The sequence below is a fragment of the Ursus maritimus genome, unplaced genomic scaffold, assembly GCF_017311325.1.
Source record: "Ursus maritimus isolate PB19 unplaced genomic scaffold, ASM1731132v1 scaffold_2, whole genome shotgun sequence".
Lineage (NCBI taxonomy): Eukaryota > Metazoa > Chordata > Mammalia > Carnivora > Ursidae > Ursus > Ursus maritimus.
In genome coordinates, this window is record NW_024424452.1 from 23,751,501 (window position 1) to 23,823,589 (window position 72,089).

The window sequence follows — 72,089 nt, forward strand, 5'->3', positions numbered from 1 at the left end:
CATTTGTCACAGTTTGCATTATTTGTCTTACTCTTTGATGAGTAACATCAACCTCCCCATTCAACTGTGCACTCCACAAGATTGGTGTCATGGGCTGAACTGTGTCTCCCCAAATTCATATGCTGAAGTCCTAATCCCCAGTACCTCAAAATATGGCTGTATGGAGGTGGGGCCTTTAAAGAGGTGATTAAGTTACAATGAGGTCATCAGGCCCTCATCCAATCTGACTGGTGTTCTTATGAGAAGAGGAGATCAGGAGACAGACACACAGAGGGAAGACCACGTGAGGATACAGGAGAAGATGGTCGTCTACAAACCTAGGAGAGAAGCCTCAGAATTAAACTAACCCCACTGACACCTTGATCTTGGACTTCCAGCCTCCAGAACCAAGGAAATAAATTTCTGTTGTTAAAGCCTCCCAGTCTGTGGTACTTTGTCATGGGGGCCCAAACAGATTAATACAGGTACTGATTAGGTTGGCTTTTGCTTATTGTTGTATTCCCAGAGCCCAGCACTGAGTAGGTGTTCAATAATTATCGATTGGTGGGTGAATGAAGGTCCTGGGGGTTGAGTTTCCATCGGCTTCGTCTCTGCATGGCTGGTCCTAGAGCCACCTCTTTCCGTTTCTGGGTCTGAGATATGGTTTGGGGTCCTTGTGTCTTTCGTGGGCACAACGTAATACACTAGTCTTCGGGGGATGATGTGTTGGAGGCAGAGTGTGGTTTGGGGGAATTGTTTCTTTAAGATAATTTTTTCATTATAATAGTTATACATGCTCACTGAGGAAGCTTGGAAAATTGAGAAACGCAGAGGAAAGGAGAAAACTGTCATCCACTATTTTCAATCCCCAGGAATACTGTTTTTAACATAAGTATTTCCTTTCAGGCTTATAGTTTTCCCCTTACCTTTCAAAGTTATGGTTCTCCACACATATATTATTTTTATTCTGATTTAAAATTAATTTAGCTCGAGTTTGCCCCAAGGCATATTTTTAAAGGTCACATAATATGTTATTGAGTTAATCTACTACAATTTAATCATTGTCCTATTGATTAAACATTGATCTTTTTTTCCTTTTTTTTTTTTTTACCAGTTTTAAACAATGCTCCAGTAAATATCCGTGAATCCTTTCTTTTGTAGTGATTGCCAAAGATGGAATTTCCGAGCTAAAAGGTAGGACCAATTCTTTATAGCCCTGGGTATGATTACCAAATGACTTTATCAAAAAAGGGTCAAGTGGTTACACCCCCACCGGCAGTGAATGAGATCACAGGAGCCCTGACTTTATGGTGACCTGTCCTTCAGAGCGTCAGCTGGAAGTAAGACCAGTGGGCAGCTGCTGAGGATGCCTTCAGACAGAGGAGGGGGAAGTCAAGCCATCAAACACATGCTAGACTGACAGGGGCTGTGCATTCTGGGTTAGTGACATTCTTCTGCTCTCTTCCAGGGTCCTCCAATGATGCCGGAGATGTCCATTCGGAACTGAAAGCCTTGATGTCTATCGGGTTGAAGGGATGATGCTCCAAACAGGACTAACCAGTGATCCCACCAGCTCCTCTTAGAAGCTTCAGAGGCCTATGGGGCCTTTTGGAGGTTGCCTCTCATCTCCCCCCACTCTTGGCTTCTCAATTTATTCCTTTGAATCTTCCCAGAAACCGTCTTGGGCAGTTCTGAAACAAAGGCCACCTAGTGACCATAAAACAAAAACAGTTTGAAATCATCATTTCCTAGAAAGACTTCTGATGTGAAAGAGTCATTACCCTCTGCCACTTTGTTGGAAAGCTTCCCTGATTCATAGTCTTCTCTAAATGGCAACAACCAGAACGGCTAGAGCTGGGGCACATGACCTTGTCTGCAGAGATTCAGCACCATCTCCCCCACCCTCCATCCCCCAAATCTGGTTTCTGTCACTTCTTAGAATAGGAACAAAATGTGGTTTTGGGTGGGCCCAGTGAGAAAACAGGGAGAAAAGGCTGAAGGAACAGCTCAGTTATATGTACACTCATCCCTTCCCCCCCACCCCGGGTTGGCCCTGATGAGAGCCAACATAGTGTGTGGTCAGGTGATTTCTCAGCTCATCAAGTCCTAGAACCCCCAATGTTTACCTTCCTAGGGTACTTGTATGGAGCTGTCACACTTTTCACATGCTCCTGGAGCTCCTGAGTTAGTTTCTTAGGATCTTGAGAGGAGTAAGCTGGAGAAAGGACAATAAATGCCTTCACCACCTGCCAGAAGAAAACAAAAACAAACCCTCCAAAACCAGAAAGAATCAGGTACTTTATACCAACTTTCTGTCCTTTTGCCAGCCAAGCATGAAAGTCCTACCAGCTCCTCTGGCTCAGCCAGCAAAACGGGCAACACCATTTTTTTTCCTGTTCCAGGACCAACTATTGGAAGCACCGGCTTTTGTGGAATGATTCCAGGATCCTACCTATTTCCCAAACTGCTCCCCTTTCCTGAAATAACACTGTGAGCAGCCAAGGAGCTTATTTTCTGATGCAAATGCTTTGTGGAGAAAGGAGTTTCACAAACTCCTCAGGGTCCGTTATTTCCAAGTTTTTCTGACTGGAAAAGTAGCTGGCAGCGGCTTGGATAGCCAGGATTCCAAGGGGAGGTGGGTATTTCTGAGCCTGCATGCATAAGTGTTCGCAATCAGCAAACATTTTGTTGCACAGCTTCCATGCCACGTGTCCTGAGGGACATTGTGTACTTTGACTGTTTCTGCCTGAGCCTTCCTTGCAGGCTGCCTTCCACCAACAAGGAGGAGTCCTGAACTCAGGCACAAAATGGAACAGGGTTTCTAACAGGAGTGGAAGAGTTCAAAGATCAGTAGCTTGCTTACCTACCCTAGCATACAGTTCTATCAACGACATCTTGTTAGGTCTTCCATGATTCCTAAAGGTGGACATCTCACTACATTTCACATTTAGATAGATCTGGTTATTAGGAAAGGCTCTCTCTGACTGTTAAAACTACCAAAAATTTACTGAGTACTTTCTATGTGCCAGGCTCTGTTCTGAGTACTATATGCAGATTAACTGCACACAGCCATTTGTCACAACCCCAGCTAATCTGTGGTATACAAAACTAGGTATACTTTTCCAGGTGTGATCTCTCCAGAACGTATATGGGGCTCCCACCTTCCTTATTCTAAATCATTGACCTCAAAGTTTAATGGGTATCAGAATCACTTGGATAGGAACTTCTGGTCAAAATGAAGAGGCCTTGGGCTGCATCCTTAGTCACTCTGATTCAGCAAGACTGACTTGAGGTCTGGAAATCTGTATTTTAAATAAGAATCCCAGATGATGCAGCTGTGTGTGGTCCAGGGCCCAGACTTTGAGACTCATGCCTCTGGCCCTGGTGCTTCTGAGAACACAGCCTGATGTTGTACTCACTTTCACAAAGTAACTACACTATACTGTAAGATTATGTTGGATTTACAGCCAGTGAAAAGCGCACAGGCCTGCCTATGAGCTTCATTTCTCCCATTCTATCTATTCCTCTGGGACCCATGGGAAGGAATTTGCATTTCTCTGAGAAAGGTCAGCTTATTAAATTTGGCCCATCCTTCTGATACATCAAGGTCACTCTGGATACTTATTCTGTCATCCTTTAAGGTGGATATTCCTCCCAGGTTAAAACCATCAGCAGCCATGTCTGGTGTGCTTGCTATATCCTCATCTGCAAATGGGAAAGGACTCTATTGGCCAGGATGGATGACAGGGCCTGCACCCACTGCCAAGATCTCCTGTCCAACAGTCCACCTCTTTTGGACCCGCTTCTGGGTCCATTTGACATGAAAGTGTTGGTATCTCCTCATTGTGTCCCTCTCAAGAGTACGTCTCTAAAGACATGAGGGTAACGCTTAACCGAAAGGAATGTGTGCCTGACAGTGGCATTTCACTCTGTAGTACCTGGGTGGAGTGAGAATGGGGGAATCTAGGTCTTCCAGCTTACTCTGCTGTGTGCGAACAGGTACAGAACCAGGAGGCAATGTTCTTGGCTGGACTAGTTACCTCTCCTCTGATGGGGTCCGGGCTGCTGACCACGGCAGCCTCCAGAACAGCAGGGTGCTCAGCAAGGGCATTTTCCACTTCAACGGGCCCAATCCGGTAGCTGGAAGAGAAAAACAGACTTCCAAGTGACCCCCCCTCCCCCACGAAGGTTCAAAGGGAGAAAGACAAAGCAGACAGCTTGACCTTGAGGAATTGATCACATCGTCACTTCTTCCCGTGAACCAAAAGTAGCCATCCTTATCCTTGTGGGCTCGGTCCCCCGTGATGTAAAAGTCCCCTCGTTCTGAAGCCTCTGTCTTCTCAGGATTGTTCTGGAAGACAAAGTAAGCCTGTGAAGGGCCATCTTGGCACAGCCACTCAAGACAGCTATGGCCCTCACAGGCCCATGCAGGAGGCTTGGGGACCCCCAAAAGCAGTTTCTAAAGACCATGCTGGCCAGAATTTCCCACTGAATGAGGAGCTGTGAATTTGTGCATTTTCTCTCTTTTAAATGGGAGGAGATGGGGCGCCTGGGTTGCTCAGTCGTTAAGCGTCTGCCTTCGGCTCAGGGTGTGATCCCAGGGTCCTGGGATCGAGCCCTGCCTCGGGCTCCCTGTTCCGCTGGGAGCCTGCTTCTTCCTCTCCCGCTCCCCCTGCTTGTGTTCCCTCTCTCGCTGGCTGTCTCTCTCTCTGTCAAATAAATAAATAAATAAAATATTTGATAAATGAATGAATGAATGAATGAATGAATGGAAGTAGATGTCAGGACATGATTAAGGACAGCCACTCACTATCATCCCTTGGAAGGGTCCAAGGAAGCATAGTTGAATGTAGGAGGGTGAACACAGGGCCACTGGCTCTGTTTTGTAGGAAAAAAGAGCTCGCTGATATTCTTTGTGATCAGAAATCACTGAAGGTAGAAAGTGAGCAGTTGGCCAAAAGAGAAGAGTAGAGAAAAGAGGAAAAACGAATCAAACTCTGATTCTCAAAGCTTTCAAGAAGCTACTACTCAACAGGAAAAAAACAAATTACTGCTGTGTGCAACTATCCAGGTGTGTCTCAAAACCATTATGCTGAATAAATAAAACTAGACAGGGAGTTAAGATGGTGGAGGATTAGGGGAACCCTAAGCTTGTCTCGTCCCTCAGATACAGCTAGATAGTTATCAAATCATTCTGAACACCTGAGAAATCAGAGGTCTGAGAGAACAAAAACTACAAGTCTACAAGTAGAAAAGTCGCCACCATTTGGAAGGTAGGAGGTGCAGAGACTTGAATTTGGGGAGAGAGAGCCCATGGGTGGAAGCTACCACAAAGTATTATAAGCAGCGGGGTGCAAAATCGGAACTTGTAGAAGTCTGCTGCCATGGGGATGTGCCTGGCTTACAGGTGCTCAGGTGGTAAAGCTGGGCAGAGCTCACATGTGACACTGTGGTCTCAGGATCCCCTGGGTCGCAAGAACAGATGGCACCTAAGTGCTGCACTCTTCCCAGGCAGAGGAGCGTGGAAACCAGCTGAGAACAACCAGTCTAGGTGCTGGCTTTCTGCTCTGTTTTGCCAGAAACTGCGAATTGCTCCAAGGTCTTGTGACCGCTTTCCTGGGACAGGCCTGGCAAACAGCAGAAAGCTTGGGGAGAGCCCCCTTTCCTCCCCCCACTGCTCCTGGGAGGAACAGTACTGTCCAACCTGCAGGAGTCCCCCAAATTTGGAGTTTTGAAATTCAGTTGTGTGCCTGAGATAAAAGAGCTCAGACACCGGCAGGGTGAATGCAGGGTTGTGATGGAAACCGGAGACACAAGAGTGATTGACTGCTCTTCTGTGAGGGCTCACTGAAGAGCAGGGGGCATGAACTTTCTACTGTAGGACTAGAAGTAGGGGGGCTGCCATATTCACCCTGCCCATCATCGCTGAAAGCCTTCAAGGAGTAAAACAGCACCACCTAGTGGAGTCCGGAGCTGCTTACACCAAGCCCTGTCTTCCAGCAAACTGGAGGCCTGTTTCCACTAAGGCAAGTCCACCTGAGAATCCCCACAACAGGCCCCTCCCCCAGAAGACCAGCACAAACAACTCACTCATACAAAGTCTACTGATTATGGAGGGCTACAAAGCTTCAGCTCTAGGGGAAAATAATATCTAGTCTACTTTGTACTTTTATTCTTTTTTTTTTCATTAATTTTATTTTTTAAATTCTTTAAAAATTTTTTTATTAATTTTTAAAATTTTTTGTTTTTATTTTTACCATATATACGTATACTATTTTTTTGTTTATTTTTATTATATTTTATTATTTTTCTTTCTTATTTTGGGATCTAGATTCTTTTAACAAGCAAACCAAGACACACCCAGGATCTAGTTTTTTTTGTTTTGTTGTTGTTATTTTTTTTTTCTTCTTTTCTTTTCTGGACAAAATGACGAGATGGAGAAATTCACCCCAAAAGAAAGAACAGGAGGTAGAACTCATGGCCAGGGATTTAATCAATACAGATATAAATAAGATGTCTGAACTAGAATTTAAAACAAGTAAAAGGATACTAGCTGGGCTTGAAAAAAAGCATACATGACACCAGAGAATCCCTTACTGCAGAGATAAAAGAACTAAAATCTAGTTAGACCAAAATTTAAAATGCTCTGAGATCCAATTCCAAATGGAAGCCATAAAGACAAGGACGGATGAAGCAGAGGAGTGAATCAGTGATACAGAAGGTAAACTTATGGAAAATAATGAAGTTGAAAAGAAGAGGGAAAGAAAGGTGATGGACCATGAAGGTAGATTTAGGGAACTCAGCGATTTATTAAAACCTAATAGTAACATTCCTATCATAGGAGTCCCAGAAGATGAAGAGAGAGAAAAAGGGGCAGAAGGGTGTTTTCTTAAAGATTTTATTTATTTATTTGACAGAGAGATAGAGAGAGAGCACAAGTAGGCAGAATGGCAAGCAGAGGGTGAGGGAGAAGCAGGCTCTCCGCTAAGTAGGGAGCCCAACATGGGGCTCAATCCTAGGACTGTGGGATCATGACCTGAGCTGAAGGCAGACGCTTAACCGACTGAGCCACCCAAGCACCCCAAAAGGGCCAGAAGGTTTATTCAAACAAATTATAGCTGAAAACTTCCCTAATCTGGGTGAAGGACACAGACATCAAAATTCAAGAAGCACAGAGAACTCCCATTCAATTCAACAAAAGCCAACCACCACCAAGGCATAGCACAGTCAAATTCACAAAATACACAGACAAGGAAAGAATTCTGGAAGCAGCAAGGGAAAGGGGGTCCTTAACCTACAAGGGAAGATAGATCAGGTTCTCAGCAGATCTGATCACCAAAACATGGCAGGCCAGAAAGGAGTGGAAGGAAATATTCAACATGCTGAATGGGAAAAATATGCAGCCCAGAATTCTTTATCCAACAAGACTGTCATTCAGAACAGAAGGTGAGATAAAGAGTATACCAAACAAAAACTAAAGGAGTTCCTGACCACTAAACCAGCCCTGCAAGAAATTTCAAGGGGGACTTTTTGCTTGGAGAAAAAAAAAACCAAAAGCAACAAAGACTAGAAAGGACCAGAGAACATCACCAGAAAAACCAACTCTACAGGTAACACAATGGCACTAAATTGATATCTTTTAATAATCACTCTGAATGTAAATGGACTAAATGCTCTAATCAAAAGACATAGGGTATATCCATAGAACGGATAAAAAAAACAAGATCCATCTATATGCTGTCTATAAGAGACTCATTTTAGACCTAAAGACACCTGCAGATTGAAAGTGAGGGGATGGAGAACCATTTATCATGCTAATGGATGTCAAAAGAAAGCCAGAGTAGCCATATTTATATCAGACAAACTAGATTTTTTAAAAGATTTTATTTATTTATTTATTTATTTGAAAGAGAGAGAGTGAGAGAATAAGCAAGGAGGAGAGGCAGAGGGAGAAGAAGACTCCCCGCTGAGCAGGGAGCCCAACACAAGGCTTGATCCCAGGACCCTGGGGTCATGACCTGAGCTGAAGGCAGCTGCTTAACCAACTGTGCCACCCAGGCACCCTGACAAACTAGATTTTAAACAAAGACTGTAGGGGCGCCGGGGTGGCTCAGTTGTTAAGCGTCTGCCTTCGGCTCAGGGCGTGATCCTGGAGTCCTGGGATCGAGCCCCGCATTGGGCTCCCTGCTCCACTGGGAAGCCTGCTTCTTCCTCTCCCGCTCCCCCTGCTTGTGTTCCCTCTCTCTCTGGCTGTCTCTCTCTCTGTCAAATAAATAAAATCTTTTTTAAAAAACATAAATAAATAAACAAAGACTGTAGTAAGAGATGAAGAAGGGCATTATAGCATAATTAAGGGGTCTATCCAACAAGAAGATCTAACAATTGTGAATATTTATGCCCTCAACACGGGAGCACTCAAATATATAAATCAAATAATAACAACCATAAAAAAGCTCATTGATAATAATACAATAATAGTAGGGGACTTTAACACCACTTACAGCAATGTACAAATAATCTCAGCAGAAAACCAACAAGGAAACAATGGCTTTGAATGACACATTGGACCAGATGGGCTTAAGAGATATATTCAGAATATTTCATCCTAAAGCAGCAGAATACACAATCTTTTCAAGTGCACATGGGACATTCTCCAGAATAGATCACATACTAGTCACAAATCAACCCTCAACAAGTACAGAAAGGTTAAAGGGGGGGGGGGTAAACAGAAGGCGGAATGAACCATGAGAGACTATGGACTCTGGGAAACAAACTGAGGGCTTCAGAGGGGAGGGCGGTGGGGGATTGGGATAGGCCAGTGATGGGTATTAAGGAGGGCAGGTATTGCATGGAGCACTGGGTGTTATACGCAAATAATGAATCATGGAACACTACACCAAAAACTAAGGATGTACTGTATGGTAACTAACATAACATAATAAAAAATTATTATTAAAAAAAAAAGAAAGGTTGAGCTCATACCTTGCCTATTTTCCAACCACAATGCTATGAAACTTGAAGTCAACCACAAGAAAAAATTTGGAAAGACCACAAGTACATGGAGGTTAAAGAACATCCTATTAAGGAATGAATGGGTTAACCAGAAAATTAAAGAATAAATTAAAAAATACATGGAAGTGAATGAAAATCAAAACACGATAGTCCAAAACCTCTGGGATACAGCAAAGGCAGTCCTTGAGGAAAGTATATTGCAATATAGGCCCGCCTCAAGAAGTAAGGAAAGGCTCAAATATACAACCTAACCTTACACCTAAAGAAGCTAGGAAAGGAGTAGCAAATAAAGCCTACAGCAAGAAGAAGGGAAATAGTTAAGATTAGAGCAGAAATAAATGATACAGAAACAAACAAACAAGAAACCCCAGTAGAACAGATTAACAAAACTAAGAGTTGGTTCTACGAATGAATTAATAAAATTGATAAACCTCTAGCCAGAATTATCAAAAAGAAAAGAGAAAGGACCCAAATAGAGAAAAATCACAAATAAAAAAGAAGAGATCACAATCAACACCACAGAAATACAATGATAAGAGAATACTATGAAAAATCATATGCCAACAAACTGGACAACCTGGAAGAAATGGACAACTTCCTAGAAACGTACAAACTACCAAAACAGAAACAGGAAGAAACAGAAAATTTGAACAGACCCATAACCAGCAAAGAAATTGAATCAGTAATCAAAAATCTCTGAACAAACAGAAGTCCAGGGCCAGATGGTTTCCCAGAGAAATTCTACCAGACACCAGTCTCCTCAAACTGTTCCAAAAAAAATAGAAAGGGAAGGAAAACTTCCTAACTCATTCTACAAAGCCAGCATTACCTTGATTCCAAAACCAAAGACCCCATGAAAAAGGAGAATTACAGGCCAATATCCCTGATGAACATGGATGCAAAAAGTCTCAGTAAAATACTAGCAAATCAAATTCAACAGTACATTAAAATAATTATTCACCACAATCAAGTGGGATTTATTCCTGTGGGGATGGTTCAATATTTGCAAATCAATCAACATGATACACCACATTAGTAAAAGAAAGAATAAGAACCATATGATCCTCAGTAGATGCACAAAAAGGATTTGATCAAATACAGAATCCTTTCCTGATAAAAACTCTTAACAAAGCAGGGATAGACAGAACTTACCTCAACATCATAAAGGCCACATACAGAAGATCCACCACTAATATCATCCTCAATGGGGAAAAACTGACAACCTTTCCCGTATGGTCAGGAACAAGACAAGGATGTTCACTGTCACCATTACTATTTAACACAGTACTGGACATCTTAGCCTCAGCAATCAGACAACAAAAACAAATAAAAGGCATCCAAATTGACAAGGAAGAAGTCAAACTTCCTCTATTTGCAAATGATACTCTACGTAGAAAACCTGAAAAACTCCACCAAAAAACTGCTAGAACTCATACATGAATTCAGCAAAGTTGCAAGATATAAAATCAATGTCCAGAAACCTGTTGCATTTCTACATACGAATAATGAAACAGCACAAAATAAATCAAGGAATTGATCCCATTTGCAATTGTACCAAAAACAGTAAGATACTTAGGAATAAACCTAACTAAAGAGAGAAAATATCTGTACTCTGAAAACTATAGAACACTTATGAAAGAAATTGAAGAGGACACAAAGAAATGGAAAAGCATTCCATGCTCATGGATTAGGAGAACATTGTTAAAATGTCTATCCTACCCAAAGCAATCTACACATTTAATGCATTCCCTATCAAAATACCAACAGCATTTGTCACACACCTAGAACAAACAATACTAAAATTTGCATGGCAACAAAAAACACCCTAAACAGCCAAAGCAATCCTGAAAAAGAAGAACAAAACTGGAGGCATCATGATTCCAGATTTCAAGCTATAATAGAAAGCTGTAGTCATCAGGCCAGTACGGTACTGGCACAAAAACAGACACATAGATCAATGGAACAGAACAAACCCAGAAATGGACCCAAAACCATACGGCCAACTAATCTTTGATAAGGCAGGAAAGAATTTCCCATGGGAAAAAAGTCTCTTCAACAAATGGTGTTGGGAAAACTGTACAGCATTCTTACATAATACACAAAAATAAATTCAAAATGGATGAAAGATTTCAATGTGAGACAGGAAATCATCAAAAATCCTAGAGGAGAACACAGGCAGAAACCTCTTTGACTCGGCCGTAACAATTTCTTACTAGACACATTGCAAGGAAGGAAAACATAAGCAAAAATAAACTAGTGGGACTTCATCAAAATAAAAAACTTCTGCACACCAAAGGAAATAATCAACAAAACTAAAAGGCAGCCTACGGAACAAGAGAAGATATTGGCAAATGACACACCCGATAAAGGGTTAGTATCCAAAATCTATAAAGCACCTACCAAACTCAACACCCAAAAAACCCCCAAATAATCCAGTTAAGAAACGGGCAGAAGACATGAATAGACACTTTTCCAAAGAAGACATTCAGATGACTAACAGACACATGAAAAGATGCTCAACATCAGTCATTGTCAGGGAAACACAAATCAAAACTACAATGAGATACCTCACACCTGTCAGAATGGCTAAAATTAACAACACAGGACACATCAGGTGTTGGTGAGGATGTGGAGAAAGGGGAACCCTCTTACACTGTTGGTGGGAATGCAAACTGGTACAGCCACCCTGGAGAACATTTTGGAGGTGCCTCAAAAAGTTGAAAATAGAACTACCCTATGATCCAGCAATTGTGCTACTAGGTATTTACCCAAAGGATACAAAAATAGAGATTCAAAGGGTTACGTGAATCCTGATGTTTATAGCAGCATTATCAACAATAGCCAAACTATGGAAAGAGCCCAAGTGTCCACCGACTGATGAATGGATAAAGAAGATGTGGTGTGTGTGTATACACACACACACACACACACACACACACACACACACACCTATGTATACAGGTATATATGGTATGCATATATATAATGGAACATTACTCAGCCATCAAAAAAATGAAATCTTGCCATTTGCAATGATATGGAAAGAGCTGGAGTGTATTATGCTAAGTGAAATAAGTCAGTCAGAGAAAGATAAACACCCTATGATCTCACTCATATGTGGAATTTAAGACAGAAAACAGATGAACATAACAGAAGGGGGAAAAGAAAAAAAGAAGAGAGGGAAACAAGCCATTAAGTTACTCTTAACGGGGGAGAACAAACTGAGGGTTGATGGAGGGAGGTGGGTGAGGGATAGGCTAGATGGGTGATGGGTATTAAAGAGGGCACTTGTTGTGATGAACAATGAGTGTCGTATGTAAGTGACAAATCACTGAATTCTACTCCAGAAACCAATATTGCACTGTATGTTAACTAAGTAAAATTTAAATTAAAAATTAAAATAAAATTAAAAAATTAGTTTAAAAAAAGAAACCAAGAGTGCCTGGGTGGCTCAGTCAGTTAACGGCCTGCCTTCAGCTCAGGTCATGATCCCAGGGTCCTGGGATTGAGCCCCACACTGGCTCCCTGCTCAGCAGGGACCCTGCTTCTCCTTCTCCCTCTGACTCTCCCCCTGCTTGTGTGCTTTCCCTGTCAAATAAATAAATAAAAATCTTTTTTAAAAAAAAGCAGACACAAAAATGAAATGCTTTATGATTCCATTTATATAAAGTTCTTCTAAAAAAATAAAAGGCAAAAGTATTATATTAGCAACAACAAATGATTTAGCAATTGCCGATGGCTTGGGGATTGACTGCTAGGGGGCACAAGGGAACTTTTTGGGGTGATAAGAATTCTCTATCTAGATCGTGGTGGTGGTCACACAAGTGTACACATGTGTCAAAAGTCACTGACCTATATACATGTAACATAGGTACATTTTTTGTATGTAAATTATGCCTCAATTTAAAAACTGCATTCTGAGAAAAAAGAAAAAAGCTAAGCTGTCAATACCTAAAAACAAATCTCACACAAAATCTGAAAGAAGTATAAAAAGAAAACTTAGAACTCTACAAAACAGTAAAGAAGATATAAATAAATGGAAGGATAGAAAGACTTAGTATGATAAATATGTCGATTCTCCCCAAATTGATCTATAGACTTAGTGACACTCATTAAACATTTCTCATGGAATTGGACAAGTTGATTCTAAAATGTACATAAGAGAGTAGTGAGCTGAGAGTAGGTAAAACATTTCCAAAGAAGTGGAGAGAGAAGGAGAGCCTTGCTCTAGTAGATACTAAGACTTAGGAGAATGTTTTCCTGGACGAGGCTCTATGGTATCAGTACAGGGATAAAACAAATGACGAACTAAACAGAAGAAACTGCCAAAACTTAGCTATGTATGAATATCTCAAACTTTTATTTCTGATCAAGTTGACAAGACAGATCACTTTTTCTCTCACTTAGATTTAATGTTTTCTTTTTCCCTTAGCTAAAAATGACCCAAGAAGAAAACTAACAGCTGGTGCTGAAAAGAAAAAGTTGAAAAAAGTAAATGTTCTTGTCCAGCAAATAACTCTACAAATTTCTTGACTGTCTCAATGGAATGATCACAGACCCAGTATATCTACTGCTGTAAAACTTAGTGGCATGAAGTAGTCGCTCAATAAATAATGAATGAATTATCCAGAAAAGTCAAGGATTTGCTATTGTTTACAAAAATTAGAAGGAAATACATTAACATTTTACAATTACCTCTGCTTGGTGTATTATTGTGTTGTTGTTTGGGTTGTTTTTTGTTTATTCTGGTAGGTAAGTTTCTGTGACTTTAAATGGAATACCATGAAAGACTCTCTCTCTTGTAGTTACAGAAAAGCCACTAAAATACATATCCACCATTCTAAAAACAAATGGACTGATTTTTATCTGTTCCTTCCAGTGTTGCAGCTGACTGACGGTGTCATATACACGGCAGACGGAATTCCTAATAAAGCCATGGTTCTCAACTTTGGCTGCACTTTGAATCACCACATGATTCACATCATCAGAAAGTTTGATCTCATTGGGTGGGGCTTGAATATCAGTCATGTTTTGAAGCTTCTAAGGTGTTTCTAATGTGCAACCAAAGTTGAAAACCATGTCAGTAGAGCTTTATAGAGAAGCGTCTGGCGAAAAGAAAGCCCATCATAAACACCCACCACATCAGGCACAAGGGAGAGGTCATTCCTGGATTATCACAGAAACTTAGACTAGAATCCTTGGACATAAGCTTTGCCAGCAGACCTCTCTCCACATAAGACTCAAGACAAAAAGAATCCTGAAACTAGGCTCTGATACAAATTGCAGTTTGACTTTTGTGAAGTTCCTTCCCTTCTCTGAGTTGCAATTTTCGCATCATTAGGGACACCGGGGTGGCTCAGGCAGTTAAGTGGCTGCTTTCAGCTCAAGTCATGATCTTGGGATCCTGAGATCCAGCCCAACATCGGGCTCCATGCTCAGTGGGGAGTTTGCTTCTCCCTCTGCCTGCTGCTCCCCCTGCTTGTGCTCTCTTGTGCTTGCTCTCCCTCTCTCAAATAAATAAATAAAATCTTTTACAAAATTTTCTCATCATTAAAATGATGGGGTGTGCCCTGTTATAAATTTCCACTCTCAGACATACCCATGCTTAAATTCATGTCCTGGACATACTAGTTGCTTGACATTGGATAAGTCACTCTCACTTTCTTATCAATACTAGCACCTTATCAATAATAGCACCAACCTACCTCATGCAGTTATTGCAAGGGTTAAACAAGTAAGTGTTTATAAAAAGTGTTTACAATTCTCGGCACACAGAAATCACTGTGAAAATGGCCATTCCCTGCCACTTACCAAATAGCAACTGAAGAAACAGAAGGGCCGGGTGGGCCTGACTCGGACAGCAATATTACCCTCTTCTCCTGGAGGCAGGACGTTGCCCTCATTGTCCACGATCTGGCGGAGAGATCATAGGGCCATGTCTGGCTATTTGCACAGCCAGACCACCCCAGCAGCTGAGCTTGTTGTTGCTAACCAGGAAGGGCATTTTGCTCTCCTCTTTGAACCAAGCCTCATCAACAGTTGGGGAAGGCTGCCTACCTGCACATCGTAAGGTGGGGATGCTTTCCCCATGGATCCAGACTTGATTTTCATGCCTTTTGTATTGGCACAGATTAAAACCTGGAGAGAAAGCAGTTCCAGAAAGGTGGAGATATATCCCTGTAGCTTCTTCCTTCCCGGTACCTGCCTTTTCTCTCACTCTGCCTTCTACCTCTCCTTCCCTCTCCCCTCTCCTTACCCACTCTTCCTTTCTGTCCCTTCCTTCTTCCTCCCTTCTCTTCTTTCCATAGTCAACAAACATTTATTGAATGCCCTACTGGACACTGACACATAAAGACCCAAATGTGTTGCTAAGCCAAAAGATTCAGTTGACCCCCAACTCTCTGCTGCCCAGATGACTGTGGGGAATATGGGATAAGATCTTGGGCTCTGATCAGAGACAGATGGAGGGTGTCCTGATGGAGACAAAGGATACCTCCGGCCATGAGAGTCAGGCTGCTGGCTATGGTGTTGTGAAATCACTTTATCTTTAAACCAAAAGGGAAGAAAAGCTGATGAGGGCTGCTGGCTATGGTGTTGTGAAATCACTTTATCTTTAAACCAAAAGGGAAGAAAAGCTGATGAGATTTTGTTATCAGCTTCTCCCAGGGGGCAGGGCAGTCCCTGACAGGTGTCATACCCAGGAAGGCAGGAGGCTCTGCAGGCTGGTCATCTCCACCAAGTGAGTGAGGGTGCAGGTGGAGGTGACCTGTGGCAGGGAACCGGGCCCCCGTAGCACTCACTGTTTCAGACTGGCCATAGCCTTCATGCAGCTCCAGGCCCACCTGGCTCTTCCACTTCTCTCTCACGTCAGGATTCAATGCCTCTCCTCCAGTCAAACAGTGCCTCAGGCTCTGAAACTGGTACCTTTCTCAGTTGGAAAACAAGACCACCCGTGTCAGGACCCCTCCACTCCCCACTGCACCCCCCCCCAGCCCTGCTGCTCAGATCTACACATCTAAAGCCACTGGAGGGTAAAGGCCAGGCTTTGTTATCTGTTCCAAGTGCCCCATCCTCTGGCTGTGCAGGCATATTCCTCATGGGCAAACAATTTTTTAAAAAATCAATCCTACCTGATTTTGGAATAAAATCAGAACCTCATTCAGTAGGTTTTGGCATAACATAGTGAACTCCAGGTGAACTGGCCAAAATAACTTAGTTGAAAACAAACTGATAATAAATTGGTTAGGACAACTACCTGATTAAAAAAGATAAACCGATTACATGGGGCACCTGGGTGGCTCAGTCGGTTAAATATCTGTCTTTGGCTTGGGTCATGGTCTTAGGGTCCTGGAATTGAGCCCCACGTCTGGCTCCCTGCTCAGCAGGGAGCGTGCTTCTTCCTCTCCCTCTGCCCCTCCCCTCCTGGCTTGTGTTCTCTCTCTCTCAAATAAATAAATAAAATCTTTTTAAGAAGAAAAGATACACTGATTACGAATTTAAATGGTAGAAAGTAGCCCCCTAGGAATCTGACAATTCTGAAAGATAGGCCAAAAATTCCTACATATGTTGTAAAACTATCCCTCCATTCAACAAATTATCCAAAATGTAAAAAACTGGTGGTTGCAAATACATTTCAACCATTTTTTCCCTTTGGATAAACTTGGTTTGACTATTAATTAGTATTACCTACTACTTTTCAACCAAATTGTTCTTAAACAAATCATTAAGAGTCTGCTTGCAGTTAAAACCTTGACCTTGAGGTATACACAACAGATCAATGAATGCGATAAATTCTTACATTAGAGAAGAATTCACCAGGGGAATCATGTAAGAACTCCCCCTTAGATGCTTCATGGACAGATACATGGGACGAGGGGAGAGAATAGAAGAGGCAGACATAGATCAGAGTCAGTAAGCTACTGAAGTGTCATAGGTCTCTCTCCACACACCTCAGTAACTAGACTTGTCCTGCTAGCAGATGTTTCTTTGGATTCACCCAGGATAGGAACCACATGCACAGTGTGTTGTTGCCTTCTTTGGGATACCCAATGGCATTCACTCAGAGAGTGGCTGAATGGGCCAGTTCACCTGGAGTTCACTATGTTATGCCAAAACCTACTGAATGAGGTTCTGATTTTTTTTAAAGATTTTATTTATTTATTCGACAGAGATAGAGACAGCCAGCAAGAGAGGGAACACAAGTAGGGGGAGTGGGAGAGGAAGAAGCAGGCTCCTAGCAGAGGAGCCTGATGTGGGGCTCGATCCCAGAACACCGGGATCACGCCCTGAGCCAAAGGCAGACGCTTAACCGCTGTGCCACCCAGGCGCCCCGAGGTTCTGATTTTATTCCAAAATCAGTCTGGGGCTGAGGGATGGAACATCTATTGTGGTGAGCTTGCTGGTCCCACCAGACCTAAGGCCCTGGCCACAAATCCCATTCCACAGGTGGCTAACAATTATCCTACAATTTCTCTAACTTCATAGCAGACATACTGCTGAGAGATGGCCTTGTGGGTGTATGATAGAGAGACAGCCCACCTCAAGTGCTAAAATTTCAGACTATCTTACATCTATCCAATTCCATTTGGATGCAAATTCCTGGGCAGGGGATGGTGGTGCAGAATTTCATTTTTGTGGGGAATCTGCAAAGGATATAGATGTGTATGCTTGAGTGTGTGTGAGATAGAGGAACATATATATATATATAATATTTTAGATATATATTCTGTATAGAGAGGATCACAGATGTATGTGTATATGTATGTATGTGTGTGTATATATACATATATATACATAGATATACATGTGTGTGTATATATATACACACACACACACACATATATATATATATATATATATATATATATGGAGAGAGAGAGGGAGACAGAGACAGAAATGAGACAGAGACACGGAGACAGAGACAGAGTTGGTACGAGAGGGTGGCGTATGCATCTGTACGTATACGGCTGTATATTCACATACTTAGGTCCCCAAAGATGGGCTGTACCTGGTGAGATCCTCCTGTACCAGCAGCCGGAAGATGGTGGGGACACAGCAGAGGGTGGTGATCGGGAACCTGGAGAGAGTCTAAACAAAAACAAAGGGTAGAAGATCTTCTTAGAGGAACTGGGGTGGGATTTTGTGGAGGTGGAGCAGGTGAATTGGGTCTTCATACTTTCATTACCAGAGGAGAGAAGGTGAAAACTGTGTGTGGCATCCATCCTCCAAGATGGTCCTGAATGATGTCACTTCCTAATATTTGCACTCTTGTGGGATCCCTTTCCACATTGAACCAAGTTTGGTCTGTGTGACCAACAGCATACCACAGAGGTGACAGATGCCACTTTTGAGATTAGGTTATACAAGAGACCTATCTTGAGTCACCTGCTCTGGGGAAAACAGGCCACCATGTAGTGAGTATACCTGAGTGTATATAGTAAGAAACTGAAACCTTTGGCCAATAGCTAGTGAGAAACTTAAGTCTTCTAAAAACCACATGAGTGGGTTTTCAAATAGATTTTCTAGTCCCAGTCAAACCTTAGGATAATTGCAGTCCTGGCAGACATCTTTCTTTTATTATTATGGTAAAATATACACCACGTAAAATTTACCATCTTAACCATTTTAAAATGTACACTCTAATGGTATTAAATACATTTACATTGTTGTGCAACCATCACCACTATCCATCTCCAGAACTTTTAAAAATCTTCCCAAATGGAAACTCTGTACCCATTACATGATAATTCCCCATTTCTTCTTTCCCCCAGTTCCTGACCATTCTATTTTCTGTCTCTATGACTTTAACTACTCTAGATACATCATATAAGTGAACCATACTGTGTCCATCCTTTTGTGGCTGGCTTAGTTCACTCAACATAATGTCTTCAAGATTCATCCATGATATAGCATGTGTCATTCCTTCTTTTCAATGGCTTAATAATATTCCATTGTTTGTAGGTACCACATCTTGTTTATTCATTTATCTGCCGATGGGACTTGGGTTGCTTCCACCTTTGGACTGTTAGGAATAATGCTGCTCTGAACACAGATATACCTAGCTGACATCTTGACTACAACCACATGAGAGGCCCTGATTCAGAACCAGCTATTAGGCTGCTCCCAGGCTCCTGACCGCCGGAAACTAAGATAATAAATGTTTGTTTCAAGCTGCTAGGTTTGGGCGTAATTGACTACCATAGATAACTAGTACACCATGAAAGGGCCGGGGGCAGTAGAGGGACAAGGCACATACTGGCTGATCAAGCCCTCAGTTGAATAATGATGATGGTAAGCTTGATTGTGGCAATAATAATCAGTATGTGTTAAGAACCCACTCTGATTATGATTTTCCCCAAAGTTTTGAAAAATAACTAGGATTTTAACAGGAGCATAGGGAAGAAAGTGGTGGAGGGAGAGGCACCCAATGCAGAAATAATTGAACATGCAGATGTTCAGAGATATGAAATGGTCTTATGTCTAAGGATCTAGCTAGAGGATAGGGAATAATTGAAGGTAGATGGGTGGGCAGGAATCAGATTATAGAAGGTCCCGGGAGCCATTTTGTTTAATATCCACACCAAAGAAGCCTTATGGTCACTTATTCATGCCTTTTCTCCTGCAAATTCAAAACCTATATTCCACTCTTCTCATTTATATCCAATTTTTGTTTCTTACATTCAGAATAATCTTGGCATCAACTCGGGGCAGCTCATGCACAAAAATACAAGATCCATTAGGCCAGGCAGAGAAGAGGGTCCAAGCTGCCTTTACCCAGCCAGTGTCAGACGTGTTCCAGAAGATGTCCGATTTGGTCAAGTCCACCCACCACCTGCCAAAAATTAAAGAAAGTCAGAACCCTCAGCAATGCTTCTACCTTTAAAAAGGATTAAATTATCCATGTAAACTTATTTGGAACCTTGCCCACAACGGGTACTCACTTCTAGGTATCAAATCTGTACAAGAACCATAAAGTCAATCTTTGTCTTGACAAGCATTTATTGAGCATGTTCTAGTATTTATGCCCTAGGTGAAGGATATAGAATTAAAAAAAACAGATCCCATGCTTTTAAGAGTTCATAGTCTAGTGGGAGTGATTTATAAGGAAACATATAATCTCAGTACAATGTGATGAGGGCACTTTCTTTATTCAACACTTATTCTGGACCTGGCATCAGAGTGTAGGAAAGAACGATTAGTCTTGCTTTGTAGGGCTTATAGGTTAGTAAGTATAAACATCCAGGAGGTCCCTGGAGGGCAAGCTTTCATAGGGTTAAAGAGTGCTTTATGCAATTACAGAGAATGGGCACCTAACCCAGAGACAGGATGGAGATGGGGTCTGAGAAATGCTTCCCCAGAGGAGGTGAGGTCTGAGCAAGCTGTAAATGACGCAGAGGAGCTACACAGGGAGGCAGAGAAGGAAGGCCATCCCAGGAAGGGGGAGCAGTGCCTGCGAGCACAGAAAAGTGATCATGTTCTGCACTTGGATTCTGGGACACTTGATCTTCTGGTCTTCAACCTACTCAATGGCTGCTCATTCTTGGTCTTCTCCTCAGTTTTCCTTGCTTATCCCTTCATTGTGGAAAGACCTCAGGCATTTGGTGCCGAGGCCTCTTCTCTTCTCAGTGTCCATTACTTTTCACTGATCTCATCAAATCCAATCTCATGGCATTAAGTATCACCTTGCTGATAATTCCAACATGAATCTTTCCCACTAACTCTACACATGAATCTCCAACTGCTTCCCCAGTATCTCCATTCTTAACTCGGGGTATGGAGATGTCTATGAAGCATCTCAAACTTACAATGCCAGCCATGGACTCCTCATGTTCCTCCCACCAGACAGCTCATCCCAGTCTTCCCGCTATCGGTTAATGCTTCTGGCTGTTCAGGCCCTAAAACCTAGTGTCATCCCTGACTCTTCACTTTCTCTCTTGCTTCATGTCAAACCTGTCAGCAGATCTTATGAGGACTCCATTTGAAATACATTCAGCGTCTTAGCTCCTCTCACTCCCGCTGGGGAAGCCTCCGCCTTTGCCTCTTATTGCACTGGCCCCTGACGTGGGCCTCTGCTTCATCTCTTGCCCCCTATAGTTTACTCTCAAGCCAAACTCCTGAGAGATCCTTTAAAAAAACAAATCAGATCACATCACTCCTCTGCTCAAAATACTCCAATATTCCTCAGAAAATTAAACATAGAATCACCATACGAACGAGCAATTCCACTTCTGGGTCTATACCCAAAAGAATTAAAGGCAGAGTTTTGAATAGATGCTTCTACGCCCATGTTAATAGCAGCACTAGTCACAAAAGCCAAAAAGTTGGGAAGCGCCCCAAGTGTCCATCCAAGGGTGACTGGATAAACAACATTAATATGTCACATACCTGGGAATATTGTTGAGCCTTAATAAGGAAGGAAATTCTGACACATGCTACAACATGCATGAAACTTGAGGACGTTATGTAAGTGAAAGGAGTCAGACATAAAAGGTGTATAACTCCACCTATAGGCAGTTCCCAAAGTAGTCAAATTCATAGAGACAGAAAGTAGAACAATGGTTGTCAGGGTGGAGGGGGGAGGGAATGCGGAATTACAGTGTAATGTGTATTGTGTAATGTGGATTCAGATTTACAAAATGGAAGAGTTCCAGGGATGGATGGTGGGGATGGTTGCACCACAATGTGAATGCCCTTAATAACACTGAAGTATACACTTAAAAATGGTTAAAATGGTAAATTTTATGTGAAGTATCTTTTACCACAATTAAAAACTAAAATAAAAACAAAAAACCTCCGATGGCTTCTCACCTCACTCAAAGTAAAGCCCAAAGCCTCCACTTTCTTGGCTCTCTGACCTCACTCCTCCCACTACATCCCTTACTCAATTCCTCCAGCTCCTTCCCTACTTTCTGTTCCTTGGACCCAGCAGATGAACTGTGCCCTGGTACCTTCCACTGGCCACAAAACCCAGTCCGTAGCTGGCCTGGGAGTGCTCAACCATCTTGGGGGCCCCAGTGGTGCCACTTGTGAAGTAGATGGCCAGAGGGTCTTGACTCTTGGTCCTCACACAGTTGTGCTCTGCGGATGCCTCGCTGTAAAATATGAAATCCTTGTAGCATTACAAGTAGTAAAAATAGTCATAATAATAATCTTTACACAATACTGGCCACCATTTTAAAAAATACTACACGTGAGGCACTGTGCTGGAAGCTCCAGCTTGCATATCTGAGCCCCACAATGACCACCCAGGGTAGGTACTATCGTTAGAAGCCTTTGTAAATAAGGAAATGGAGGCTCAGAAATGGTGCAGTGACTCACTCAAAAAGCTTGTGCTCCTCCACCAGGGCCAGAGGACTTTCTGGTGGAACACGCATGTTTCTGTGCCTATGCTTCTGCACGTTTGGGCACAGCATCACGCCCATCGCAATCCCTGATAATTAAGGACTGAAGGTTCCCTCAATTCAGAGATTTGAGATATGAGTAATTCCAAAAGTTTTGTCATCTGGAGCATCTTCTCCCTGACTGGTTCTCAACCCTGGCTGCACCATGGTGAGTTTTTAAAAGAAATACCATTGCTTAGACCCCACCTTGGTGAAAAACCAGAATCTTCAATGGTGCGTCTAGGCATTGGGGTTTTTTGTGTGTGTTTTTTTGTTTTTGAGAGAGCGAGTGCACGCATGCACTTGAAGGGCAGTGAAGGGGGAGGGCACAGGGACAAGGAGAGAGAGAATCTTAAGCAGGCTCCATGCCCAGCGCAGAGCGCAACACAGGGCTCTGTCCCATGACCCATGAGGTCATGACTTGAGCTGAAATCAAGAGTCGGATGCTTAACTGAGCCACCCAGGTACCCCTGCGTTTTTTTGTGTGTTTTTAAAGCTCTAATTCTAATGACAGCCGAAATTGAGAATCACTGATCTAGGCTCATCAAAATCATCTGGGCAGATCTCTTCCAACACAGAGTCCCAGGGCCTCTCCTCAGATATGTCCGGTTACATAAGTCAGATGGGGGGCCTTGGAACCTGAATTTAAAACAGCACCTGAAGATAAATAAATAAAATTTTTAAAAGAGAATTTTCCATAATTTTATGGTAGAAAGTTTGCATTCTAGGGTAGGCAAGAACAATCTGAAGAGTATTTACCATGTCTACAAACTTAGAAATAGATCTTTTGCACTTAACTTTATTACCTACACATTAAGTATTTTCTGTTTCAGTTTCTGCTGCTAATCATTACATCGAAATATAATAATAGATGATAAAAATGTCGTGTGTTGGAAATATAATATTTTGGAAAATAGAGGATACATTATTTATAATGCATGCTTGTGGGTCTTATCATCCTAAAAATTGTGACACATTTAAGAGAATGTGGCACATAGTTCTTTTTCAAATGAAGCTACTGATAAGAGACAAATGCTGATATTAGTAAAAAGTAAATAAATAAACAAAGTAGAATAACACCCAGGTGAATGTGAGGCAGTTGGTCTATGGGATGGGCATTTGTGACTTAATGGTGCAGGCCCCTGACAGGGCCCCTTCTTGCTTCTGCCTCTGATCAGGACAAAATCTCAAATTCCTACGTAGGCTTCCACCACGGCATTGCTCAAAGGCAAAGGGCTTTTGGTTCTGCCCCAGTCTGCTGTAACTGCTCGTTAGCATCTTGCATAAGTGACTTTACTTATCAGTTCTTCACCTGTAAAATCTGGTTTAAGTGCATTTCATAGGTTTTTTTCCCAAGGATTAAATAAGATGATGTCTGATTCATTACTGGGCTCTGAGCACCAAACACAATGCTTATCACGAACCAGATGTTCATTACATCTTTGGTTCATGAATGAATGTAGATAAATGCTTACCTAGCACTATGCCTCACATACACTAAGCACACAATGCATGGTAGCTGCTATTATAGTACTAATTGATCACCTACTACGTACTAAATGCATCATATGGATTATCTTGTTTACTCTGGCAATAGCTCTGCAACCACTACCACCATTACTGAAGCAAATGACGCCTAGAAAAGCTAGCGACAATTCTAGTACTACCTCAGCGAGTGACTCTGAAGGATCTTAAGGTGGTCACCAGGATTAGGTCTCAGGTCCATCTGGCCCCCACAGTGAGGGCTCCTTTCTGGTTTACTCTCTTCCTATACAGTCAGTAATGCATCCATCTCCTATTATTTAAAGAGGAAAAGCCTTGGCCTCATCTTTATGTTTTTCTCTGGAGAGCCCCAACTTACCGGAGGAGTTCCCTGAAGTTCATCCAGCCTGGCCGACTGCTGTCTGACACCAGTAGCTTGGACTGGAGGGAGGGACAGTCGGCGCTAATGGCGTCCACCCGCGGAGCCAGGGAGTCACTGGTGATAATGGACTTGGCCCTGGATGCCTGTAGCCGATATTTGAGGTCCTTCTCTGTCAGCTGAGAGACACCTGGAATCATGACAGCTCCTGGCATCACACAGAGAAGGAATGTTGACTAGGCACCAGGGGAAGACCCCTGTGAAGAGGTCTAGACCAGATCTCCCCATTAGAGACAGGAACAGGAAGGGACTAGAAAGGGATAGAATACCTGAACAGGAAAAGGTAACAATAATGATAATAATGAAATTCAGAACATGGATTTCATTTTTTATTAGTTTATGGAGCACTTATATGTGCTAAGAACTATACATGCATTATTTCATTTAATTCTCGCAACCCTGGAGAGTAGGTGCTATTATTACACCCATTTTGCAGATTAGAACAACAACAATTAAGACAGACCCTTATGCCTTAATTAAATGGAATAACTTGCCCAAGATCACGCAGCTGACATGTTGTAGAGCTGGGATAGTGAATTCAGGAGGTATAAGCCTAGGGGTCCATGATCTTGAACATTACTATTATTCTGCCTTAGAGATGACCTAGCTCTGTGGTTTTCCCTGCCTGCAAACAAAGGGCTACAACAAATCCTAGTGTTGAGAATATAGTATATACTCTCAGGTATAGTAGGTGGGAGCTCTAGGACTCATATAACCTCAACCAAAGCCATTCTGAAAGAAGCTGAGTCCATCTTTTCCCAAGGGGAAGGGATTGAGGAAGTGGAAAGCGGGACAAATTTTAATCAGACACCTGAAAAACCACCTGAGTATCTCAGAACAGAGAATGTAAACACCCCCATTGAACCCAGCACTCTCATTTCACAGATGAGAAGAAGGAGATCCTAAAGGAATCAGTTATCCTGCCGTGCCCAGTGAGTGAGGCCAGTAAACAGAGGAAGGGGCCATTCCCAAATGGTGTAGGAGCCAAACCAGAGTTCTCATTACCCTTCGCTTTAGCTCCTAAACTTTTACAGGATTTAAACCCCAGCATGAACACTTTTGGAGCTAAACGGTATTTCTTCAGTTCATCTCCCTGCTTTAGCTATTTCCAGAACAAGTCTGTACCACCTGGAGTTGTGCATAGTATTTTGGGAGCCCAGTCAGAGGGCAGACAACTGGGGCTTTCAACAAAAGAAATGAGTCCATTACCTTAGACTGGAAGAGAGGTGATTAGTGCACATCAGGAGAACATGGGAATGCGAGAATGTGAGGACATACAGCTTGGGTATCCTCTAAGATGTTGGAGAGGATGTTGGTTTTGACATAGTCATGTATAATGTCATCTTGAGTTATTTACTTGGACATCAAAGAAATGGGTGAATCTGCATAATTGGGGGAACTGGAGACATTTAGGTAGCAGGAAAAGAATGAAAATAATACCCCAAAAAGAAGTTTTGATCATGCAAACTGCCCAACACAGTGCCTGGCACATGGCAGGTCCTCAAGAAAAGTATGAGGGCTCCCTTACCTTGGCCCTCATTTAAATAAACCTTATATGTCATGGCAGAATATGCAGAACTCCCCAAACCTGTGTGTCTGTTTCTCATCCTCTAGCTGGATACACTAGAATGGTGTTCACTTTTATATATTGTGCAAAATATATACAAATAAAATGAAAGTTCCTGCCTTTCTTTCTTTCCTTCTTTTTTTTTTTTTTTTTTTTGACAACCCAGTCACAAAATGGTTGACTAAACTTGTTCATATAAAAAAGATGATTCTCTGGTATGAGTTTGTATCTCTCTGTTCTGCAAACATTATTTGTGAAAACATCTGTATTTCAGGTAGATTGTCCTATGGACGTGATTGGGAGGGGGCGGACAACATTCCGAGTGGTGGTAAGTTCCCAGTGGGTGGAGAAACCAGCTCTCCACCAAAAGTAGTTGTCTCGCTTTTGTAAAATCAGCAATAAATAAATAAATAAATAATTTTTTAAAAAACAGCCCTTTCTTTTTTTTTTTCGGATTTTTTTTCCTTTTTTCTTTTAATGTTTTTTTATTATATTATGTTAGTCACCATACAGTACATCCCAAGTTTTTGATGTAAAGTTCCATGATTCATTAGTTGTGTATAACACCCAGTGCACCATGCAATACATGCCCTCCTTACTACCCATCACCAGTCTATCCCATTCCCCACCCCCCTCCCCTGAGGCCCTCAGTTTGTTTCTCAGAGTCCATAGTCTCTCATGCTTCATTCCCTCTGATTACCCCCCCGCTTTCTTTATCCCTTTCTTCCCCTACCGATCTTCCTAGTTCTTATGTTCCATAGATGAGAGAAATCATATGATAATTGTCTTTCTCTGCTTGACTTATTTCACTTAGCATTATCTCCTCCAGTCCCGACCATGTTGCAGCCCTTTCAATAAGAGCATCAGACAGGGTCAGCAGAGGCCCTCTGAGTTCTATGGACTGTGTCCTTTTGCCTCCTCTCTTCTGCTGGAAAAATCATTCCAGGAAGATCAATTGTCCACTGCCTTGGCCATTCATAACAGCAGGAGGAGGAACCCTCAAGGGCTAATCTTATTGCTTTGATTATTTTGTCTTTCTCTTCCTTCCCTTGGGAGCTGGTAGATGCTGTGGTGGTGAGAGCCATAAAGTCTAAGACTGAAACTAATGTAGATTGATTATGAAGGTCTCTTATCCATAACTGCATTACTCTCCACACACTAGCGGCTCCTAAACCACAACCAGCAAAAAATATGTTTGGTTTGTCTAACTCAGAATTTTTTAAAAGTTTATTTAGTTCTCAACATTAAAAGATTAGAATTTTTTCCATAAAAATCCAGTTTTCTATCACAAAGTCAGAAGTGCTGGCAACACTGGCCCTCCTTCACACATGGAAACATCTGGCTGGGGTCATGAAGCACTTGCCCCCCTGTGATGAGGCATGTGAGCTCCAGTCTACTTCCATCCCCAGTGCTCCCTATTGCCTCACACTTACCTACTTTCATCAATTACATTACCATGTGACCCCTGTGCACAATCCAGTTTGTGACTGTGGGGCAAAGGGGAGGTAAACAAAACCCCACATTGGGTTCACTTTGCTCCACTCCCCCAAACCATATGGACTCCACAAAGCTCTGGCAGGTGTGTCTGCCCCAACTGGGAGCCTCAGCCCTGCTCACTGACCTGTCCGTATGCATGCCACGCTGACCAGCCACCACTCTGGGAGCCGAGGGAGCACCAGCATCATCCTGTCCCCAGGCTGAAGGCCACACATGCCCTGGAGCACATTAGCTGCCTTCCTGGACTGCTCCCCCAGCTCCTCAAAGTTCCACTTAATCTCTGCTCCCTTGCCATTGACCCACCAGAAGGCAGGGATCCGGGGCCGGTGCCCAGCCTAGACAGCAGTGTAGACAGAAAAGAAACAGAAAAGATTTGTTGAGGATTTTTGCTTGTTGTTTTTTAATTTTAGTTTTATAGTAGTTATTACAGTCGCAAGGTTTAAATTCAAAACAATGAAAAGATGCATTGAGAAGGCTTACCCCCATCCTTGTGCCCATCTATCCTCTTCCCCACTTCACCTGCCTCAATGTGTAACCAATATTATTAGTTTCTTGCATATCCATGCAGTGTTTTTTCAGGAAAACATTAAGTATATTCTGTTTTCCGTACCACCTTTTTAATGCAAAAGGTAGCATATGATTCATACTGTTCCATGTCCTCCTCTTTTTTTGAGATACAATTCTCATGCCATAAAATTCACTATTCTGAAGTGCACAATTCAATTGGTTTTTTTTTTGAGATATTTAACACTTTATTATAAAGTAGTCTTTGTGTTAGATAGTTTTGCCATCTAACTAACGTAAGTGTTCTGAGCACGTTGAAGGTAGGTGAGGCTATGCTATGATGTTCAGTAGGTTAGGTGTATTAAATGCATTTTCCAATTACGATATTTTCAACTTACAATGGGGTTTTTTCCACTTTATTTTTTTATTTATTTTTTATGTTCAATTTTATGTTTTTATGTACATCATTATTTTTTGATTTAGTGTTCAATGATAAAAGAAGATCTAACAATTGTAAGTATCTATGCCCCTAAATGGAAGCAGCCAACTATATAAACCAATTAAGAACCAAAATAAAGAAACATATTGATAATAACACATTAATAGTAGGAGACCTCAACACTCCACTCTCAGCAATGGACAGATCATCTAAGCAGAAGATCAAGAAAGAAATAAGAGCTTTGAATGACATATTGGACCAGATGGGACTTCACAGATATATATAGAACATTCCATCCTAAAACAACAGAATATTCATTCTTCTCAAGTGCACATGGAACTTTCTCCAGAATAGACCACATACTGGGTCAAAAATTAGTTCTTAACCAATACCAAAAGATTGAGATTATTCCCTGCATGTTATGGATCACAATGCTTTGAAACTGGAACTCAATCACAAGAAAAACAATTGGAAGGAATTCAAACACTTGGAAGTTAAAGAGCATATTGCTAAAGAATGATTGGGTCAACCACGATTTTAAAGAAGAACTTAAACAATTCATGGAAACTAATGAGAATGAAAACACATCAGTCCAAAACCTATGGGATACTGCAAAGGCGGTCCTAAGGGGGAAATACATAGCCATCCAAGCCTCTCTCAAAAAAGTAGAAAAATCCGAAAAGCACAAGTTAACCTTACACCTAAAGGAGCTGGAGAAAGAACAGCAAATAAAGCCTCAACCAAGCAGGAGAAGAGAAATAATGAAGATTAGAACAGAAATCAATGAAATAGAAACCAGAAAAATAGTAGAACAAATCACCAAAACTAGAAGCTGGTTCTTTGAAAGAATTAATAAGATTGATAAACCTCTGGCCAGACTTATCCAAAAGAAAAGGCAAAGGACCCAAATCAATAAAATCATGAATGAAAGGGGAGAGATCACGACTAACACAAAGGAAATAGAAACAATTATTAGAAATTATTACCGGAAACTATAGGCCAATATGTTAAGCAACCTGGAAGGAATGGATGCATTCCTAGAAACTTATAAACTGCCAAGACTGAAACAAGAAGAAATTGACAATCTGAATAGACCAATAACCAGTAACGAATTTGAAGCAGTAATCAAAAACCTCCCAAAAAACTAGAGTCCAGGGCCAGATGGCTTCCCAGGAGAATTCTACCAAACATTTAAAGAAGAAATAATACCTAGTCTACTGAAGTTGTTTCAAAAAATAGAAATAGAAGTAAACTTCCAAATTCGTTCTATGAGACTAGCATTACCATGATCCCAAAGCGAGGCAAAGACCCCATCAAAATGGAGAATTACAGACTGATATCCCTGATGAATATGGACGCCAAAATACTCAACAAGATCCTAGCCAACAGGATCCAACAGTACATTAAAAGGATTATCCATCACGACCAGATGGGATTTATTCCTGGGATGCAAGCGTGGTTCAACATTGGCAAATCAATGTGATAGATCACATTAATAAAAGAAAAGACAAGAACCATATGACACTCTCAATTGATGCAGAAAAATCATGTGACAAAATACAGCATCCTTTCCTGATTAAAACCCTTCAGAGTATAGGGATAGAGGAAACATACCTCAATATCATAAAAGCCATCTATGAAAAGCCCACAACGAATATCATTCTCAATGGGGAAAAACTGAGAGTTTTTCTTTTAAGGTCAAGTCAATGGTTTTTAGTATATTCACAAGGTGGTATAATCATTGCCACAACCTAATTCCAGAACATTTTCATTATCCTAAAAAGAAATACCATACAGGTTAGCAGGCACTCCCTATTCCCCCTTTGCCCCAGCCCTTGGCAACCACTAATCTACTTTTTGTCTCTATGGATTTGCCTATTCTGGATATTTCATGTGAACAGAATCATACAATATGTGCCAGCACCACTAGACGGAAGACGATTCTTTCCCCCTTAAATTTATTGGCACCTTTGTTGAAAATCAACTGACCACAGATTTATGGGTTTATTTCTGTACTCTCAATTCTATCCCATTCATCCATATCTATCTTTTTACCAGTGCCACACTGCCTTTTTTTTTTCACACAGTCTTTATTACTGTCACTTAGCAGTAGGTTTTGAAATACAGAAGTGTGAATCCTTTGTGTTTCTTTATCAAGACTGTTATTATGGGTTCCTTGCCTTTCCACGTGAAGCTTTGGACAAGATTATATATTTCTACAACAACTCTACTGGGATTTTAATAAAGGTTACTTTGAATATCTCAATCAATTTGGGATATGTAATCTTTTTTTGCAACTTTATAATTTCTGCTTTAATGGCAATCAAGTCTAAAAAATGTACAGCTCAACTTTGTCAAAGACAGACTTCAGTAAGCTGCTAAATGCATACATAATGGAGAGGCTAATATTTCCTGGCAGTTCCTGTTTCCTGAACGTTGAAATCCATCAGATGTGTTTTAGACTATCCCCAAAATTGTCACTGAGGGATATGTTATTTTTGCATAATGAGGTAATATCTCAAGGGCATTCTGAGATTCAACCAAATCTTTGGCGAGTGCTTCTTTTAATAAACACTCCCTAAGCTATTCTAGCCTTTGTTTAATTTCCAGAGTTCTAAGAAGTAGATTCTGGCAATTTTTCCAAGGTTTTTTATTGTTGCTGTTTTTATAGAGGATAAAATTTTAGACAGTCCTTATTCCACCATTTTTGCTGATATAACCCTATTTGTATATATCTTTAGGAGAAATCCTCCAAGGACGATCCCAGGTGGAAAAACAGCTCAGGTTTTGTAGACAGGAATTGTCTACAGCTCCATCTCCTACATACGCTTTTCATCTTAAGTCTTACAACAATTCCAGGTGGCAGATGGTGTGACTTCCATTTTACAGATGAGAAAACTGAGATCCAACGAGCTTAGGGCATTTGTCCAAGGAACCATGCCTATCTGACTGCAGTGCCACCTTCATACTTTACTATATGCACTAATAGTATACTTTTACTGAATCTACTAATAGTATTATTTTCCTCATTGTTTTTCTTTACACAAGCTCTTCTTAAAATTAACAGAAGTAAATTGCGTTGAGATAAAGTTTATAGTCTCCTACTATAAAATAAAAGGTTAGCATTTCTAACATAAAAAGTGAGTATAAAATAGAGAGAGAGACACAACGGACACCTAATGAAGAGGAAAAAAAAAAGGCGGCAGTATATGCTCAGAGACACACAAAGAAATCAAGATAATCTTAATTCAATTTTACATATCTGCTGTGATCTGTGAAAAGCTTTGAGCCTCAGCCACGCTCTCTCCTTATTTAAAAGGGAAGTACAGGATGCCTGGGTGGCTTAGTCAGTTAAGCGTCCAACTCTTAATTTTGGCTCAGGTCATGATCTCAGGGTCGTAAGGTCAAGCCCCATGTGGGCTCTGCACTGGGTGTGGAGCCTACATAAGATTCTCTTTCTCCCTCTCCCCCTGCCCCTCACCTCTGCACGTACTCTCTCAGAAAAAAGGGAAGTACACAACAGTGAGAGAAATATTACCGACAGAATAGAATCAAAACAAAACTTTCTCTTTTGCTTGATCAGAATGACAGAAAGGGAATCAAAGGGGGCATAACTGTCTCAACTATGTGATCTGTGTTCAGGAATATGAGACACATCAGGAATTGGGCTAAATGTCTAAAGCTCACGAAACTTGGTCATAATTCTTTTTTCTCCCTAAGGCTTAAATGCTAACAGTTTTAGTTTTAGGACATGCAAAATTCGCAGGTCAAAATGTCCACCTGTGTTGTAGCCTTGAATCACACTGGGGTAACTGAGGGCAGCTCCTGAGGCCCAAAAGGGACAGTAGGACATAGTGGGCTTCACCTTTTCCAGCTGACTCCACATGTCCAGCACATCATGGGCAAAGTTGAAGTACTCAGGCACTGGCTGCCTCCCTAGGCTGATGGCTTCCCAGGTGGCCACAATCTTCTGAGGGTCAGATAGAGGTGGTTGCTGCCTGTGAGGCCCACAGAATCCCCGGGCATTTCTCAGCACCTGGAGGACCCATCCTCTTAGCCATGGCATCATGTTATTGCCTGCAGCCTGTTGCCAAAGAGAAGAGAGAGAACACGATCCTGAACTCTGGGCTCTGTCGAGAGACTGAGCTGGACTTGTAAACACAGTCTTGGACCTTAGTCTGAATTCCACTGTGTGATTTTGGTCATTTCTTCTCTCTGAGCCTGAGATCCATCCCTTCCGCCTCTCACCGCCTATGGATCTCTGTGGGTCTGAGGTCAGTAACTCAGAGCCCACGTCTCAAGGCTTTCCAAGACCACTTTCCCAAGGTAAATCAATCCTGAACTGGCCTGACCAAGCCAAAGAAAGCTCTAGGGCAACACTATCCAATGGAAATATAATGTGAGCCACACCTGTAATGTACAGTTTTCTAGTGGCTTCACTCAAAAAAAAAAAAAAGAAAGAAAGAAAGAAAGAAAGAAAGAAAGAAAGAAAAAGAAACAGGTGAAATGAATTAAAATAATATTTTATTTAGCCAGTATGAAAGACGAAATAAAATGGGGTCATACATGTTAAGGGGTTTTAAAATGAGTCTGGAGGCCATGAAGGACGTGGGCCTTATACATGTCCTCACCGGTAGAACCATGAACTTTTGAACTGCGCCAAACCACAAATACTCCAAGGACTCAGCCTGAATACCTGCAACTTGCTACAGCAGAAGACTTTGTTACTGATAGCCTTAGCAATCAATCATATTCCGTCAAGATTAGTTTTCTGCCACCAACAGCAATCAAAATTCTTTGTAAGCAACATATACAAACATTCCCTTTTGTCTTTAAAAACCCTTGCCTTTCGGGCACCTGGGTGGCTCAATTGGTTAAGTGTCTGACTCCTGATTCCAGCTCAGGTCATGATCTCAGGGTCATAATCTAAGGGTCATGAGATTAAGCCCTGCCTCAGCCCGGCAGGGCCTCCCCGCTGTGTGTAAAGCCTCTTTAAGATTGTCTTAAGATCTCTTTCTCCTTCTCCTTCTGCCCATCTCCCCTCTCTCTTAAAAAACAAAACAAAACAAAAACACCTTGCCTTTTGTTCCCTGGAGTAGGGGGTGAGGGTGGGGGGGGGTGGCACTATTTGGGTTGCTGCCCAAATCTGTGTTCTCTGAATTGCAATTCTGAGACCCCAAATAAACGTTTTCTTTTTAGCTTTGCCTGTTTTCTTGGTCAGCATGTAATCAATGTAAAAAGAAATTACTAAAGAGGTATTTTATATTTTTTTTTGTACTAAGTCCTCACAATCCAACATTTATTTTACACTTATGAGCACACCTCAGTTTGGACTAGCCACATTCCGAGGGTTCAACGGCCGCAGGTGGCTAGTGGCTGCCGTACTGGACAGGGCAGTCTCAGCGTCCTGCTATTCAAAGTCTGCTCTACAGAACAGCAGTATCGGCATCACCTGGGAGCCTGTGACAACTGCAGAACCTCAGACCCCACCCTAGACGTGTGGAATTAGACTCCGCACTTCAACACGAGCAAGAGAGTTGTGTGCACGTTGTTTAAAGAGCACTGAGAAGCAGAGGCAGATTCTTTCCACCAAATTCCTCTTGGTCATAATAATAACAACAGAATATGGTACTGTAACTGCCAGAGATTAAGCTTCAGTTTCCCCCAGATTCTTTTATTAAATCCTAACCCTCAGTGTGATCGTAGCAGGAGGTGGGGGCCTTTGGGAGGTGATTAGGTCCTGAGAAGACCTCAGAGAGCTCGCTTGCTCCTCTGCATGGGGAGGACAAAGCAAAAAACCGGGTGTCTATGAACCAGAAGCGGGCTCTCAGCAGACATGAATCTGCCTGCTGCAATTTGATCTTGTACTTTCCCGTCCCTAGAACTGTGAGAAATAAATGTTGCTTAAATCACAGCGCCCAAACAGACTAAGACAGTAACCAATAATAATAATGTGTCGCAATAACAAGAAAAACAATAATAATCGCCATCTACAGAAGGCTTACTGTGTACCAAGCATTTGGAAGGTGCTTTTTAGGTGTCATTTCCTTAAATCCTTACAACTCCTCTATGATATAAATGCTATTTTCTCTGTTTTACAGACAAAGAAGGTCAGGTTTTAAGAGGACAAGTGACTCACAGGTCTCGCCTCCAAGAAAGGCCTAGCCCCAGCCTCCATTGTGGCTGCGACCCCTGGGGCCTCAGATGTCCCTTCTCTGACCCTCCCCACTCCTCCTCTCCCCTCCACTCTCCCCCTAGCCTTTTCCTCTTCCTCTCTCCCCTGGATTCCTCCTCCCCTTCACAGCTGATAATTAGACTCTGCCTCCAGCTAACCCAACTGCCATTTTCATTTCCGGCATGCCCCTTCTTGGTTGAAGCAGCAAAGGCCTCAGAGGCAGCTGACACCTGTCCTTGAAAAGATTTCTCTCTACATTACCTTGCTCTTGAATGCAAGAAATGCAAAAGGACTTCCACGTTCTGTTTCAGCTGAATGCAGGCCTTAAACATTCAGTTTCCTCCAGGACACTGGAGAAGGCAATTTGCTGACTTGGCCTCCCACCGGGAACTTGGCCCCAAATGCAGCCAAGAGAGCAGAGCCTGAAGCCAGCAGAGGACACAGCGGCTTCAACTGGCCAGCAGGCTTGCAGCCAGTGAGAGTGGCCCCGCCAAGCTATTCTCACAGCTCACAGTGGCTCTGGTTGGTCTTCCCTGAAAATTCAGGTCACCATCTAGCAGAAAAAAAGAACAGGAATTTCCTTATGTTTTACCAGAAAGGATACAATAGTAACAATCATATAAGCTAACCATGTTCCTTTTCTCCTCCAAACCCTCCAATGCATAGAGACAGAAATTAGATTAGTAGTTGCCTGGGGCTGGGTATGTGAACAGGGAATGACTGCAAATGGACACAAGGGATCTCTTTGAGGTGATAGAAATGTTTTACATTTGGACTGTGGTCATGGCTGCACAAATCTGTAAATGGATTACTACTACTACTGATGATGATAATGATGATGATGATGATGATGATAATAATAATAATAATAATAATGGCGTACTTGAATGAATTTATGATATGTAAAATTAAACCTAAATAAAGTGTTTTTTGTTTTTTGGGTAAGCCTCCTATGCTCCCTATGTGGCTCACAGTCTAAGCCAGTGTTCCAAGAGCAGTCTGCAAGGCCCCACATGACTTCCTGGCTCTCCACTCCTACCCACTTGCCAGCTCTGCTCCATGCACACTGCACTGGTCTGCCTGCCCTTTGTTCTCCCTGGGGCTGGTAAACTGAATCTCTGAGAACAACAGCAAGAAAGATCCTATCTTGCAGTGTTTGCTCATATCTGCGGTTAAATTTTCCCATGGTGGCACGGCCAACTTCAAGGGACCAAAGTTTTAACAATGGGCTTGCAAAGTTCCTGATTATTAATGGTCCCTGGTACGCCCCTGCGAGCTGGCTCCAGCCAGTGCTGCTTCAAGCCTTTGTGCTTGTCGCCTTCTCTACATTCCACACAGTTCACTGCCTCACCACTCACACACAGGCCCTGCTCAGCGTGCCCTGGGCCACCGCCCCAATCCCATCTGACACTTCCCACCCTCCCTTCTCTCCTTGATTCTCCTCCTTAGCATTTATCACTTTCTAACATTCAATGTACTTTATAAAAAATATTTTTTTCAGTTTTATTGTGGTATGACAGACAAAATTTCATACATTTAAGGTATACGACATGTACATTATGCAGTTAAGCTAATTAATACAATCATCACCTCTCATACTTGCTGTTCAATATTTTCTATTTATTCACTGTATCATCTGTCCCCTGCCACACACGTACGCTAGAAATATGAACTCCACAAGACAGAGATTTTAGATTTTCGGTACAGCTGTATCCTCAGGACGGTGCCCCGCCACACAGTGAGAGTTTAGTAAATATTTATTGAGCCAGTGAAGAGTAAACGACAACTAACAGTTAGTGAACATTTTTTATTTGCCAGACAGTTGCTATGTGTAAGAGGTAAAAACTGACCTCTGGCATTCTAGGTACAAAGTTTGTTTTTTTGTTTTTTCCCCAGAATCACATCGAAGCTGGTGTCAGCTCTCAGTCTCCAGGATCTGTGGGAACTCTAGGCTCTCCAGATCACCTTCCTTACCTATCCCTAGAAGTGGCTCAGAGTCCTTCCGATGGAAGAGAGGCTATGGGTGCCTCGCAGAGAGGATGCTTACGCATCAGCTCCCTTATTTTGCATTAATTAGTGTCACACTGGGTGTTGGTCCTTCACTGTGTTTTGTTTCCCTGTCAGGGTGGCCCATTTTCATGGAGGCAGCTCTTCTCTCTCCCCACCAAGCGTGGCCACAGAGAATCATCTCTTCGGCCTTCAAATTCCATTTCCCCTCAGTGCCCAGACCCCTACTGGGTCCCGGGCAAACATTCTTATCTGCAAATCTGCAACCCCGATCTAAAGATACAATCTCTGCCCTCAGGGAGACAGATGGACAGATGACCTGCTCTTCAGGCAGCCTGATCTCAACATCACTGTTCTCTATCAGTATTTGATAAGAATCAGGCAGCACAGAACTGGGGGCTGCAAACTGACCAAAAATGATGATGATACTAATAATAGCAGTAACTGCCTTTTGTTTAGTCATTCAACAAAGATCTTGGAGCACCTGTTACCTGCTAGGCAAAGTAAATTACAAGGAATTTAGAAGGTGGTTAGTCCTGTGAAGAAAAATAAAGCCTAGAGAGACAGAAAGTACCGGAGAGTGGGTTGGGGAAGTTACTGGTTTTAAACAAAGTGATCGGAAAGACCCTGGCTGAGAAAGTGATATTTGAGCAAAGACTTGCAGGAGATAAGAGAGCGAAGCTGAATGCACCCGGGTGAAGAAATGTCAGCAGAAGAAACCACAAATGCCCCTGAGGTGGGAGTGTGACTGTCATACTGGAGGAATGACAAAAAGGCCAGTGTGTCTGAAGCAGGGAGTGGGACGGAGGCTAGGAGGTGGGACGAGGGCCAGCTTTCTGCCCTCCCGCCCCCGGGTGCCCTGCGGCCCACTTGGCCCCTGTCAGCTCAGCTAACCGTTCCAACAGCCCTGCGAGTTCTACCATTTAACACGTGAGAAAATGACTCAGAAAGGGTGAGTGACATGCCCAGGGCCACACAGCTGATTAGGAACAGAGCTGGGATTCAAATTCTAATGTTCAGGCACTGAGTTCAGAGCCACCCTCTTGTGCCACACCCGGGACACCAGGGTGTGTTTTGTTTCTGGCGCTCCCTGTGACCTCCAGCCCCACCCCTGTCCTTGGGCTCCTCTAGGCAAAGGCAGGGCAGGGCCTTCTTACCCAACAATGGCCATTCTTCTCCAGGGCCACCCTGGTCTTCCAGAACCCCAGAACTTGGAACACTGCTGCTCAGGCTGTTGCAGCCCCAGTGTGTCCGGGAAGGAGGGACTTTATTTCTGACTCTGGATTTCTTTAGAAGACCCAGCGGCCTGCAAGTCCTTCTCTGTTGTAAGGGGAAGCCAGGAACCTGCTCTTCAGGCCACGACCTGACTTCCCTCCTCAAGCGCCCCAGAGTTTGCTGCCCAGCTGGGCCCCAGCAGGCCTGAGTGTAACCAGGCTTCCTACAGGTATGGGCTTGAGTGAAAATGGCAGTTCTGACCGCCGGGCCCTGCTCTGGCCGCCTTCCTTCTGCCAAGGTGGTTACAAATTGAAGTGTGGTTTACTGCGTAGATGGCTACACATTAGTATTACCTAAGGTGCTTTAAAAAAGAAAGATGCCCAGACTCACTCCATACAGACCAATGAAATTAGAACCTAGTATGTTTGGGTTTGAACATCAGTATTTTTTTGAGGTTCCCCAAGAGATCCTAATGTGCAGTCATGGTTGAGAATCACTGAAATGGACCATAGGGTTTGTGTGAGAATTAAATTAGGTCATTTTGTTCATTCATTAATTCAAAAACATTCACTGAGCTCCAGATCCGGACCAGGCACTATTCTAGGAGGTGGGGAGACAGCTGTGAACAAAGGCATTTACAGGAAGAAGTTTAAAAACATAAACAATGGCTACTCAGAAAGAATAATACAGGATTCGAAGCAAACAGGGGCCAAGAGCGCTGGATGCAGAGGTGTTGGTGGGGAGTCAGAGCGGCCTTAGAGACCCATCCTCGGGGGAGCTGGTGTGTGTGCTGGGATCTGAATGACCAAAAAAGGCTGCAGATCATGGTCACGGTGTTCCAGGCAGAAGCAAAGGTCCCAGGAAGGGTGTGCCTGAGGAAAGGGAAGGAACCAGAGTGGCTGACACACTGTGAATGGGAGGGAAAGCAGAGTGCTGAGCTCAGAGGGTGAGGATGATGGGGTGCAGAGCCGCCAGTGGACTGCATGTGATGACAGGCCCGTGGACTCTTCCATAAGACAGTGATGTGATCTAGGCTATGCTTTAGAAGGAAATCTCTAAATTCTGTGTGAGGAATGGACTGGGGGAAGGCAGAAAGAATAAGCAGAGAGGCGGCCACTGCTCTGACCAGACCAGCGACAATGGTGGCTGCGACAGGGGGCTCTCAGTGGTGGAGACCAGGGACATTTAGTGCTCAGAGCAGTGGCAGTTGGTAGCAAACCCTTCTGCATTAGCTACTCCTATTATTATTATTTATTCTTACTAATAAAAGTTTTCTATCATGGCACTCCTCCCTTTGTGGGGGTGGGGGGTAGAGATGCCAGAAATAGGCTTGGAATTTGTGTGGCTGGGGCTGAGGGTTCCTCAGAGGGACACAGAGGAGCCACAGGGTTGTCAGGCCAGAGGGGTGGATGCAGGGAGTGGCTGGGCTCCTGGGCAAGGGCAGGGGTCTGGGTAGGGCAGAGGGCACAGGGACAGGGGTTGGAAACAGAATGGGGTCCAGAGTTTGAGAGGGAGCCCTGTGATGAGCTGAGCTGTTGCCAGAGAGGGTCTCAGGAGAGAGAGCAAGGGGTTATGTGTAGAAAGGGGGTGAGGGGAGAGAGACAACCTGCCCCCTCCCACTCTTTTCCCAGAAATGCATATAGTTTACTTCTTTGCACCCTTCAGTCTGTTGAACAAAATAAATTTTAAAGATCTTATTGGCTTTGTTCAATGATTCATGAATCAGGCAGCGTCCCATCTAGCAGACGGAAAGGAGCTCTGAGGAGCTGTACAAAACAAAAGACTTTTATAGGCTGAAGGGAGCAGGAACAAGGAAGTTATATTAGACAAAAAGTCTGGTTGGTAATTACAAGGTCGCTCTCCTTTAGGGGGTGGCAGATGATCTCACTAGTGCTGATCAGGTGACTCCTGATTGAGTGGTTTAATATTCCATTTTGGGGAGAGCCGAAGACTGTAATTAAGTTAAGTCTCAGTTTGGTGACATGGGACCCACCATATGCAACTCCATTTGAAGCTTGTCATCTTGCTTTTAAGGAGCCAAACAGCAACTTCTGAGTGAAGTTCTCATGGTCACCCTATTTAAAGTGTCAGCGTGCCCCCTTTCACCTTCTCACTTTCAAATCTTCCCTGATGGGCTTTTTCTCCTTAGCACTCATCAGCATCTGCCAGATAGTAATATATTCTGTTCCTTTATCTCATTCTCTATGTTCCCCCTCTTGTAGAGTGTAAGCTCTGCGAACACAAGGGGTGTTGTCTATTTTATTCGTTTCTCTATCCCCAGTACCTACAATGGTACTTAGCATGATTTATCAGACCGCAAGATATATTGACCTTGTTATATATATAAATGAATGAATTAGGAAATGAACGAGTGAATGAATAGGAGTTGTCACCAGGGTCCACAGAAGGCTGACCACGTAGGGATTTCCCCAACAGTCGGGGGGCTTGGTCTCCATCCTGTGAGGCCTAAAGCACTGGAAGCCTTCTAGGCTTGTACTCAAACCTGCCCAGGTGAGCAGGAAACCTGTATTAGTTTCATACATTTCATACAGTATTAGTTTCATTAGTGTACAATATGATTCAACATTTCTATACATTACTCAGTGCCCACCATGATAAAGGTACTCTTAATCCCCGTCACCTGTTTCACACATTCCCCAGCCTCCCCTCTGGGAACCATCTGTTTGTTCTCTGTATTTAAGAGTCTGGTTTTTTGTTTGTCTTTTCTTTTTCTTTGTTTGTTTGTTTGTTTTGTCTCTTAATTGCACATATGAGTGAAATCCTGTGGTATTTGTCTTTGTCTGACTTACTTCACTTGGCATGATACACTCTAGCTCCATCCATTTTGCCTCAAATAGCAGGATCTCATTCTTTTTAGTGGTTAATATTCCATTGTGTATATATACCACATCTTCTTTATCCATTCATCTATGGATGGACACTTGAGCTGCTTCCAGATCTTGGCTATTGTAAATAATGCTGCAGTAAACACAGGGTTGCATTATCTTTTCAAATTAGTGTTTTCGTTTTCTTTGGGTAAACTGGATCATATGGTGATTCCAGTTTTAACTTCTCGAGGAAACTCCATACTGTTTTCCGCAGTGGCTGCACCACCAGTGCACATTCCCACCAACAGTGCACGAGGGTTCCTTTTGCTCCACATCCTCGCCAACACCTGTTGTTTCTTGTCTTTTTGATTCTAGCCGTTCTGACAAGGGAGAGGTGATAGCTCATTGTGGTTTTTATTTGTATTTCCCTGATGATGGGTGATGTTGAGCATCTTTTCATGTGTCTGTTGACCATTTGTATGTGGGAATATTCTTGTCAAAGGCCTGTGAGGGGAGAATGGGAGGGGGAGCCCACAGTAGCCCTGACTGGCCTGGCTGACACTTAAGATGCTTTACCGTCCACTCCAGCTGGATGACTTGCCTGGGTTGATTTCATTTGACTGTGTGGTTCTCAACCTACAGACTGCAAGACAGCATTACGTGGGGCTATCAATGACAACACAGGGATCTCATTTGGACCCCGACTCAAACGAACTTTAAATTATGATATGACGAGGGTAATTCTCACACAGTCTGGATATTTGATAAGAAGTTATCATTCATTCTGTTAAGTAGGACAATGGTATGGTGGTTATGTTTCATTTAAAAAAACAGCCTATCTTTTAGAGATTCATAGTGGATTATTTATGGATGAACTAATGTAATACATGGGACTGGCTTCAAAATAGTCCAGGGCAGGAAGTGATGGAGTAAGTAACACTGGTGGTGACAGTAACGCAAGTTGAGTGACAGGTACGTTAGGGCGCGTAACCATTTTCTCTATTTTTGCATACATTCAAATTTTTTCAAATAGTTAAAAAAAAATCATTTGGGGAGCTTTTAAAACATACAGATAACTGGGCCACACCCTGAGTGATTCTGAATTAACTGGTCTGAGTTGAGGCCTAGCATCAATACTGTTTAAAAAAGCTCCCAGGAGATCCCTTAAAAAGTTAAAAATTGAGCTACCCTATGATCCAGCAATTGCACTACTGGGTATTTACCCCAAAGATACAGACGTAGTGAAGAGAAGGGCCATATGCACCCCAATGTTCATAGCAGCATTGTCCACAATAGCTAAATCGTGGAAGGAGCCGAGATGCCCTTCAACAGATGACTGGATTAAGAAGATGTGGTCCATATATAAAATGGAATATTACTCAGCCATCAAAAAGAACGATTTCACAACATTTGCAGCAACATGGACAGGACTGGAGGAGATAATGCTGAGTGAAATAAGTCAAGCAGAGAAAGACAATTATCATACGGTTTCACTCATTTATGGAACATAAGAAGTAGGAAGATTGGTAGGAGAAGAAAGGGAAGAAGAAGGGGGGGGTAAACAGAACGCGGAATGAACCATGAGAGACTATGGACTCTGGGAAACAAACTGAGGGCTTCAGAGGGGAGGGGGCTGGGGGAATGGGATAGGCCGGTGATGGGTATTAAGGAGGGCCCATATTGCATGGTGCACTGGGTGTTATACGCAAGTAATGAATCATGGAACTTTATGTCAAAAACTAGGGATGTACTGTATGGTGACTAACATAATATAATAAAAAATTATTAAAAAAAAAAAAAAAAGCTCCCAGGGGGATGTTACTGTGTATTCCGGGATAAGAAGTGCTAATGGAGCACCAGTTCTTTATCATATCCTCACAACTACCCTGGGAGGCAGGCACTATTCACCCATTCTACAGATGGAGAGCTAAGCTCTAATAGTGGACTCACAAATTTGAGAAGTAAAAGATCTGAGGGATGAGTGTGAGGTACGGGCACATAGGCAGTGTGGTATGGTGACTTAGACCTGAGGTTTGCAAACTTTTCCAGGAGAGGGCCAGATGATAAGATTTTTGGCATTGCTGACCCACATACGGTCTCTGTTGCAACTATTTAACTTGGTCAGTGTAATAAAAGCAGCCGGACAATAGCAAAAGAATGGGCATGGCTGTGATCCAATAACACTGTATTTACAAGAACAGGCAGAGGGCCAGTTTGCCAAACTCTGGTGTAGACCACAGACATTGGGCTTAGAGGCACCTGAGCCCATGTGCTCCTTCATCAACTTGCTGGGTGGTCTTGTAGAAATCTCCACATTCATGAAGGGGGCATCATAATTATACCTACTGATGTAGGAAATATTGGGTTCAGAACCAACAGCCAAGAAGGAATTCTTGAGACATCTTTGGTGCAGAAAGGTGGTTTTATTAAAGCATGGGGACAGGACCCACTGGCAGACAAGAAATGCACTGGGGTCACAAGGAGTGATCGATTATATATTTTCAAACTGGGAGGGGGTTAGGGATAGCTTAGGTCTCTAAGGAATTTTGGAAGCAAGATTTCCAGGATCCTGAGGGGGCTAGCTATTGTTAGGAAAACGTCACTTATTACTGTCCAGTAAAACCTTAGTCATGAGACCCTTCAGATGTGTATCAGTGGATCATATGCTTGGAGGATGATTGTCAACATATATCTTGGGGGTAGAGATAAAGGAAGTTTCCAAAGGAATTTTTGTATGTTAAAGTAGACTCACAGGATCCTGGGGACCGGGCTAAGATTGCTTTTCGCCCTAAACAAAATATTAACACCAAGGCAGCTGAGTTCCTAAAGGAATGTCACTCTGTTTTAAGGACTTGTTAATGGACCATAAGTAGTAAGGAAATTTAATTTTTCTTTTGCCTTTGCTTCCCATATCACCTACCTCATAGACATGCTGTGATGGTTAACAAGATGGTTAAGTGTAAAGCTCAAATACTAGCTTAATACATAGTGATGTGTACTTAGTATTATGGGCTGGCATGGTACTGGGTCTGTAACGGTCAGCAAAGAATCGAAGTTGGGGTTTCAGTGCAGAAGAGAAACAGGGTAGAGCCCCTGTGATACTGTGATTTGTGTCAAACAACAAAATTCATGAATTTTAAGCAATTCATGAATTGGGCAGCATCCAATCCAGCCAGTAGAGAGATGCCCCCAGGGGCTGTACAAAGTGGAAGGTGGTTATAGGCGGGGGTGGGGGGGGGGTGGAAAGACGTTATTAGCAAAACAGAAGAAAGGATTTTTTCAGGCAGGGACATCTTTTGTGGGAGAAAGGAAAGGCAGGGGTTTTATTTGTTTGTTTTTTCATCATGCAGATTATTTTACCACTGCTGAACAGGAAATTTCAGATTGACTTTTAAAAGGCCATATTCCTGGGATAGGTTGAAACTGTAATTAAGTCTTGTTTGCCACTGGCAGGGGGAGGGGCTCAAATGATTCAATTTGGGGCTTTTCAAAAAAAATTTTTTTTAACATAAGAAATATATATATTTGGGCATTCAGATGACCAAACAGATTTCTCATGTAGATTTGGTCTTCATCCATAGTTCCTGGCTCACAGCTCTCAAAATCCTTGGAATTTCCTGAGCGATAAAATAAGAGCAATGGAGCATCTTTTGTTACAGCATTTGGTCTCTTGTCCTCAGTTCCTGAAAAAAACGCTTCAGAGCATAAACTATGGGGAACTCAGAACCTCTTTCAAAACAAAAACAAAAACAAAACACATGACTCATTTTTGCAATTGAGCCCTGGCTTGCAAGTACCTGGTCCCTGCTATGAGTTTCAAAAGCCTGTTTTGCAACCCCAAGTCAAAAATCTGATTCTGTTCTCTGCTGTCACCTCAGCCTCCTGATGCAGGACTCCACTGAACGATGGAGCGTAAAGGGTATCAGGGTGGGAAGCCTCCATTAATGTCTCAAAATATTGTTCACAGCATCCATTTTTTTTAAAAAAGGATATTATTTATTTTTGAGAGCGCACACATGCGGTGGGGGGGGGAGGGGAGAGGGGATAGAGAGACAAACAGACTCGGAGCTGAGCTTAGAGCCCCACGTGGGACTGTCTTACAACCCATGAGATCATGACCTGAGGTGAAACCAAGAGTCAGATGCTTAACAGACAGGCGCCCCTGTTCAATGCATCCACTTTGCAGTGGGGCACTAGAGAGGCAGTACATCACTGTGGTTAGGGGCATGGATTCTATAGCTAGATTGTCTGCCCCAAATGTGGGGCAACGATGGGGTGGAAGCTGGTGGCACAGGGGCTGACTCACCTGAGGCAGAACAAAAGAGAAGTTTACTGAATACACCACAAGGGAGCAGAAGTCAGGACAGCAGAGACTATCTGCAAGGAGGCGGCGGGTGGGGGCTGTTTTTAAAAGGGAAGTATGAGGAGGTATGGCAACGTAAGTAACTCCCCCTTGTTTGGTAACTGTGCCTGGCTTTAAGTAGCCCATTGATTAGTTAAGGCCTATGGATATTTTAAGGTGGGTCATCTAATGGGCCTGTCTGTATTCAGCCAAGGGGGCCCCTATGGGCTCTGTCTACATTCCATTGCTCAAAGCTGTTTGCCTGAAAGCGGCCTCAAGGGGCACAAGCACCCCAATGTTTATAGCAGCAATGTCCACAACAGCCAAGATAAGGAAAGAGCCCAGATGTCCATCAACAGCTGAATGGATAAAGAAGATGTGGGGTGTGTGTGTGTGTGTGTGTGTGTGTGTGTGTGTGTGTAATGGAATATTATTCAGCCACCAAAAAGAATGAAATCTTGCCATTTGCAACAAGGCGGATGGAACTGGAGGGCATTATGCTAAGTGAAATAAGTCAGAGAAAGATACCATATGATTTCACTCATACGTGGAATTTAAGAAACAAAACAGATGAACATAGGGGAAGGGAAGGAAAAATAAAATAAGATGAAAACAGAGAGGGAATCAAACCATAGGAGACACTGAACTCTAGGAAATAAACCAAGGGTTGCTGGAGAGGAAGTGGATGGGGGGATGGGGTAACTGGGTGATGGGCATTAAGGAACGCACTTGTTAGAATGAGCACTGGGTGTTATATGCAACTGATAAATCACTAAATTCTACCCCTAAAATTAATAATGCTGTATATGTTAACAAAACTGCATTTAAATAAAGAATTTTAAAAATAATAGTAAATAAATAAATATGGCTACTCTACACCTACTAGTTGTGTGACTTTGGGCAAATTACTTAACCTCTCTGTGCCTTATTTTATACTCATTAAATGAGGATTATAATAGTACTATTCCTACATCATAGTGTCATCATAAAAGATGCAACGGTATGGAAAGCACTAGAACAGTACCTGGCACATGATAAGCATGTTAAACTATAGATACTTATAAAATTTAGTACTAGAATTGGTTATAATTCTTTATATTTTAGGCCAATAAATTACATAGATCTATTTTTTAAAAACCTTCAGATAGTTTGACAAACATATTTCCCAGGCAAATATCATTTATTCATTCATTCACATATTTATTCATGCCACTTGTTCATTTTCCTACCATAAATGCCAGCAGTCAACAAAGAAGTTAAGATCCTTACAAAGTTCATATGAAGGTGTAACCTAGAATATACTCCTATAGGTCTTCTTATTTAAGACACTCATATAGTCTATGCCACACAGAGAAACAGCTCTATGCTTGAGGAATACTTACGAAGATCTGAAGAGGTGATTCTATGCTCTAAATTGTTAGGGAAGACATAATTAGGGAAAGTCAGAAAGGAAGCTTCTGACCCAGACCATTCTAAGAGTTAAAATTGTAAAAAAAAAAAAAGGGGGGGGGATTAGGAAAGGAAATCATGTCATAGATCTAAAATGTACTTTTATACTTTTGTAGGATATATATAGGATATATTTCATATTATTAAGACAATCAGAACACTGAACAATATGCATTAGCTGACTCCATTTGCATTTAAAATTGTACATTCAAATGTGCAAATGTGCATTTATATAGGAATTTTCAACATGTATAGGAATTCATTTCAAACTGCTAATAGTAGCTTTCTCAGGGGTGGGATTATGAGAGAGATTTTATTTTCTACTTAACATTTTTATTGTATTGTTTGGAATTTTTACAAGTGTGACTTTTTATGTCACTTTTTGTAATGACTTTTAAAAGAAATATTTACAGTTGAGAAAATCTGTTCAAATAAGAAATAACAGGGAGATCGGTAGGAGAAGGAAGGGAAGAATGAAGGGGGGTAAACAGAAGGGGGAATGAACCACGAGAGACTACGGACTCTGGGAAACAAACTGAGGGTTTCAGAGGGGAGGGGGTTGGGGGATTGGGATAGGCCAGTGATGGGTATTAAGGAGGGCACGTATTGCATGGAGCACTGGGTATTATATGCCAACAATGAATCATGGAACACTACATCAAAAACTAAGGATGTACTGTACGGTGACTAACATAACATAATAAAAATTATTTTAAAAAAAAGAGAAAATCTGTTCAAATATCAAATGGGGTACATGAATGGGAAGTGAGATAGTGAGCTTCCCATCATAAGGGGGCATTCAAGTAGGAGTTGGAGGAGCATGAAGCAGAGGCTGTGATGGGGAATTGGACTAGTTATCTCTGAGACTCAGAGGCTCACCCTAGGACTCTGGAGTAGGACTCATCTCTGCAAAAGTCTCACCTTTTGTCTGGGGAGCCAATGGGCTCAAATAGCTGTGTGCAATTTGGATTCTTGCTGCTCTGAGTGGGGCCCTGCTGGTCTGAGCTATCCCTGTGTAGGTTACACAGGGGCTGAGGTTAAGCTAACACTTTGTCTCTTTTCCAGTGCCCTGCCAAGCTGTGGGTACCACTAGGGAGGCAGTGGGCCATGCTCAGGCCAGGTTCTCCATACATAAACTGGCTGGGCAGAGAAGGTACGGGGGAGGGAATGATGACGTGGTGCCCTGCCACCTGCCCTGATAAGGGCTCCTGTTCCTCTTTGTGCCCCTGAAGGACAGCCATGAAGCTACTCTGGATGTCCCTGCTGCTAGTGGCCTCTTGCGTCTCCACTGTCCAGGGCTTGCCAGAGGAGGACATCAAGGAAGCCAGTATCAACATATCCCAGCCCTTGCATATCGTGGAGGAAGGCAACCTGCTAGTGCTAACACCTGCTGGCCTGACCCAGATGCTGAACCAGACCCGCTTCCTCATGGTGCTTTTTCGTGAGTGTCCCCCACTCCGGGGTGGTGGGCAATGAGTGGGGTGAGATCTGCCTCCTTGCTCCTGGCAGCCAGAGAAGTGTTATATATTGCTAAACACATGAGAACACATACTATTAACATATTTAAAAATAATACGTATATACTATCATTCCCAATTTGCAGATGAGAATACTGAGGTCCAGGGAGGTTAAGCAATTGGCAAGATACTATGTTGCCACTTTAGTCTTGATTTATATGTTGCTCCTTAGCCCCACTGAATGTAAAAAGCCAAGCTTTACTCTTAGGTATCTTTATGCTCCGAAACTCAACTTTCCCCTCTGTAAAATGGGCAAGAGCATCATGGCCATATTGGATTGTTGTAAAGATTAAATGAAATAGTATGTCAAGTAGCTGGAACGCAACCAGAGAACAATAAATGGCAGCAGTTACGAGCAAGCTCTTGAGCAAAAATTTGCAGACCATCACATTTGTCTGAACTCTGCCTGTCCACTTTTGTTCTTTGGACTGTTGTTCTTTGCATCAGCAGGCATTTCTTCTTTTCCTTAGTCACTGGGCACGGAGCTGTGCCTTGTTGCAGGATAGGACAGATTTTCATATCAGCTTTCACAGAGTCAGTGCTTACCGTGTGCTGGGCATTATCCTTAGTGCCCCACCACATGTTAAATCAGTTAATCCTCACAACAAGCCGGTGTGGTGGCACTGTTTGTCTCCCTATTTTATAGCTGAGGAGACAGGAGCCAAGAGATTTGCCCAAAGTCACCCAGCTCACAAGTGGGGACCGCAGACCCTGTGCTACACCACTTCTCACCTGCAAGAATTGCAAGGGTGCAGAAAGCAGATGTGAACACTGGATTCCAGAATCCTTCAGAACCTCTCCTGGGAAGTGTCTGTCTCTGTGTCAGTCCCCAAAGTCTGCTTCTAGGATGTACCTAGCCTGACGAGCACCCAGGTTCCTGGAGGCCAGGCAGTACCTGACGTTCCAGAGCTGGGCAGGGAAGTGCAGGATAGGTGCTGCTCCTTTTTGGTTTCTGCCCCTTTCCATGCAGCCCCTCTGCCCACATTCTCCTCCCCTCTTCTTGGCTACTGCTCTGGGGTAGCCTCTTCTCCCTTCTGTCAGTTTGCCCTCCTTGAACGCTGACCCCACACAGCCTTCCTTTTCTCTCCCGTCTGACCAATGCATGTACTGGGATGATTTCAGCTTTACAGGTTCACAGTCCTAGGCTCAAATGCTGGGCTCTGCCACTTCTTGGCCAGGCGACCTTGATCACTCTGAGCCTCTCTTTACTTGGCTGCGAAATGGGGAATTTAATAATAGGATATAATTCCTAGGGTGCTTAGCACAGTGCTTGGTGCATAATAAGAGCTTAAGAATATATTGACTGCCATTCTCTTTATCATCATTATTAGATTCCTCCTCCCCACAAAAGCGTTAATGATTTTACCCTTACAGGTTGTTGTGGTAATGAAAATGGGCTCAAATATGCAGTCATTAGTGCCTACTGAGCATTCATTGGGCAGAAAGTGTTATTATTACATTCTGATTCACCCCACTTTTACTCAGCTCTGCTCAGTGCCAGGCCTTGGGCGGGCCCTTTCGGAGCACAGAGAAAAAGGGTCTTGGTTTCTGCTCTCAAAGACTTTGTAGTTGAAGTCATGAATGTCACAAAGCAGGAGAAACTCTTTACAATGATATTCATGCCAATAGAAGAGTCTAAAACGGGACACACCGGGTGCCTCATGGAGGGAGAAGTGACAGCTTGGACTTGCCCTCAGAAATGGCAGTTCTGGCTGCAAACCAGTTAAGCAGCCTCCTTGGTCTTGGCTCTTGCATCCTTGCATCCTGGAATGCACATGGGTCTCCAAATGCATCTTGAAGCTTGAAGTTTGGCCTTAGGTGAGAGAAATCTTCATTATTTGTCCTCCCAGTGATGCCGAGTGATAGTAGGTAATCTTCAGCCGGAGCAGTGGAGTGAGCACTCTGGAATCTATCATTGCTGACATCAATAATTATCAATGACCACATGCCAAGCACTGGTAAATCCTAAAGTGTTTTATTTTTTTTAAAAACTTGAATCACCCACACACTTATGTCTGTAAGTGACATCAAGGTTTGGGGTAAAGTACACAGGTTTGGGAGCCAGGCCAGCCTGAGTGTGAAACCCAATACTGCCATGATCTAGATAGGTGGCCTTGGGTACATTTCTTTGTGTCTCACCTTCGTCTGTGGAGTGGGAATAACGAAAGTGGTGGAGTCATTGTAGGGATTGACTAAGAGTGTCTATGAAGGATCCGGCACACGGAAGATGCTCCATAAATGAGTCCTCATCCTCCTGTGTCCCTGAGGCACAAAACGGATCATCAACTATCAGTTAGGACTGGGTGCAGCTTCAAGGAATAAAGAATGGCAATGATGACTTAAAACCAAGATTTATCTCATATGCTCATATGTAGACCAGGGATAGGCAGTCAATGGCTGTCCTAGCAGCTTCATGGTGTCAACGACACAGGCTCCACCTGTCTTCTTGCTCCATCACCCTGACTTGTTGTAGCTTGTGGTCACAAGAGGGCTGCGGCACCTCTTGTGTTGTACTGTGGATTTTGCTAGGGGAAAAAAGGGACAGGCAAATAGCAAAAGGACAAAATATATGTCAGCCAAGTATGTCCCCTGAAAAAAACCAAAACTTTTCCAGAAGCTCCACCAGTGACTTTTGTTATAACTTATTGGCTAGAACTGGGCCATGGCTGTTCCCGACTGAGGAGTCTGAAATGGTAAATGTTTAAGGTTTCTATCTCTATGGTCCAGGAATGGTTGATTCACAGTATTTGCCACAAGATCCAAGATTGCAGGCTAACTTAAATGGGCCAAATATCTTGTTAGTTCTTTGCATATTGTAGCTCAGTTTTTAATGTTAGATGAATGAAGTCCTTTAATGAAATAAATTCTAAAACTGATAGCCTACTTTTGTACCCAAATTCTTTTGCTGTTCTGATTTTTTAAAATATGTATGTAGAGAGAATGTGTGCAAGCAGGAGGAGGGGCAGAAGGAGACAGAAAATCTTAAGCAGACTCCATGCACAGCATGGAGCCCAAGGGGGGGTTCAGTCTCATACCCTGAGATCATGACCAGAGCTGAAATCAAGAATTGGACACTTAACCGACTGAGCCACCTGGGTGCCCCTCGTTGCTCTGATTTTGATTAGATATTTTAAAGATCACTGTGTTAGGGTGAGCTAACTGCTATACCAACTCCCAAATCTAGGTTTGTAAAGGGTGACTTCTTAAATCTTAGTCTCAGGCAGGTCTGCAGAGGAACTTTGCTCCATACAGTCATTCAGGCACCCAGGCTCCTTCCATCCAGTGACTCAGGCATCCCTTAGGGCCTAGAGTACTCCACTGAGTCCTCTGCCTCCAGCCAGCAAATGGATTGAGAGGCTGAGGAAATGCTTCTGGGCCAGGCCAGCCCCGGAAATGGTGCACATCAGTATTACTTCAAGCATGGTCTGTGGGCCAGCAGTGCCAGCATCACTTAGGAGGTGATTAGAATTGCAAAATACCAGGCCCCGCTCTAGACCTACTGAGTCAGAGTCCCAGGTGATTCACATGGACATTACAGGGTAAGAAGCATGTGTAACTTCTGCCCATGTCCCACTGGCCACAGCTCTGCAGGAAAGGCTGGGAAACACAGTGTAAATGAAGAGGAAAAAGAAACAGGATTTGGGGAACATGTGGCATCATCTGCCTTAATCACACTGCACCTTATAGGAGCCTTGAAACAGCCTTTGATTCAAACACAACCTGAAGCTGGGCTGGCTGAGAGGCAGCTGGGTGGTTTAAGTTCTTCCAGACACTAACCCACCATGAATAGGTTTCTCTTCTGGGCAGCAAGTTCAACAACTATTTCCTGCATGGGGTTGACTTCACGGACTATTTGCTCAGGTTAACGTTCCAAGGACACCTGGTTCCCAAATCCAATAGGCACTTGTCAGTCCTCACCTTCCTTGACCACTTTACAACCTCAACCTGAGACCTGTTGCTCCTTGGTGCCCACAAGCCCATTCTCTTCTGGTTCCCTTTGATCCCTCTGACTCACTTCTCAGTTCTTTATGGCTCCTCTTGTTTCCCATAACCCTGAAACCAAGGATGTAACTGGCAGCCCACGGACTGAAGACAGCCAGCAGGGGGTTATGTTTGGGTCACACAGCGTTTTAAAAATTGAGACATTTCACAATTAAAATTGAATTTACATCTGCTCTTGAAGAAAACAGAAGATCTAGAGGCACGGGCCCATATTCTTGCAATGTGACAACTGGCTGGAACTGAATAATGATTTTTGATCAGAAAACATGCCTGTCAGTTTGCCACATCCCTACCCAGCCAAGCCCACACAGTCACTCTCTCTGCCTCACCCTTGTAGCATTTGAGTCTGTGTCCCCTGGTCTCCTGGTCCCTTCTTACTTGGTGCAGTCTCTCTGAGCATTGTAACTTTAGTGGGGGAGTTTGGGTATGTGACAGCCTCAGCAACTCAGTTGCCCTGGGTCCCAGAGCCTCCTCTGCTGGCTTGTGTAGCCACTTTATAACAATATGGAACAAAAACGTTCTTTTTTGTGCCCTTAACCTTGATGGTTCCCAGAAGGGAAAATCTCATTGGGTCATTTTTGCTTCCATCCAACATAGAGCATGCCTGACGCATATAATTCCATCAAAATAGTTCCAAGCTTCTGACATTCATCTAGCCCAAGCTGTTAATGGTTTCTTTCATTGTGCTGGGTTGCATGCTGGATTTTACTTCAAGCCTATGGAACAAGACCTTATAGGGGTGATCCGGTTTGGGCCACATTTTTTTATACAAGCCTGTCAGCAGGGCAGGTGTTTCCACTTTGCTGATTGACCCCTCCAGCCAATTCCCCGCATCCCTCAGCCACCCCAGGACGTGGGCCACCACTGACACATCTGTTTCATGGTTCCCTTCAGGGAAAAACTGAGAATCCTGCAGCTCTAGTCTGCCTGGTGTAGAACTGGAAGCTGATGGTTTGCATAGGTCAGACATCCAAGAGGACGTCGTCTTCTCTTTTTTGACTGCAGTCCTAATCTCTGATCCTGGACCCTCAATGTTGAAGGAACTAGAGCCACACACTTTGCATGACACAACACCCATCTCAACACACATTTACCCTTCCAAAAATGCCGCAGCAGGTGGACAAGACAGAGGAACCTGTCCTGTTTGCATAAGAATGCAAATCTCTGCCCAGTGACTGTTTTAATCAGGGCAGAAGGGGGAGTCCATGGCTCTTTGGGGCTTTAACTGACATAACTCGGGGACTGACACTGAATCTGGGGCTACAGAGACAGCCAATCAATTTTACATTCTTTAATAACATTAAATGAAAACCAATTTGAAGACTTGAAACTTAAAGCATTCCCACTAGTGGTATTTCAAAGCAGTAAACACCAGCAGAGATTTTGTTATCTAAAAGAAACACTCAGGCTCATTACATCTGAATATCTGATTCCTTCCAATACACAGTTTAAATCAAAATGAGTTCTCAAAAACTGGCAGGCCTTCTAAAGTGACCTTTGGAAAAACTAATCACTTGGGGAAAGCATTATAAATGTTTTCTTTTTCCCCAGCAATAAATAGGCTCTTTACAAAAAGCATTTTTTCAATATTGTCCCAGGGACATACTGTATATAACTCTCAAATCCTTAGCTGATGCCCATTGTCTTACCTCTCTGAGGACTCCAGGCTCAAGAGCCAATGGTTAGTGGGACCTTTCCTCTTGCATGTTCCTCCCATGTCTCAGATGCCACGTGTGTTCAAAACAGAACCCAGCATTTTTTATTTACTCCCTACAACTTGCTTTTTCTCATGCCGTCTTAACTGACAGCACCTCTCTCTACCCAATGTCAAAATCAGAAATCTCAAGGTCATTCTTGACTCCTCTCTATTCTCCCAACTAACCCGTCACCGGGTCCTTGTTGATACCACCTCCTAAAGCCCTCTGCAATCTCCAGTTTTCCCACCCCATGCCACTGATTTCGTTCCAGCCAATGTTCCCCACGTGAAACACTGCAGCAGCTCCCTAGAGCGTCTGCCCACCCCCTCCATTGCTGTCCCTACAGAGCACCCAGAGATTTTTTTTTTCTAAAATGCAAGTCTGATTGGGTAACTTCCCAATTAAAAACCCTCAGTGATTCGCTGAGACCCCAAACTCCTCAACACGGCTATAGCATGCTCTGCTTGATCTAGCCTCAGCCAGCTTGCCCACCTCATTTGAGAGTTATGGTCTAGCTCCTGAGTGATTTGTGGTTGCCAGATAGGTCACACTGGCTCAAGCCCCAGGGCCTTTGCACTTATAATTCCCTCTGACCATAGTGTCCTTCCTACACTTTCTCGCCTGGATTGTAAGGTTTAAGCTCATGAAGCCACCTTGTCAGGAAGCTGTGTCCACCCTTTCTCCCTCCTGCACTAGCCAGCAAGCCCTTCCATGCTGATGCAATCCTCTGTACTCTCCCTTTCATAGCATCTATCACACTGTATTGAAACTGCTTTCAATCTTGTGGGCTCCATGGGGGACAGGGGTCAAATCTCATCCACCTCTTGATTACTAACATCTGGCATTGTGCTTGGTAGGCCTGCATGAGATGTTGAATGAATGATTGAATGAAATAAGCTTTCCTTTGGCCCATAATGTTCTGCATGAATGAGGCAAAGAGAAAAGGGTAAGCTACCTTTAGTGGGGAGAAGTCAAAATGAGGTTTATCAGGAGCTGTCTCTAGGGTCATTTAGGAAGTACCCCTAAAGCAGAGATGGCAAGAGTCCTGGGAGCAAGTTAGATGATGATCATGGTGATGATGAAGATGGTGATATGGATGAAGATGGTGATGAAAAAGATGATGATGGTGGTGGCCATTTATTGAGCATCTGTATTCCATCTGTATTCCAGGCACGGTACTTGGTCTCATTGTCCCCATCTTACATATGATGCAAAGACTTCTCAGAAAGGTTGGAAAATTTGCCCAAAGTCATACAACCGATAAGTAATACAACCTGAATTTTAGACCAGGTCTGACACTAAACGTGGTGTTCAATCCATCTTACAAAACTGTGCTAATAACTAGAATAGTTATTTATTCATCATTTATCTATCCATTCACTCAATATTTTTTGAATACCTGTTATATGTCAGACTTCTAGGCACAAAACAGATGGACATCCTTGCTTCAAGGAACTTATATCCTAAAGAGGGAAGACTAGATAAACAGATAAGTAAGTAAAGAATGTAATATGTCTTTGGGTTAACAGCACTATGGAGAAAAATAAAGAGAAACAGAGAGAGCAAAGAGTTAGTGGAAGTGGGGCTGCAAATTTATACAGGGTGGTCTGGGAAAGTGACAATTCAGCAAGGACCTAAAGGCAGGAAGGCAGCCACCTATGCAGATAGCCGGGAGGAGAGCATTTCGTCAGAGGGAATGGCAAGTGCAAAGGCCCTGGGGTGGGAATGTGCCAGGATGGCTAAAGCTGAGATGCTGAAGAGCAGTGGGAGACAGGATCTGAAAGGAGTTACAGTCCTTTAGGGCCTTATAGGCCATTGTGATGGTCAGAGGAATTTGTTGGTGGGTGCTTGAGGAACTAGAAGGGATTGATTACCATCCCATAGTTCCTATCACCTGTGAGCACCTCTATATACTATAATGTTCCTATGGGATGGGGAGAGAATTATTCTCAGAATATTTTTCCATGCTTGATCTAGAGCTTGGTCTAAAGTAGGGTTTCTCATCCTCAGCACTATTAACACTTTGGCTGCCTGGGTAATTCTTTGTTGTATGTGGGGGTATGTTGCATTATAGGATGTTTAGTGGCATCCCCGACCTCTACCCATTAGATGTCAGTAGCACTCTAGTTGTGACAACCAGAAGTGTCTCCAGATATGGTCAAATGTCCCCCATTGAGAACCACTGTCTAAAGAAAGGCAGACTCCAGCTCCCTGTGCTGAAAGCTAATTTCCAGTCCCTACAGTCTCACTTCCCATCCACCACCCCCTCCCCTGACTCACACTGGTTGCTCAGAAAACGGAACCTGACGTTATCTACTAAAGACCCAGGCAAACACTGATTCTAGGTCCATTAGCCATTAACACATCTACACATCAGGCAGACATTCAGAGAGACATTCCCTCTTCTAAGATGACCCTGGGTTCCATTTGCTTACCCCAAAACCCATGTGAGAGCCACACAATAGGCCCAGGCTTGTGTTGGATGACTTGGTGTTAATCACCCTTGTCTCTCTTTCCCCAAGAACCAGAAGATCTGCTGAGGATCCTGACATTCCCATTAAGACCCTCCCTTCCATAGAGAACCTGGTCAGGGCAAGATCAAGGGCTCTCCACCTATGCCATCATAATGGTTAGTCTTTGGGGCTCTTCTGTGCCAGAGAAGAGCCTTGTCTTATTATGTAGGATCATCTTAAGGTGTAGGATCAATTACTCCCCATTCTGCAGATGAGAAAACAAAGGTACAGAGATGTTTAAAAAACAACCTGCCTGGGCCACAGGTGCTGTAAACCACCATAAGTGCCCCTGTTTTATGAGACAACCTAATGAAGTTCATTGAACGCCATATGCCAGTCAGACAATGAGCTCCATCTAGATAGAGCTTGGGACCCAAGCAGGAGCTCTCCACCTCCCAGCAGAGGGCTCCCTGCCCATCCCAACCCACTGGGTTCCACTCTGCCCAAGCAACAATGCACATCAGAATTGTTCCCATACCCCAACCAAACTGGCATTTCCAGTTGGCCAGGGCAAGACATAGGCACCAAGACCTAAGACGTGTATGCATTCATTTCACCTCTGCAAACTTGGTTTGCAGAGCCCCAGGTGTAAAACCGATTTGCAAATTTTAAAAAGAAACCAGAAGACAGGAGTGTAAATCATAAAGAGTGGATTTGCTTCTACAGATTCTCTCTGCTCTGATGGAAACCACCCAGAGCAGAGGAGATGGAAAACCCATCCCATCCCTCCCCTCCAGGAAAAAGGAAACTTTTTTAGACCAGCTTAGCCATACTGTCAGTTAGAGTGTGAATCTGGGAGTCAGTCAGCCTTGGAGTTGAATCTCAGCCTAACCGCATACTAGCTGTAAGACCTCCGGGCTTCTGTTTCTTGTCTGTAACATTCCTCAGCTGGAATGGTAGATAACTCAGAGGCTGTTCTGAGGATTAACCAGGATAATGCATTAACACTTAGCAACGTGGTTGGCACAGTAAGTGCTCAATAACTTGTCATTGTTGTTACTTTGTTATCATTACTGTCACCATCACCATCAACACCATCATCATCACCATCATCACCATCATCACCATTAGCAGCAGCAGCCATAGGGCTGCTCCGGTCAAAACCTCAGAGTCATCCTTGACTCCTCTCATTCATTCATACTCCCCATCCAATTTGTCATTTCCTCCCATCTATCTAATCTATCACCAGTCATCTCCTCCTTCAAAATCTCTCAAACTCTGACCACTTCTCACTCCCTCTATTGCCACTACCCTGGCTCAAGCCATTACTATCTGTCACGTGGATTATTACAGAGGCCTCCAACTGGTCTCCCTGGATCCACTCTTCTTCCCCTTTGGTCTAAGATTCATATAACATTTAGTACAGTCCAGTTAAAAAAGTAGGATCATATTTAACTCTGCACAAAACCCTCCAGTATATTTCCACAATCCTCAGAGAGAGGGGCCAAAATCTATTCAGTGGCCCTATGTCATCTGACCCCCAGGCCCCTCATTCTGCTTCAGGCCAAAAAGACTTCTTGTCGTTCTTCAAACATACTGTACATACTCCCACCTCAGGGCTTTTGCACTTACAGTTCCCCCACCTGGAAACTCTCTTTTTCCACCTATCTGCATAGCCTGGTCGCTCACTTCCTTCAGTCTTTATTAAAATGTTTCTTCTTGGTGAGGCCTCCTTTAGCCTCCCTACTTAAACTCAATCCCCCTGACACTCCTAACCTCCAGCTCTGCTTCAAAAGCAGCAGAAGTCTCCACAGCACTTAGAATCTAATATAGCATATATTTTACTTCTCTACTTATTTTCTGCCTTCTCCAACAAGAGCAGGGATTTTTATCTGTTGATTGTTAAATCCCCAGTACCTAGAACCATGTCTGGCATGTGGCAGATCCTAAAAAAAGATTTGTCGAATAAACGATAAATGACTGGATGAATGGATGGATGGATATGTGTATAAATCTCCATTACTATTATTGTTAGATCCTATCCAGCGAACTTTAGGATACCAGTATTCCTGTTATCACAGGCTATTTCTCTCACTTCCATTCCAGATACTCAGGAGCAGTGGGCTGTGTGGAACCTCTAAAAGCTCCAGCATTTGAACAATCATTCCATGTGTTTTTCTTGCCCTGAGCTGCTTCCCTTAGAGATTAAGATTTGGACACAATGTCAATCAGCCACCCTGAGCCAGGCAGGGCCAGATCCACAAGGAAGCCGGGGAGAGGCCTGAGGGCCGGAGCAGCTGGCAACAGGCCAGCACCTGCTGGCGATGATGGATGGGGGGTATCGAAGACAATGATGGTGACAAAGCAGGCGGTGGAGAGGCAAAAAGTCCCACTTCCTGTGCATTGATTGGGAATTTAATGAAAACAATCATTCACTTTCGGGTTCCATCACAGGAGCAGGTGTGCTGACTGATGGTGGGGCATGTGCCAGTTGTCCTGGAGCTGGCTTTCTGGGTTTTGCTTTACAAAAGCCCTCTCTGTTGGACTTGGAACTTGCCCAGGCAGTGGAGGTGATATGCACCTTCTCCAAGTGCGCTCCAGATGGACAGGGGAGAGGGGTGGGGACTGACACAGGGAATGCATTCTGACTTGAAAGGAAATCAATGACCCCTTGCCCTGGCTTGGCCCACCTGCTGCAGATATCGGGCCGGTGAGGGGCCTGCAAACTCTCAGTGTTATCAGGAAGAAGGAAGGCAAATGTGAGCGCCTTTTAGTCCTCTCTCATTTAGGTCAGGAATCCCATGCCAGCTCCCTGAGGCCGTTTTCCAGAAAGGGGGCTCCCCACTCCTACCCCCACTTCACTGCCCAGCAATATGAGGGGCCAAGGAATCCTAATCAAGAGTGTGAGGTCTCTTTGAGACCACTTACCCCAGGGGGCAGGCTCTGAAGGGGAAGGGGAGCATGGTAACCTCTTCCTACACCTGACCTTCCTTGAGAGTCCCCTGATGTATTCATGTTACAGGGCAACAGGAGCAGCTCAATTTGGCCTGTAACTCCAGAACTTTCCACCAGATGGCGCGCATGCTCCCTCATTCTTTCTCCTCTGACTTCTGACCACAAAAATTGCACAATAATAACAGTAGTAACAATAATGCATTATGTCTTTATCATGTGCCAGGCACTGTGCTGAGGGTTTGACACACCAGCGCTGGTTAGAGAGCCAATTGAGTGGTTCCAGGTCCCGGCTATACCTCACTGCCACAGGACCCTGGGCAAGTAGAACATTTTGTTTTCCATCAGTAACCGTCATACCTACCCCACAGGGGTGCTGAGAGGATTAGATGGCTCAATCCATGGAAAGCTTTCAGAAATTAATAAGCACTGTATAACTGATTGTTCAATAAGTCTTACTTGGCTGACCCTATGGCATAGTTGATACTATTTTTTTTTCATTTTGCCCATGAGGAATGTGGGATTCACAGAGTTGGAATGAGTTGCCCAAAGTTGTATTGCTTCCAGTGTTGGTGAACCCAAAGAACCCTGATGTGCCTCCCAAATGGCCAATTTCATGAAACATGTGCCTCCCATCCTGTCACATTTCTGAAAATCTACCTAGTACAGCAGAGCATGAGGAAGGCCCAGGAGCTAAGCGGATGAAACCCAGCCTCCTTCTCAGGAGATTTATGATTTATACTGGCTCTTTCAGACAACCCATCCTCCAAGCAATCCAGGAACCTGGCTGAGGAACTGGGCAAAGCGGTGGAAATCGTGGGCAAAGGCAAGAACGGGCTCGGCTTTGGCAAAGTGGACATCACGGTCGAGAAGGAACTTCAGAAGGAGTTTGACGTTAAGAAGGCTCCAGAGTTGAAGCTGTTTTTTGAGGGCAACAGGTTGGAACCCATCAGTTGCAAAGGTAATAGTCCTTGTGTGTCAATCAAGGCAGTGCTAACTATGGAAACACAAACTCCAGCATTTCAGTGACATAACAGAACATCGAGTCTATTTTTTGCTCATGTAGAGCCCAGCTGGCAGCCAGAGGGTGGGGGTGGGTGGCTCAGCTACACATAATCTTTCAAGGACCCAGATTCCTTCCAGCCTGTGGCTCTGCCTTCCCTTAGGGCCTCTGAGCTCCCTGCCATTTTCTCTGTATCTAGCCAGCAGCTGAGGCAAGGAGGCAGAGGATTGCCACTGGTGGTGTTCATGACCCAGGCTTGGAAGGTGCAAACATCACATCTCATTCCACTGACCAAGATTCTATTACATGGCCTCACTCAACTGAAAGGCTGAGCAATATGGCCCTGATCTGTGTCTATAAGGAAAATAAAATTTTGGTGAACACATAGCTGCCTCCACCACAGCTTGCATCTCAGCTGGTAGGCCCTAGAAGCACCGTGAGGTGGGATAGTGAGATGCATGGCTCATAAACGGCCAGAGGCCAGACAGTGAGTTCCTAACTCCACCTCCCACCTCCATCTTCTACTTTAGAATGGCTTTAACAGGGTCCCAGGCCGAGGAAAGGGACACTGGGAGATGATGAAACAAGACAAATTTGGGATAGGATGACTATCAAATACTTTAGCTTCTGTCATCATCCACTTCATTCATTAACTTGTTCATTCACTTATTCAATGCTTTTATTGGGAAACTACCATGTGTCCGGCCCTTAGTGTCAAGAATGCTTGAAGAATTATGTGACTCAGTGCGGTACATGGTAGGTCCTAATTTTTAAAAATGCTAATTATATAAATGCGTAAATGTGTGTAAAACTGATGGACAGGTGGAATGAAACTGACAAATGCCAATGTACCCAGCACAGCCCATACTATGCTAAAAGAATGTTCCCATTATATGTGTGAATGATTGAATCAGGAAACTGAAATAGTGTTTTGCAGGGTCTGGCATTTAGAAATTCTGCAATAAGCGTGTTTGAGGTTTTTTTGCCAAAACCAAAAGGGCCCAGAGAGAGCTACCACCTGCAGTGGCTGCCGGATGCCTTGCAGTTCTCAGAGCAGACACAAGGGGGCATGAGACACAGACCAGACTTGCAGGGGCTGGACTGCTGGGGAAGGTGCCGCAAAAGCGCCAAGCTCAGGGTGGATTGCGAAAGAGACCAGGCAGTGCAGTGGCTCCCAAGCGGCTTGTGGGACCCTGGTGGCCTGGGGTGGGGGTGGGGTGGCAGGTGAGGTCTGACTCCTCTTTGAGGCAACAAAGGTGACAATGTGGCAACTTCCAGACTGAGTCCCTTTTGGTAGGAGCCAGGGCCTGGGACCTCCACTGCCATGCAGGAAGCTGCATCACCGCCTTCCCCAGGAAGTCCCCTTTGACTGCCCAGATCAGGGTGCCTGCTGTTCCTCTGGAGTCCCACAGCACCTGCGCTTCCCCCTCAAGGCCCTCACTTCACAGAACTGATTCTGTTAATCGTTGTCTAGTGAGAGCACAGGGCAGGAGCTGATCTCACTTCTTTTCCTGGGTCCTCCGAAGAGGATGCCAGAACTGGCAGACACCACCTGGCTTTAAATCCTTACCACGTGCCTGAAGGACAATCACTTGCTCTTGTCAAATCTTCTTTTCCTCACCTGTGAAATGGAGATGGTGGAAGTATCTACCTCCTAGGGTTACTGATGTGATGAAACAAGTTTCACAAGCCCTGACACCTATCGGATCCGTTTACTGTGCTCTATCACTATTCTGGGCCCCTTTACATATGTTCCAACCACCCAGCATAGCAGGTGATTTTACAGATGGGAATCTGCATAGAGAGATGGAACAACTTCCTCAGCTCCCCAGCTAACAAGCACTGCAACCCACAAATGCTTTCTGCAAAGGGCCAGATAATAAATATTTTAGGCCTTACAGGCCAAACAATCTCTTTCGCAACTACTTAATGCTGCTGATACAGTGGAAAAGCAGCCCTACAAAAACCAGTAAGTGTCAAAACTTTATTTATAATGTCAGTTGGCAGGTCAGAATTGGCCCATGGGCTGTCATTCACCAACCCCTGCTCTAGGTTGTGCTGCACTCAAAATAAACTGCGGATATGGCTCTTGTTATTATCAAACAATTAGTTTTCTGACCCTTGAGCAGTGCCTGGAACACTTAGGTTCTTTTGAGTTTGAATGAGATGGAATTGCAAGGACCCACTGTAGGCAGACTTGGGGTAAGGAGCCAGCCCATATTTCTACCAGGTTTGCCCATCCCTCCTCTTCTTCAGTGTTATCCCCAACCAGGGAAAGAGGCAGTGGGTGCTGGCAGGGAGCCAAGGCCTGGATTTAGGACAAACACTAGTTAGAGAATTTGAGCCAACCATCCCATTTCTCATTTCCTAAACAGGATGAATAATGCCAGTTCTGCCAACTTGACAGGGCTTCCCTGAGCTAAGAGGGGCGACAGAGCTTTACTGGTCTCCTGCACCAACTTTTATGAAAACCTTCCCAGGAGGCAAGTGGGGTTTAGTCCTTGTTGGGTCAAAGCTAGAGTTCTGGTTCTCCTCTAGTCTCCCAAGGATTGATGATGGGAAACTTGGTCATGGCCCCCTCTCTGGAGGGAGGGAAACTCAGGCTGGCTCCAGGGCCTCAGTTAATGATGCATCATAGCTTGAGCTTGGAAATATGCAGTGGAGCGACAGCCCCAGTCAATCATTGACAGAGCGTTCACACCTCAGTTGTTACCCCGTCCTCTGGCTCAGAGCCAAGTGCCAGGGGAGACACCAGCCCAATGGGGGCTGTGACCCATCTGCAGGCACTCAGAAGCAACCTATCTGTCAAGTTCAGAGCTACCTCAGCCCCAGGGGGTTCAGAGGGGCAAACAGAGCTCAGACATCCCAGAGAAGATGGCGCAAGACCAAGTTCCTTCAAGCCAGCTTATGTCATGATTCATCCACCTCATTCATTCATCCTGTAATTATTTCTTGAGCACCTACTATGAGCCAGACATTACAGGAGCTAACAAGCAAACTAGCCAAAAATCCTAATTTCAGGAAAAGACAGATTCAATGAAGAAAATGAAAGAGGTCATAAACCAGAGAATGATATGATTGATGGGAGCGGGGTGGGGTGGTAAGAAAAGTCCAAACCTCGAACTAAATAAGCTGGAGATGTTGTGCTGACTGCTGAGGAAAAGGCAGCCCAGGTGGAGGGACTGGCGGACACCAAAGCCCGGTGTGCTGGAGGATGAGGGTGTGGCTGCAGTGTGGACCGTAGGAGACAGCTACACAAAATGAGATCAGAGTGATGGTTCTGATGACCTGAAATTCAAATGTATTTGGAGGGGTTTGTTCACCTTTTTTGGTATTTTCAGGACTTTGGAACCTATTCCTTCCAGAGCACTTATAATTTTTTTTCAGACAAATGCCTACAAGAGAAACTGTTCCCATGATACGTGCTTGTTTCTTCCTGGAAGATGGCTGGGAACACTGAAAATAGACACTCAGCCTTGGCGTTGAAGCTAGGAGGAGAGGGGAACTGCAGCAGGGTGGAGTGCTGTGGTCTGCGGTGGCAATGAAGCCTCCCCCATCCCTCTTTGTCCTTTGAGGCCAAGACATCGTCCTTCTATGAACTTCTATGGGCCTGACTCATTGTGGCTTTTCAAATGGCCTAATTGGTATCTACTAAGGTTGAACGCAGCATCCCCTATGACCAGAAATTCTACTCCTGGGCATGTACCCAACAGAAGTGCATCCAACGTGCCCCAGAGACATGCACGAAAATTAATTCTTAATAGTCCCAAACTGAAAACAACCCAAATGCTCACCAACAGAGAATGGATAAATAAATTATAGAATATTCACACGACAGACTGCTACACAGTACATGCAACAATATGGATGAATCTCACAAACGTAACAAAGCCAGACCCCAAAACACACACTGTGTAACTCCACTTGTGTGAAGTTCAAGAGAAGGCAGACTAATGCATGCTGTTAGAAGTTACAGTAGTGGTTACCCTCAGGTAGCGGTGAGTGAGGGGCTGGGAGGGGGCACAATGGGATTTCTGAGGGCCTGGTAATGGTCTGTGTCTCTTGATCTGGGTGGTACTCAGGTGTGTTCATTTTGCAAAACTCCACCAAACTATACATTATAATTTGTACACCTTTCTGTATGCAAATATACTTCATTTTAAGTTTTTTTAATAGCCTTAAGTTCTTTAGAAATGTAAGCAAAGACACCCAAAATAGAGTCCTTTCCAGTCGATTTACCAACTCAACATGCATTCATCAAGCCCACTGAAGCAATTTGTCCTGCACAGGCTGCTTGCTCTGCCTGGAAACCTTTCCCTCTCCCCTTCCTTGTCCTGTTCCATTCTTCTTATTGTTGCCTGCTTATTAACTCCTATGCTTCCTTCAGTATTCAGCTCATAAGTGATCTCCTCTGGGAAGCCCTCCTTGACTTCACAGTCTAGGTCATGTGTCTTTGCTACAGGCTCATAGAACTTTGCTTTTTAAAACTTACTTTGGGGGCGCCTGGGTGGCAGAGCGGTTAAGCGTTTGCCTTCAGCTCAGGGCGTGATCCCGGCGTTATGGGATCGAGCCCCACATCAGGCTCCTCCGCTATGAGCCTGCTTCTTCCTCTCCCACTCCCCCTGCTTGTGTTCCCTCTCTCGCTGGCTGTCTCTATCTCTGTCAAATAAATAAAATCTTTAAAAAAAAATAAAACTTACTTTGGGTGTGATTATATACTTGTTTGTGTGATTACTTGACAACTGTCCTACTCAACAGAATGAGAACAGTAAAACAGTGAGAATATGTTTGTTTCTGCTCACCATTATCTTCCAGGACCAAGCACAGCACTTGATAACATAATAGGTACTCAGTACGTATTTGTCAAATGAATAAATGAGTGAAGGAATGAATGGTGAATGAAGGAATAAAGGCCTATAGATATAGTCCAAGTTACTCACGAAAAACACTACTTTATCTCAAAAATTCAGTTTAAATTCTCCATTCTATTCTATAGCAGTCTTTGATAGAAAACAATATTTTACATTATCTACCATCATGTGGAATTGATGATCCTAGCAAACACATGTCTATCTGTAGCCTAATGTAATTCTAGCACACTGTTACCTCTCCCCAGATATGGTATGTGTTTCCCAATTTTAAAAGCTAAGATTTTTGTGTGCTTGGCACCTCATACGATAGCTGAAAAATGAAAGTCAGGATCTATGACCTTAGTGGACATTGGAAGCACAGGTGATAATGGAATTTTCCCAAGGTCACAGAGCTAGCTAGTATTTTTATTTACATTTCATTCATTTATATTTTTTAAAAAATAAATCCACCTTCCTGTCACTTTGGAAAGTAGATAAGAAAAGAAGACTGGGCATGCTTCCTCCTGGGTTATTCCCAGGTTCACTAGTGGGTGGCCATTGGCAAGTCTAACCTCAATTTCCTCATCTGCAAAATGGGGAAAGTGCGAATGTCCCATAGGGTAGAGTTGTTCTGGGGATGCAAATCGCTCAGCGCAACATCTTGTCCTTGATAAGTGGTCCATGACGTTTAGCTGCTGCAGTTAATGTTCATGCCTTGGGGCTGAGGTGGGAGTGGAAGGACTGTCCTTGGCCTTCAATGGGTGGGAGCCCAAAACCAGGTGCTTCTGCTCCTTAAACCTGGAGAAAACAGGTCTTGCTCCATTTCAAGAGAAAACTGCTATGCGATCCATTGAACTGTCTCTCTCTCCAGGAGTGGTTGAATCTACTGCCTTGGTCGTTTGGTTGAGAAGACAAATTAGCCAGAGAGCATTTTTGTTCAATGACACCCAGCAGGTGATAGAGTTTGTGACATCTAGGCCTTTGGTCATCATCGGCTTCTTCCAGGTACTGGGGGCAAGAGGTGGGAGGTGGCTTTTTGACTGGGAGGAGTCCTATTGTCTGGGAGGGGGTGGGGTAAGGAAACATCTTCCACTTGGGTTAATGCCATACCCATTCTTCCTTTCCAATGAGCTAGTTTTCCAGGTAACTGCAGTGTTAAAATGAAGGCGGAAAGAATGGAAGGTGATGTGGTAGGAGAAACTAACCAGAAAGGTGGACAGGAATGCAGAGAGAGGAAAGGAGACTGACATTTATTAAATTAGCTTTGATAGTATAACTGATCTTAGAATATCACTGAATAATAAATAATTTGGAAATTGTTTTTCCTTGTAGAGAATGAGTTTCTTATATATCTTTACTCATTTCCTGTAACTTGCATGGCTCCTCTCTTCTCCCAGTGGAAGACAGAACTTGGGCATTATATTTTTACACGGGGAGAATATGTACCTCTTTCTGTCTCATCTCACTTTTTGACAGCCCCAATTTTCTTTCAAGTTATAGAATGAAGGCTCCAACTACAGCCATATCTTGATACCAAGTTTATATTTGGTGATCCATGTGGTCAAACCAGTTTCCTCTTCTGAAATCAATTAAGGAATAAATGTTTAAAAGTCTCAACCTGTGTGTTAGAATAGCCTTACTCTAAATACTTGGAAAAAATTGAGTTTATCAATTCTTTTCATTAATCTCTGTGGATTTGCCTATTTTGGCCTTAGTCATAGCCACAGAAGTATTCTGAGTATGTAACATTCATGAAAGGGGACTTAGGGAACCCAGGAAAACCCCAGAACTTGGAAAGGCAAGGAGATGAATTGGTCACCATTTCTATCTTGACTTTAAATAAGCCAGATGTTTTGCTTTCTACCAAAGCCTCACCAAACATCCTTCCCCAAACAGGATTTAGAGGAAGAAGTAGCAGAGTTGTTCTATGATATGATCAAAGACTTCCCAGAGCTAACGTTTGGAGTGATATCAATTAGCAATGCCATTGGACGTTTCCACGTCACCCTTGACAGTGTTCTGGTGTTCAAAAAGGTAAGACTTGGATTCTATTGCTAGTGAAGGGTCTCCATCTCAAAATAGTGGACTATGCATGTATCTATAGGCTTTGGGTACAAATTCTGGTTCTGCCATTTATGAGCTAAGTGGCATTGGACTAGGCAGCTTTTGTGAGATCACAGTCTCCCAGAGTTTCTCTGGCCTTTCTAGACATCTTCCATTGTAAGCTCCTCCTCCTTTTCTTAACCAGTAAATGCCATTCATTAAGGCTCAGTCCTCTGCCCTGTGTTTTCTTCTGGTCCCTATTCCCCTACCCACCCTCCATCAGCAAGTCATATACCCATAACTTACAAATCTCCCATTTCCAGCCAGACTGCTCTATCTCCAGACTTTCATATCCATCACCAGATGTCTCAACATGACCAAGCCTAACATCATAATCTCCCCTCCAAATCCTCATTCAGTGTTTTTTTCTCTCTCTCAATGAATGGTGTCACCATTTCTCCAATGTCCCATCTGAGTAAAGCCAGAATACCCAGGCATTATTCTAACCCCTCCCTCTTCTCCACCCTTCACAACCTGTCCATCACCCCAAACCGATTGATTTTAAATCCAAAATATCCCTTGAGTCTATCTATTTCTCTCTACTGCTACCATCCTAAGGCAAGTAACTATCATATCCCATAGCCTAATGCAACACCCACCCAACTGGTCTGCCACATTCTCTCTTATCCCCTAAAAAGTAATCTTTCCAAAACTCAAAAGTGATTGCCACCTGCCTCCTTCCCATCAAAAGCCCTTTAATGGCTTCCTATTATTCTTAGGATAAAGACTCAAGTCCCTAATAAGGCCCACAAGGCCTTCCTCACTCTAGCCTCTGTTACACATCTTCTTCCTTTCCCTCTCTGGGATCTGAGAATAGATCATCCAAGCTGTCTAGTAGGACATTTAATTAAATTAACATTTTAGTTCCTCAAACTAGCTACATGTGGATAATGGCTACTGTACTGAACAGCATAGATATACAGAGCATTTCCATCATCACAGAAAGCTCTATTAAACAGTATTATTCTAGACACAGTAATCTGGTTCCTGGAACATGCCTTACTGCCTCACCACACAAAGCCAAATCCTTACAACAATCATGTTATTTATAGAAATGGCTTAGAGAGGTTAGGTTACTTGCCCAGGGCCACATAGGAGGTGGGTGAAGTGATAGCTAGACCTGCTTAAGACTGTGAGCCACTACATTTTTACTTGGGCTCTTAGAAGTCATTGTAAGGTTTTAAGTTGGAGAATAAAATAACCTGATTTGTGTCTTTGAATGGGATAACATAGAGTCCAAAAATAGATCCAAATACATATGGAAATCTAGTACAGGATAAAGATGATATTTTAGATCAGTAGGGGAAAAATATTATTCAATGACTAGTGTTGAGAGAATTGGGTAGCCAGTTAGGGGGGGGAAAAAAGCTAAATCCATATATCCTCCTTCCATCAAATTAAATTGCAGATTGATTTCTGATTTAAAACTATAACAAAGAAACCATGGAAAGTCTAGAAAATGCCACAGGGGACTTTGCTTTCTAAACTTGGAGCTCGAAAGCCCTTTTATAAAGCATGACTATGCTAGAAACTATGAAAAGAAATGCTGATACATTTGGACCACATAAAAAGTTAAAAGTTCCACAGAATAAACCTCATCACAACATCAAAAACCAAAGAGCAAACTTAAAAAATGCACTTAGGACAGAGTCAGTCTATTTTAATGGTTAAGAGCATGAGCTCTAGAGTCAGACCTCTGGGTTGGAAGCTTGGCTCCCCCTCTCACTAGCTTAGCAACCTTGGGCAAGTCACTTCACTTTTCTGTGCCTCAATGTCCTCAAACTGTACAATGGTAGAAATAATGATTCATAACTCAGCGGAATGTTATGAAGATTAAATGAATTCTTGCATATAACATATTTAGAACTGTGGCTGGTGCAATATGAGCTCTCCATAGTCCGATTAAAATTATCAGACTATTGTCCTGACCAGAAAAGAGTTCCAGCTTTGTCCAAAGGACAACAGGGGCTGTGAAGTATTTGAGCAAGAAAATGACATGAGTTGCTTTCTAAGAACATCACTCTGGCTAAAGATGGGGGTTCGGTTGGAGGGAAACAAGGGGAGAAATTGGAAGACCATTAGGCAGCTTTTGCAGGCGTCCAGGGAAGAGGTTTGGACTAGAGGGTAGGCCAAGAGAAAGAGACAGAGTAGGGAGAAATCAGCCAGAGAGAGCTACATCTTCGTTCTCCTTCCCCCCACAGATTTTGATCCTGATCTACAGAGAATTATTTCCTTCCCTGTGTTAATCCCAGTCCTCCTGAGAAGCAGTCATCAAGCAGGATTAGACATGCAAAAGATTAGGAAAATGCCTGTGAAGGGAAACAGAGGGAGCTGGGGGTGACTCATCAGGCCACGATGTAGGTCTAACCCTTTGGAAGGAAGGAAGGTCCCCTTCCTGCAGCAAAGTTCTAAGAAAGCTGGTCAACGTCACCTACCAGAGAAGTTCTGCATCTGCCTTCCAGAAATGGGCTTGCCTTAGTATCCCTGACACAGTGTCACTGGTTAGGAGCAGTGTGTAAGAAACTGCTCAGCATCAGCACAACTGTTTGGATGGATTTCAAAATGAAGCGACTGGCTGCCCATTTGACCACACTCCCCACTCTGTAGATCAGAGATTTTCACAGCTGCCACATACCCATATTCCATGCACAGGCCGTTCGTATTTACCAAGTACCTAGATTATGGATTACACTTGTCACTATAGCGTTCTCCTTTTGTCCACGGGGAAAACTGTGCTATTTCTATTTATTATGTGTCTACGTTATGGAAGCTACTGCCCTCCAATGCTTTTCTCCTTTTGTCCAAGGGAAAGATTGTGAAACGTGAGGAGCTCATTAATGACATTACCAACAAACAAGTCCTCAATCAAGTCATAAAACAGCACCTCACAGATTTTGTTATTGAATACAACATCGAGGTCAGTGAGCCAAAGGGTCACTGGGAGAAGGGTAGGTGCGTCAGCTGTGTGCCTGGATGACCTGTTTCCCCGGTAATTTCAGAACAAGGACCTGATTTATGAACTGCACATCCTGAATCACATGCTGCTCTTCGCCTCCAAAAGCTCGGAGTCATTTGGTATGATAATGCAGCATTATAGGCTGGCATCCAAGGAATTTACAAACAAGGTTTGTGGAAAGTGCTATTGCCCTTGTTGGACGGGTGTCCAGGACCTGTAGACGCTAATGCCATTTGCCTGCCCTGCTGATTGTAAATTAAGCCTAGGGTGATTTGCATATACATTTGCATACCAGTATCCTTACTTGCATATTGATGCTACATATTATTTCCTACTTAATTTTAAACCAGCTTCCTCCCTTTTTCCTGCCCAGTGTCTCTTCCTTTCTATACCTATGCTGCTGCTTCCCTCATCTTTTTGCAAAGTCTACTATGGGAACATGATGGTTTGGCTCCTTTTTTGATGGACGATGCTCTAGCAGGAGTGAGGGGCTGCAGTGTGGGTGGTCTTTGGCCTGGAAGTGAGGGGGAGGAGAGCCACCCCTGCCTGAGGTCAGGGAGTGTGAAGGAGCACAGACTGTCTGGTGAGTAACTGCTGAGACTCAAGGCTTCAGCATTGCACAGACCTGGGTTCCAATTTTAGTCCTCTTAGAAGTGATTTTGTTTGTGAGTTTCTTCACCACTGAGTTTCAATCGCCTTATGTAAAATGGAAGAATTAGAGGTGTTACAGGTAAAGCAATGAGCAAATGTACAGTGAACAGTGCTATTATTACTGCTGTCGTCCTTGTTTGAAACAAATCTGCCATACCTACATGTACCACCACCTGGACCATGGAGGCAATTTACTTCACTTTTCTCTTTATTTTTTATAAGTATGGTAATGGCAGATTATTTTCTTTTTGATGAAAATTACTCTGAAATTCAAATGAAACAATTAAAAACTTTGAAACCCGAAATAAACACGCAGTAAAGCAACTAGGGCATGAACATATTTAATGTTCATGCTACATCCCACCACACTATTCTCCAGGGAGTTTGTTCCAATTACAGAAATACCTCTTGTAAATATATTTCCTGTTTTATCCAATTTTAAATTTTTGATGTAATTCAGCTGATGACAATCTGATTGCTTCCTTCTATTTCTCTTATAATAGTCAATATGTAGCCATAGTTCTTCCAGATTATTATTTTTTTTATTTAACTCTTTAATCTAGGTGGAGATTGTTTTGGCTTATATTGTGAGATAAGGTCCTAAATGGCCTTTACCCCAGCTATCTAGCTTCCCGAGTGCCAGGTGATTGTGATCTAGTTTAGAGCCAAAGATAAAAGGATGAATATCATTCAGACAGGTCATTCCCTCATATCTTATCTTGTTCATGGCTAGTCAATATTTGTTGAAAGTATACAAGGATGGTTCAAATGCATTGGTTTGTTTTCCACTCCCCAGCAGAGGGAAGAGTGTCGAGCGCATAATAGGGCCCTTAGTATTTTAACAGATGAACGACCTGAGGGTATCAGTGTTTGCTGTGAGCCTCCCTGCTTCCCCTCTTGCTTCTTCTCTGCAAACAGAGCCATCTTTTAAAAATTATTATCATAGTACTTTCTGGCTCTCACTATTCTTTAGTGGCCTTCCACCTTATTCAGATAAAAGCCAGCCTCCTTCCTCGTCTGATCTCATCTCTGACACATCTCTAACTTTGTGTCCCATGACTCTCCCTCATGGTGCTGAAGCCACACTGGCCTTTCCTTTCTATTCTAGAATTCTAAGCTCCGGACCCTAGGCCTTTGCATTGACAGTTTCCACTGCCTGATTCAATGTTCCCCTGACTTGTTAACTCATTACTCAGGTCCCAGCTAAAATGTCACCTCCTCAGGTACTCCTGACCTTCCTACCTAACACTGGGTTCTGACCTCACTCCACCTGAATGGTCATTCTCTATCAGGGTACTCTGTTTTACTGTCTAATTGGCACTCGTTGCTATCTGAATTTATTAATTTGTTTACTACTTTGTTGTCTGTCTTTTCCACTAGAACATAAACTCCATGAGGGCAGATCTTATCTGCCTTGGGCAGTTTATATCCCCAGTGCTTAGCAAAATGCCTAGTAGGCACTCCGCGAATTCTTGTTGAATGATGAGTGAATGAAGTCATGAATTTCCTTGACAGAAGAATAATCCAAATAATAATGAGTTGACAATAATAATGAGTATTGAGCATTTTTACCTCCCACTTACTAAACCAA

At 43.3% G+C, this 72,089-nt stretch overlaps 2 protein-coding genes across 3 annotated transcripts in view; one reads left to right on the forward strand and one right to left on the reverse strand.

Annotated features, from left to right (window-relative positions):
- Window positions 1-822: 822 nt before the first annotated feature.
- ACSM5 (acyl-CoA synthetase medium chain family member 5) lies at window positions 823-34,822 on the reverse strand. Of its 2 annotated transcripts, none has more exons than XM_008696967.2 (14): window positions 34,735-34,822; window positions 32,164-32,382; window positions 27,480-27,690; window positions 24,232-24,439; window positions 21,939-22,082; window positions 19,669-19,822; window positions 17,999-18,078; window positions 15,792-15,915; window positions 15,049-15,129; window positions 14,803-14,904; window positions 4,203-4,330; window positions 4,020-4,119; window positions 2,106-2,225; window positions 823-1,686 (listed from the first exon to the last, which is right to left on the reverse strand). In XM_008696967.2, exons 2-14 carry the CDS (start codon window positions 32,365-32,367, stop codon window positions 1,576-1,578), a joined length of 1,767 nt encoding a protein of 588 aa, XP_008695189.2. In that variant the 5' UTR covers window positions 32,368-32,382; window positions 34,735-34,822; the 3' UTR covers window positions 823-1,575. The 2 variants fall into 2 exon arrangements, 1 of the variants encoding a protein (XP_008695189.2); XR_570132.2 differs by having other exon boundaries at window positions 1,557-1,686; window positions 2,106-2,194.
- A 12,529-nt stretch (window positions 34,823-47,351) lies between these two features.
- The window catches only part of PDILT (protein disulfide isomerase like, testis expressed), a 33,181-nt gene continuing 8,443 nt past the window's right edge, over window positions 47,352-72,089 (forward strand). The window contains exons 1-6 of the mRNA XM_008696965.2: window positions 47,352-47,755; window positions 59,690-59,896; window positions 65,660-65,793; window positions 66,685-66,822; window positions 69,698-69,808; window positions 69,891-70,016. Of these exons, the coding sequence (XP_008695187.2) occupies window positions 47,554-47,755; window positions 59,690-59,896; window positions 65,660-65,793; window positions 66,685-66,822; window positions 69,698-69,808; window positions 69,891-70,016 (918 nt within the window). The 5' untranslated portion in view covers window positions 47,352-47,553. The remainder of the gene's footprint in view (window positions 47,756-59,689; window positions 59,897-65,659; window positions 65,794-66,684; window positions 66,823-69,697; window positions 69,809-69,890; window positions 70,017-72,089) is intronic.

What these genes read in the sequence shown, in the direction of transcription:
- ACSM5 (XM_008696967.2), bottom strand. Translation starts at nt 32,367, where the DNA reads ATGATGCCATGGCTAAGAGGATGGGTCCTCCAGGTGCTGAGAAATGCC. An exon ending in GGTTTTGTGGCCAGTGGAAG is followed by an intron (nt 19,823 to 21,938) that starts GTACCAGGGCAC and finishes AATTTTTGGCAG; the next exon opens with GTGGTGGGTGGACTTGACCA. An exon ending in GTACAGGAGGATCTCACCAG is followed by an intron (nt 15,916 to 17,998) that starts GTACAGCCCATC and finishes CAACTGAGAAAG; the next exon opens with GTACCAGTTTCAGAGCCTGA.